At 41.4% G+C, this 72,089-nt stretch overlaps 1 protein-coding gene across 1 annotated transcript; it reads left to right on the top strand.

The window, feature by feature from the left end:
• Nucleotides 1-3,810: 3,810 nt before the first annotated feature.
• On the top strand, nucleotides 3,811-34,967 carry KCNJ14 (potassium inwardly rectifying channel subfamily J member 14). Its single transcript, XM_075280307.1, has 3 exons — nucleotides 3,811-4,525; nucleotides 27,940-28,805; nucleotides 33,708-34,967. Exons 2-3 carry the CDS (start codon nucleotides 28,035-28,037, stop codon nucleotides 34,275-34,277), a joined length of 1,341 nt encoding a protein of 446 aa, XP_075136408.1. The 5' UTR covers nucleotides 3,811-4,525; nucleotides 27,940-28,034; the 3' UTR covers nucleotides 34,278-34,967.
• Nucleotides 34,968-72,089: the final 37,122 nt, after the last annotated feature.

Below are 72,089 nucleotides of genomic sequence, written 5' to 3' on the forward strand. Positions count from 1 at the left end.
TTCATTAATAAAGACACAATGGTAGCAATATGATATCCCTGAATATCTGTGACTCCAAGACAACCCAGCAAGTTATGTCTAATCAAAATTGTACGAGAGAGGCGAGGTTTCTTTCCTACCCAAATAAGTTTATTAAGCAGGCCATTCACAGAAGTGAAAAACGCAGATGGGAGAGTAATAGGTAATGTACGAAACAAATATAATAAACGAGGAAGAAGAAGCATCTTAAAAGCTGCAATTCTGCCCAACCAGGAGATCTCATTTAAGCCAATTCGATCTGCTTCAGATTGCAGAGAGCGCAGCAAAGGAAGAAAATTAGTTGAGTATAATAAAGAATGTTGTGGAGTAGGAAAAACACCCAAATATTGGATACTACTCTCTCTCCAATCAAATGCATATTTCTGTTTAAGCAAAGAAATCTCCTGACATATTACGTTTCTAATATTCACCTGTACTATTCATTTCTGAAAAGTCGTTTTGTAATTTGAAGTACACTTTAAAAGATACCATTATCGCTTCATACTGTAGATGGGTACGTGAATGCCATTAAACCTGACCATTTGTAAAAAAAGTTTGCCATTTGATATATTGAAAGCTGAGATACATTAGACAATTGAAAGTGTTAAAGCACAACATGTTATTAAAGAGGACCTTTCATCAGATTGGGCACAGGCAGTTCTATATACTGTTGTAAAGGCGACAGTGCGCTGAATTCAGCGCACTGTCAGCTTTCCCGATCTGTGCCCTGGGTAAAGCGCTATCAGTCCCGGTACCGTAGCGCTTTACAGTCAGAAGGGCGTCCCTGGCTAAGTGTCAGAAATGCCTATCGCGCTGTACTGTGGAGCGGGGAGGAACTCCCCCCTCCTTCTCCTGATAATACTCGTCTATGGACGAGCTGTGTGAGCAGAGGGATGGGGCGTTCCTCCCCGCTCCACAGTACAGCGCGATAGGCGCTGCTGGGCAGAAGGGCGTCCCTGGCTAAGTGTCAGAAACGCCGTTCTGAATGTAAAGCGCTACGGTACCGGGACCGATAGCACTTTACTCGGGGCACAGATCGGGAAAGCCGACACTGCGCTGAATTCAGCGCACTGTCAGCTTTCCAGCAGTATATAGAACTGCCTGTGCCCAATCTGATGAAAGGTTCTCTTTAAAGAAGATCTTTCACCACTTTTGAGCACATGCAGTTTTATATACTGCTGGAAAGCTGACAGTGCGCTGAGTTCAGCGCACTGTCGGCTTTCCCGATCTGTGCCTGGTGTAAAGAGCTTACGGTGCCGGTACCGTAGTGCTCTATGGTCAGAAGGGCGTTTCTGACCATTAGCCAGAGACGTCCTTCTGCCTCGCGGCGCCTATCACGCTGTGCTGTGGAGTGGGGAGGAACGCCCCCTCCCTCCCTGATAATGCTCGTCTATGGATGAGCTGTGTGAGCAGAGGGAGGGGGCGTTCCTCCCCGCTCACACTCTACAGCGCGATAGGCGCCGCGAGGCAGAAGGACGTTCCTGGCTAATGGTCAGAAACGCCCTTCTGACCATAGAGCACTACGGTACCGGCACCGTAAGCTCTTTACACCGGGCACGGATCGGGAAAGCCGACAGTGCGCTGAACTCAGCGCACTGTCAGCTTTCCAGCAGTATATAAAACTGCATGTGTCCAAAAGTGGTGAAAGGTCCTCTTTAAGATGGCTTGGACTATGCAGGTTTACAGTTGGAAAGCTGTAAATCATGAGAACAGATTTTAATCTTACAATTAAGTCCTTGCTTGAGTACATTGCCCATCGCCCATTTTAGAATCCATTTGCACAGAAGCAGATGAACTGATGTTATACTAATGGTGGAAAATACTGTCTGAGAAGGGAAGGGCAGTTCAGTTCAATAGGGATTGTATAACTATTTGAAAAAAATAAAAAATTAGGTACTGGTCACAGTATGATTACAGCTATTTCCACATAGAAAAATAAGGGGTCATTAGGAAAAGACCTACTGATTAAATCACATTTTTATATTAACCCCTTCCTACAAGATGAAATAATAGTACGCCATGGAAAGTTGTACCTTCTCGTACCATTACTTACTATTATGTCATGGTAATGACACCCACGGCTAGAGCTGATCATGACCACGGCATCTAAGGGGCTGCCCTACCAACCCAGTACCTCTGTGGCTCCCCGCTCCACTTCCATGTAAAATATAATAAATCCCTCCACCAATAAAATGACCGTTTTCCCTCCTACAGTATGAATACACAAACTGTGATGATGATCTTAGATTAATTTTAAAAAGGAGAATCATCATAATAGCCCTTACAGATTCAGCGCAATTCACTGATAAAAATGCTGTTCGGCATGGAGATCTCAATGCAGATCTCAATTCCCAATAGTGTTTTAACAACAAATCACTCCAAACAAATATGTATAGGTATTGTTACTAGATTCTCATCTTTAAAATGAATCCAATATCATCTTCATAGCCATAATGGATCCTGAAATATGAGACTGTAATGTTCCCTCCTTCTTCAAGCCTCAGGCAGCAACTTGGAGCAGCGTGAAAGAAGAAGGTGCCTGCTTGTACACAGTATCAAGTGGCATTCTGACAATGTTGCAGGTGTCTACTTTCAGAAAATATATAGGAATGGGGGGTTAGTATAATGTCACAATTTAGGTTTTATTTTTCCATCTCAAAACTGTAAAAATTTCCCTGGCTACCAGAGGTGCAAAATATGTGAAGACCCCTGGCAGTGAAAGGGTTAAAGCACCAGCAGCTAAACTGAAATTCCTGACATTGTACCATTTAGTCTCCACACAAAAGCTGTGAGGCAACCGCTAATTAATGCAGGATACAAGTCATATAATGGCCATATGTAATACACATTATATTACTAATTTACATACAGGGGATATTGATGGCATATCCTTAGGATAAGTCATCAATAACTCCACTGATCAGGTTATTTCTGCACAGTGTATGATACCAGAGGCAGGTAACTCAGTACACCGTGTAATAGCCAGCTCATGAGAGCTAAGCTTTAATGGGGCTGTATTGTGCTGATGGTCCTACTAATTACAATGGGATTTGTGCTTGATACTCTCTGGGCCTCATAAATTTGCTTCATATTGGCCAGTATGCAGCTGTGTCTCTCCACGTTCTGAAGGCAAATGGAAGAGTGACATTGAAGGGACACTGGAGTCAGACTCCCACCAATGGAAAATGTAGTGATATGCAACCAATGTCTGTGATAAAAGAACCTTTTAAGTTATGCAGCATAGTCAGAGCCTGGAATGGAACCTGGAACGGTCTACAGACTTGCAAAGGACTTGACTAAAACCACAACTTTATAGCCAAGAGAACAATACTAGGAACCAAAGTAAAATAACAAAAGTCAAAGGCAAAATTAGGATAACAAAAAAGGAATGAAATGTAGCAGAATTGGATTGAGGAAGATTGGATTGGTAGAATGCAAGGGCTGACACCATTATGGAACACTAGGTGACCTGACAACTTATCATGGGTAGGTAGTCACTGACAATTTACACCTGTTCCATTCTGAAAAGGAAGAGAATGAGGTATGGCGTTAGTATATGTGCTGCTGAAGCGAGCACAAGGTATGATGTTAGGATATGATATGGTGATAAATATGATCCCTTTAACTGAAGAGTGCCAATAGTTTAGAAAAATTCTATTGCAAAACAGTGAAAAACTGAGAAGCAACCAATTATGATTCATAATGAAACCTTTTAATGTGCACACACACCATTGTAAAATCCAATATATAGCACTAAGTATTCCAGTTAGAAGAATCACTGTTCCTGGTTTGCTACTCTGTTTTAATATGTCCATAAAATGTGGGTTAAAAAGGAAGGATACTCTGCAGTTTGCCTGCTCTAGCTATTCAGATCAATATGCACATTGACCTTTCTGTTGAATGTAACAAGCGTCAGTCCATGCACCAACAAATTCATTAATGAGCCCTCAGTAATGCAAGCTAATGTCCGTCTCCATTCCTCTGACTGCTTCCCATATTATCTGTTTGGTATTTGTGACCATGGAGCAACTAAATGAGGACGACTGCAGCCCAACACTTAAAGTTAGCCTATAAGTAGACAGTGGGAAGGACCTCAACTCCAGTCACTTCCAAGCCTGCTTAAGAAAGGCTCATCCTCATAGGGGACAGGGGTGGAGAGGTGATTGGCTGTAGGCCTAGGGCACAACACTGATTGGATCAAAGGATTGAGTCACCTCAGTGGTGATTTAATTTTATTCTCTGAAATTCCCGCATGTGAAGCTGGAGAAGTGAAGCAAAGAGACTGACAGTCCTACAACCGGCTGCCTGACAGGACAAGGAACACTTATTTCATCAAAAATAAGGGGCTTTTTTAAAAATCCGAGGTGGCCAAACAAATGAGGAACTTTCCTAGGCGTTTATCAAGCTGCAGAACATTAGTGAATTAAAGAAATCATCGCAAATTCTGAAGACAGACACTCTTATCAGCATAAGAAGACAATAATGTTGAGATCTCCAGTGATTCCAGGTAACATCCTCAATTCTTTCCAGCACTGACACTGAGATTGTTTAGCATGCAGAATATTTGTGGCTGGTATGGTGATTTTACTGGGCTCAGACAGTCACGCAGAAGCAAGGTAAGGAGAGGCCAGGACACAGGGATTAGAAGAAAGAGAGACAGGCTTAAGTAAAACAGACAAAATCACTTGATCCTTATTGAAGAGGTGAGAATAAAAACACAACAGAGACAGGATGTGAGACATGTAATAACCCTTACATGACTGTGCGATCCCTTTAATAAAAGTCTCAATTTATCTAGGAAAATGTATATATTCAATAGGATGGATTTACACATTTGTGCATTGTTTGTGTCATCGTATTGCACTTTACTTCTTTGGACTGAATATTTATCACCCATATTTCATGATCTCTGTGGATGCGTTCGCCACAAATTTGCCAAAAAAAGTTGGTGACTACTTGTTACTGTAATGTCAGTCTATTTGTTATATTACTACAGTTATAAACATTACTACTGAACAGCCTGCAGGACACTCTGTATATGCCATCCTGATATACTGGAGAGCTAGTAACATTAACCTTATATGTGCCATGAACATTCTTAATGAAGGGGTAACCCGTTTTTAACATTGTAATAGTGGCAAAATTATTCAAAGTGATTTGTATTACACAACAGTGCATCCACTATAGTAGCCAATATGTCACTTCAGACGCCTATATTTCCACATATAGTCTAATATACACAATACGCTGTATCACTACATGATCCATTCCATATATAAAGCATCTTTATAAAGTATGCAGGTTTCCCTAGGGACAAAGAACTTGCAATAAATAGCTGCTAATATCTTGCAAAGAATGGTGTCAGTTTTTAAAATAAAAAACCTTAAATTCCAATTTAAAAGTAAACATTTTAAAACTGAGAAAAATTCTCTATTCTGTGCAACTCGTTGTTATTTGTACATCATGCGTATAACAGACACCACAGCAAACAGTTAACAAGTATGATAATGAAGCTAAATTCTGTCAATGAATTCATGAAATGTTCCAATATGTGATTCTCCAAAATGAATCCATAGCAGGAAATTAATGTCAGTATTTGGGAACATTTCTAATGACAGCGTACAGTACACAAGCAAGTCCGAAGAGATGGTTACTTGTATGATAGGAAAGGCACCAAAGTATAGGGTTTATAACATAATATGTAGTAAAATAAGCATTTTATTATTACTATAGAACTAACATAGTACTTTGCACTTTACAAAAAGAAACCCAACTATTTGACATTTGAGGTCATCTGTATGGCTCTGCCATAGGATCGCTTTATAAAACTTTGTGCTTACTTTGTTCCATACTTAGCAACCCACCTGTAATAGAAATTAATAAATATGTAATGTAAGCCGATGGCTGGTCAGGTAATGGAGGGGGTGTACATCACACCCAGACTACTCAGGTGGGTGAGATGAGAAAACTCCAGGAATGTTTGTTCTCAGCAGACAACGTTCGTCTGCTGAGCATTTTGGTAAATGCTCAGTATCGGGCTGGATTATTCGGAATGACAGGTAGGTTGGTAGTGGGACCTGTCATTCCATCCCCCTCCAGTCCACACTTTGGGGATGATCCGGCAGCAACTCAGCTGCAGAGAGTCTCCTCGTCAAGGATGCTTAAGAAGCCAGCTCCAGCAGCAACACTTTGGCAGAGCTTGGCTGGAGAGCCAACAGAGAGGTCATATTTGTGGAGTTGTGTCCTGAGTGCTTTTGGATTTCTGTTATTCTAGGTGAGGTAACCTATTCTATGTTCAGTTAGAGCCTAGCCGGGCAGGTATTTATTTTTGTATTGTTTTCCTTTTGTTGCTGCACTACCTTTTTGAGTGAAAATAAACTCTACCTTTGTTTTGGACTAAAAGAATCTGGACTTGTGTGTCTATGCCACCCCACCTAGCAACCCCAGACCATGACAGTAGTAATAATGTATTACTGTATGCTTTTACATAGGAATGCACACAAACATTTCCTAATATTGCAGACAAGCCCGCCCTATGGTTTCAATAAACAAAACATAGATTACCAAGAAACTGGGGAGGGGGGTCCAGGTCCATTGATAGCATAGATGTTTAGATGTGCCCATACTCAGAACGTTATCACAAGTACACACCATGCCCCAGGATGGTAAATGACAAAATTCTCTGCTACATCTGGATTTAGAGATGGAAGAGAACTAAGGCCTCATTGTTGACATTTCTCCATACTGTGATTATTCACCGCAAATTTTTTGATGCAGTTCAATAAAAGTGATAAGAAATGTGTTGCATGTTTAATAATCACTGAATGATTTCATGATCATATATGTTTCAATTTTCCTATGAAGGGGTGATGAAAGCATCAAGAGTTCTGTTGGGATTTGAAGGCATTGAAGCCAAAAATTAATACAGTGTAGCCAGAAATAGATGATCAGCATTAAAGGATTTGTCCAGGGAGTGTAAATGAACTTACTTGACTTACTGGACCTGGAGTTTCCAGACCTGGCTCAGACCCTGGTTATGTGATCAGAAGCAACCAAGGTCCCCTGGATTGCTCCGCCTATTCCCTCCTCCCTGGTTTTCACTAGTAGATATGGAGGCCGGCTAAAGTCTGCCGGACCCCACAGGAGAGGTAACTACCAGTGAAAATTAAAGAAGAGGAAGGAGGAGGAGGAGCAATCTGGAGGGCTGAAGCTGGTTCTGATCACATGACCCGGGTCAGAACTAGTTCAAAATCTACAGGTCTAGCTTCAAAACGTTACCGGAAGAGGTAAATTAATTTCTGAGCAACCCTTTTAATAAGTTCCTATAGTCTTTTTTTATTGCAAGTTATTAAGATGATGATTGTTAAGGTTTATGGTTATTATTAATTTGCTATTAGAAATAGCAAAAATTTTAACCACTGACTTCTTATCATTGAATACAGTCAGAATGCCCTGGTTTCTATTTGCCTTAGACTTCAAATAAGGTTGTTGTTTATTTGTTTACCTCTTATATTTTTTGAGTCTTCTTCTGGTTTTGGTTTACCAATACTGTTACGATACATTGCTATGACTTAGAGGAGATTTGTAGAAACTAGTTCAGGCTGCTTCTTTGATTTGACAAAAAGTCTTCTGGGGAATAAAAGGTGAAATCTTATTGGTTTCTGTGGTAAACTATGTGTAAAAAGGCATAAAGTTTGTGTATGGTGCTTCAAGTAAAGGTTGACCTTGGTTAAGTTAAGGAGTGACAAGTTACAAGTAATTCAGTATTCAAGGAGTAAGAATGATGATGTATTCATGGATTTATTTTGACCAATCTATTCACATAAAGAACATTCCAATATAGTTCCACATATGCATTTATTTCTACCCACATTACTTTAAACATCTAGTAGGTCGGCCCATAACTGTACAAGGTTGCCATTGCAATTCTGAACAGGCATAGAGATTATTGCCATTTATTGCTCTTCCTGCCTTCCAGTGTTCAATGAGTGCTGTGTATACAATGTAGAAAGCTTCAACGAAGCCTCCTGCTCCCACCCAGTAGAAGCTGCTGTACCTTAGGCTATATTACTCTTGTAACTGGGACTTCAGTATCAGTCCACAGTTACAGGGACAATTGGCATTATGTTTTTTCCGCAGCATTTTATATTGAGTTTTTACTGTGTTTTTCTCAGCCTTTTTCCTTATCCTATTAAATCTATAGGTCAGTGATGGCGAACCTTTTAGAGAGCGAATGTCTAAACTGCAACCCAAAACTTACTAAATTATTGCAAAGTGCTAACACAGCAATTTAACCTTAATACTGTGCGGATCCACAATTGATGGACAGTCTTGTGAATGAGGCTCTACCAAGCTTTCAATAATACAAACAATTTTGTACTGAAGGGTAATAGTTTGCATTTGGTACTTTTGAACAATTAATGTTCACTAATTACATCGGACAGGATCTGTTTTATAGTGACCATTCAATGTTATTACAGCCTGTAATAGTACCATGTTTGCTATAAAACAGATATTATGTGATAAATAGTGAAGGGGCCCCACACAGTACAATCTGTCACACAGTGGACCCCAAACTGTATCATGTGCACCACAGTGGCTCCCATACAGTATTGGCACTCACAGTACAATGCGCTCCACAGTGGCCCCCAGACAGTATTATGTGCTCGACAGTGAGCCCCCACACAGTATTATATGCTCCACAGTAGGCCCCACCACACAGTTTTATATGTTCCATAGAAGGCCTCCCCATACATAGTATTATATGTACCACAGTAGGCCCCACCACACAATATTATATACTCCACAGTAGCCCCCACAGACAGTATTATATGTACCACAGAAGGCCCCCCACAGTATTATATGTTCCACAGTAGCCGACACACACAGTATTATATGTTCCTCAGTAGGCCCCCCCCACGCAGTATTATATGTACCACAGTATTATATGTACCACAGAAGGCCCCCCACAGTATTATATGTTCCACAGTAGCCGACACACAGTATTATATGTACCACAGAAGGCCCCTGCACATGGTATTATATACTCCACAGTAGCCCCCACAGACAGTATTATATGTACCACAGAAGGTCCCCCCACAGTATTATATACTCCACAGTAGGCCCCCACACACAGTATTATATGTACCACAGTATTATATGTATTATATGTACCACAGTAGGCCCCCACACACACAGTATTATATGCACCACAGTGGGCCACCACCACACAATATTATATTTTTCAAAGTATCCCCCACCACAGAGTATTATATGCTCCACAGTAGCTCCCCCCACAGTATTTTATGCTCCACAGTAGCCCCCCCCCCACAGTATTATACTTACCTGAAGTCCTGAAGAACAGCCTTCTTCTGACTTTAGGCGCTGGTGATTTATGTCATCGTGCCTGCGTCAGGGCAGAGGTCACACTCTGTAGCCAGTGTAGGCTACCATCCTGCAGACCCACCGCCTACACTGACAACTTTCAGCTGTATGTGCATTTGCACATACATCTGAAAGCAGCGATTGCTCACTAATGGGAATCCTGTGGGCTCTGAGTGACACCTCTAGCATGCGTGCCATAGGTTCGCCAACACTGCTATAGGAGAACCACTTGCTATTTTGCAGCTAAAATTACCATGCTGTAAAATTTTTGAACTGCTCTTTTTTTAACTCAGTGTGTGGATGAGATTAACCAAACTCAGATCACTCACTTTGCAGGTACTATAAAATGCAATGTTTATTTCAGACATGCGGTGTCTTAGCCTAACAGCTATTTGTTAACACTGTTCTAAATATTACAAAAAAAATACTGAAATTAAAATTATACAAAAACAAAGCATGTATCACTGAAAGGGAAACAATGTGAATAACTCAATGAAAAAAAAAAACATTTAGCCTTCAGAACCGGGTGACCTAAAAAACAAAAAAAGTGCCTTGTCATTTACAGGGAAAGGGGCCAGTCTTGTGCTGGTTAATGAAAAAAAAAAATCAAATATGTTTATTTCAAACTTATGTTAGAAAGTTCTGAGGGAAGGAAACCCTGAATATGAGAAAGGCCCCACTACGCTGTGATTATGGGGAATCATACAGCCTGCTTCCTGTGGTTTATGACATCCTCAAGGACTGTTTATTATGGTACCATGGAATGCCCTGAGCAGACACTGATGATGCCATAATCTCTATAGCTAACTGCCACCTCTGTAATATGGAGAAAATGTCTTTATACAGATTAGTAGATAGCTCGTTTTACATGGAGAACCACTTTAAAAATATCCACCTTAACACTGTTTGGCATCTGTTTCACATAAAGGGGTTCTCTAGTAATAGGAAAACATGACCGCTTTTTCAGACATAATGTCATATCTGTCCATAGGTTATGTGTGGTATAAAAGCTCAGCCCCATTCACTTTAATGAAGCAGAGCTGCACTACCGCACACAAGCCATTGACAGATGTGGCTTTTTCTGGAATAAAAGTCTTGGTCTTCTAATTCTGGTTCTTCTAAGATATAAATGATGATAGATGAATCTTCTATTCTTCTGTGTTGATATGGAGCATGCATGGGAGACCAAAGCTGAATCAGGACACAGAGAAGCAGGGGATCTATTCCTAGGATCAGTAGATGTTCGGTTGCAATTTATGGAGGGGGGAGGGCCATTGTTTATTTTATGAGGGTTATGGTCCTCGCTCTCGGCATACTACATTACATGTGATAAAGTCGGGTGTGTCTATATTGTCTGTTGTTCATCATCACTATATTACATAATTTCATTGATGTCTAAAACTCTGCTAAAACACATGAATGTGAAAGCTTTCTAGCTTGTGGGTTGCTCATCTGATACCTGTACATATAAGGTATAGGTAATAGGCAGGGGGCTTATGGCTTGTAACATTTCTGCTGACACTATAATGGAGATATTTTATTTGTGATCCATGTTAGAAAATTACTTTTGTGCAATGCCAAATACATCTATCCACTGGAAAAATTCCCATTAAATCAGGTTCTATATGTTCTCCGGAATGCTATAAATTGTACAACTGGAAATAAATTAATAGGTATAAAATAATGAGGAATACAACAGGAGACATTCTGCACACAATAGTCTATAACAGGAACAATCTGCCATAAACTCTCAACGTGCATTGATAAATAAATCTATTTATTTGAAGAAAAAAACAAAAAGGTAAATCTGGAGGGTCACATATGTAGCAGAGATAGCCAGTATGAATAATTGATAAGTAAAATCTGCACCAGTCTCCCTTTGTCACTCTGCTATGGGTCATAGGCTGTAATGGGAGTTAGGGAAATACAGGAAAGAATATCCTAAGGGATATGGAAAATGTAAGTTGAAGCAAAGCATCAATAATGTAGTTGTATATTGGGAATCACAGCATGACCTTTATCACTTCTTCTTATCAGGATGTATATTCCTTGTTCCAGAGTACTTTATCATCACTTTCTGATGTGACGATGTTAAGGCATCCACTGGGCATATGTGCAATGGAAAAAATGTTCCAATAACAAGCTCAGGTTATAGTAATCGAGCCAATTAATTGCCAGAATGACACAAGCTAGATGGCATAGGAAAGAGCTAAGATAAGATGAATTCAGAATGTATCAAATGCATAAATGATAGATAGATAGATAGATAGATAGATAGATAGATAGTCATTTTCATAAAATGCATTTCAAAATACATCTATTTCTGGGACAACCGTCCTATAAACAATAAGGATGTCATTACATCCTCCCAGGAGCTGTCACACAACTTTCAGAATGACAAATTTTCCTAGGCAGGTAAGTGCTATTGCAGCAGGGTGATAACCCCTGTGGGAACTCTAATGGCCACCATATTTGTCCGGCAAGTTAAATGAACAGAAGTGTACAACATAATGGCCTATGTTTTTCAGTGATTTTTAGGAGTAGATAAATCAATGTAGGGGTGGTAAGTACCGTACATTGTTGATGGCTTATCCTAATAATAGGCCATAAATGTTTTCTCTCTAAAATCCCTTTAAACCCATAATCATAATGCAGTGTATTAATATATAATTTGAATATAAGCACAAAGGTTCTTAAAGGGGTTTTCCAGCAGATGCAATGTATGCCCCATCCATTAATTTCTATGGGACTGCCTGAGATAGCTCAGTTCTATTCTGTGGATAAGATGCATTTGTGGGCAAACACTTTTATATAGAATAGTACAGTTAATAAATAGTATAGCTAATAACTGACATGTAATATGATGTTTTTTCCTATAAATAATTTAAGGTGTACCTAGGTGACGTTTCACAGTAAGTTTGTAGATGAGGAATAACAATATTTCTGACCATTATATAACTTGCATATTTTTTTCACCAATATTCCCCTTGGAAAGCTTTATATCTAATTGTCAGTTTTACTTTAGCAAAGCTCCAAACTGGGTGACAACTAGTTAGGTGAAGACAAGGAATCTGAAAATGGCCTTCAATTTATCAATTATCTTGCGTGTATCTTCACAAGACTAGTAAGATCACCAGGCATTTTAAAGATGGGCTAAAAACATGATTAAATATTGCCCCAAACCCCCCAAAACATTGTACACTGCAGTTGTGTGTATTGGTGTGTATTTGATACTACTAAAGGTCTGTAATAGAGATGAGCGAGTACTGTTCAGATCAGCCGATCCTAACAGCACGCACGCATTGAAATGAATGGACATAGCCGGCACGCAGGGGGTTAAGTGGCCGGCTGCCGTCAAAGCGGAAGTACCAGGTGCATCCATTCATTTCTATGGAGCGTGCTGTTCGGATCGGCTGATCCGAACAGTACTCGCTCATCTCTAGTCTGTAACTATATAACTTTTTGCTGGTTTCAGATGCCCATAAGATGACTGCAGTTTAAATTGTACTTGTTTTTTCATTTCTCTAAGGCCTAGTTCACATCTGCATTTGGTATTCCGTTCAGGAAGTCTGCTTGGGTATCCCCCAAACAGAATACCGAATGCATTAAAAAATGGTTAGCAAAGAAACCACACAGACACCATAGGCTATAATGGGGTCCATGGGTTTTTTGCGCAATGACAGCTGGAATCATGAAGAGAGAAAAGTGCTGCTTGCAGCCAAAATGACATGTCTCCTTTATAATAAAAAAACAACATTTTTCTTGCATTCGCCAAATTCTTACATCTGTATCTTTTTCTTATATTTCCATGTATGCATAGGGCATCTTGATTTGCAAGGCCAAGATTACTTTTTAGTTCTACCATTTTGGGAAATGTAGATTGCTTTGATCAAAAACGGTGGTTCAACACTTTTGATTTTCTTTCTTGCTTTGGCATTCACCATAAAGGAAAAAAATGTTAATAAACTTGTAGACTGGTCGTTTTCAAACACAGGGATACCTAACGTGTAAGTGCATGACAGTAGTTTTGTGCTTTTAAATATATTCTATTTTTAGTTTTTTTTTCCTTTTTAATACTGCATTTATTAGATCCCCCAGGGAATGTGATTACTAATACAATGCATTACTATACTAATGCATTGCTAAATACTGGCATAATGCAGTCTGTCATACAATAATAGGTTCTCATGGTTTGCCAGATCTCATTACAGGCGCTGGCAATACACCCCAAAATGGTGGCACACAAGCTCCGGAGCAGCCACTATATTTAAATACCCGACATCCACAGTACTATTACATTGGATATCGTAAAGGGGTTAAAATGGTATAAAAGTATGAATTCACTACAATTTATTGAGTGCGCAATCATTTCTCTTCATGTGCACCATATTTGTCTCTTCAAAAATTTTTATTCTCTATAAATTTTGTATTTTGTGCCAATAGTTGTATTATGGTGAAGCGCGACACTTTTGGTCAGATGGTATTTGAGTCAGAATTCTGAAGCTTCTAGAAACACCCTATATTTATTTAAGCTGGCGTAAAAAAAAGCTCCGAACAATGTATTTGTGATTTTTTTTTAAACCCTACTTGTACCCGAGGATGTTGCAGAGGATATTAAGACCATCATACAAAATGCCACCTCACACTGTAAGTGTCTGTCTTTATCATATAATGATAAAACTCCTACTGCCTGGAGCCACCACTAGTAGGCGCTCAGCGCATATAGAATAGTTATTGATTTAAAGTGGACCTGTAAATATCCCTCTGCTAGGATTCTCCTCCAGTGGTGGCTGCAGGGAAACACTATGTGGGGAATTTATCAGGAGGAGAATTTTTAAAGCTCTGCTGGTGCTTTAATTGCTGTATTTTGTGCTATATTTAATGTTGTGACATTGTGACAACTTTTGCGACTTTTGAAGAAGTCACATTTGATAAATTTGGCTTATGGAAAGGCTAACCATGCTCACTTTCCCACCGAAATTATTAAAGTAGTCAGTGGTATGAAAAGCAAAAGATTGTTGCAAAGATTATGTGCAATATGTTCAAAAGTTAAACTTCTCCTACTATTCTGGAGTGCAGGGCTTGCTAAGTATCCCCCTATGATTATGTGTCAGCAAGTTGGAGAGATAGTTTCATTGCTGGATTCTCTATATCTTAGCACTTGTGCAGTATTGATTTGGCCAAATTCATTTTACTCACATGGCTTTATTCAATGTTTTTTTTCTGACTTCGTTCTTATAATGAAATCAGTATGAAAACACCCCAAAACACAATACCCAGATGATGCTGCAGTTATAAAAAGCACAAGAGGCAAAAAAATACCATGAAATGTTTAAAAAATGGCAAAAAAAACCCTTCCATGTATGTAAAGTTATTCAGAGTAACTTACTAAATAACCTGTAGTGTCTGTTGAACGCCACTCGCCATGTACAGTATATAGTATGTACAGTATATAGTATGTACTTTTAATTGTACCCACATGAGATATCCATTAGGTGTGTGTAATTTGTAATTAACCACTGAACCATCTGCTGGGTTTTTGGGCCCATTTTTATGTCAGAACATGGGCCCACCAGAGTACCAAGTGCAACTCTGGGTTCTACCTGCTACACAACTAAAGATGGCAAACCCAGGCGACTTGATCAGGCCCTGGGTTGTCATAGTAGTACATTGACACCTCCAATAGCACCATGGGAGATGGAGGCCACAACATTAAATAAACCCTTAGATGTTACTGACAGCTGCATCAAAAGAGTTAAAGACCTGCAATCAGACTTATTTCTAGTCGCAGGTGCCATAGCCAGGTTTGGGCAGTAAGTTATACCAGAGAACACCTGTCCATGTTGCCAGCTCTCTTCCACTTCCTGTTGCCCATGTTGCTGTATCTTTGCTATATGCCAATCATGTAGGGTGTAAAAGGGAGTCTACCATTAGCAAAATTGATTGTAAACCGCTTCTATACTGTTGTAGGGGAAGTTAGTCACATAGTCAAAGTGCAATATTGCTGCTGAGAAATTCAATTTTTATGTCCAAATGAGCTGTTTGGTGCACTCAGGGTGTTCTCACCCTACTTTTGGTTACCAGCCAGTAACACCTCCAAAACAGAAAGACTGACATGTCCTATGGGCAGAGATTTATAGCGACCATAAAACAAGATGGGGCTCCAGCAGAATCAAGTGCACCAAACAGCTCATGAAGTATTTTTGTGCTATCTCATTTATAAAATCTAATTACAATGATAGTAATTAAGTCATTGGTAGAAGACAGGTTAAAAGGGGTATTCCCACCTCACATACTCAGCAGTCTTCACTCTTGTAAAATCTTCTTTCTTCCTGGTTTCTTGCATCATTTGGTGGGCGGGGTTTCACAGGCAACCTGCCGTTTAGCTCCGCCCCCAAATTGGCGTGTAGCTCCGCCCACCCACATTGGACTATGAAGTACAGGCAGCAGCAACTCCATTCTGTGTTACATACAGAGACTGCCTGTCTCTGCCATAATGAACAAAATTGAATTAGCTAGCCTGATAACTGGGAGAACAAAAGAAATGAAAGCAGCTCCTCTATCTGAGTGCAGGACCTAGGTCACATGGTGTAGACACAGGATTAGCTAGATACACAGGCTGGCTCCCGTGCACTTAGCTCCTCCTCCCTCCCCCCTGAGAGCAGCAGATACATCATTTGACTCAGGAGCAGCTAGGTCAGGGCTGTGGCCACAAAGAATTGAATAAAGTGAGATAGTGGACAAACAAAGCAGTTTTGCTGAAGCAGTGTATTTAGGAAAAGTCTTACATCCACATTAACCAGCAGTATAGATAGGATCCTTGTGATGGGACAACCCCTTTAATGTGATCATTAATGATGGTCCATATGCAATATGTTAAAGGTGCTGCAAGGGGATGATATCACATGGCCAGTCACAGGGATGATTCTTGTACAATAGCTCTTTATATGGTAGAAGCTGTGCAGAGCATATAACATGGTAGTAGCAGTTCTAAGCATGGAGGGAAATGTGGTGGCAGCAGGGCTGACTGTGCTTGGAGAAATGTAAAGGCAAAAGAACTGAGTGTATATAAGGAGCAAGCTTTATGAAGGGTGGAAATGTGAAAGTAGCAGAGTTCTGTGTGTAGGGTAAGCATGAAGGTAGGAAAATTTTGTTTATAGAAAAGAAAACATGGGGCAGCAGCAGTGTTGTATATGTGTGTATAATGGGGAAAAACATGGGGGCAGCACATCTCTGGTTGTGGAGGTAGAAGAGCTGTGGGAGAACATGGAGGTAGCAAAGCTAGGTGAGTTAGGAACATGCACATAACATAGCTGTGTGTATGTAACAGGCATGTGTGAAGGAAGAATAAGCAGAACAGAGGCATTGTATAGTTGAAAAGCATAACACGGGATGAATATAGCTGACTTTTTTTTTCAGATGGGAATTAAAGTAGTGGGGGTCGGAAAAAAATTCTTGCTTGAAAGGGGTTCCACTTTCAGAAAGTTTAGAATCTACTGGACTAGACAGATCTAGAACTACTGTGTACCAGATTTATCATTCAGGATTAGACACTTCAATAAATCTGTTGGATTTTAAGATAACAATGTTTACACTGTCTTACTTTCAGATATTATCAGTATCTGCCAAGTGCCCCATAGCCAGTGATTTGCTCCTCAGGCTCCAGTGCTTTCTGGTCTACAACTAGAAGTGAGAGCAAGACCTGAGACTGCAAGGAATCAGCTATATAGAGAGCCAGATTTAGCATCTACTAAACCTACTACCTTCAATAAGTGTGTTCACAATGATACTATAAACAACACACAGATGTGAAAGAAAAAAGTAACAAGAAAGTTACATAGCAGTGAAAGGCAAAGAGACAAAGTAACCAATGATAGATGAATAGATGAAGGTTTTTGATAACTGCCTGGACATAAAGAATTCCCAGTCCACCCGACAAATCTATACTAAAAATAACTTTGTCAGTGTTTTGGAAGCATAGTAGCCCAGTGAGGATTCCAGACCATTTCGTGCCATACTGAACAAATTTGTTGTACTATGTAGTCATCCTGTTTGTTTCATAACTTTTACATTTCCTAAAATTCTTCTATCAACTTTGGTTAGCTTTTGTTACTGTCCAAATCCTGCTGCTTTCGTATAAGTCTTGCTATTGTTGTAACTGGCCATCTGAAATGCTTTCGCATAATTATAGAACTGTTGACTTTGCATGTGCATTGTGGTCTTTCTAGTAATAGATTTGGAACATAACAGTTGTGGAAAGCTATGTAGTCATGTGCAAGGCAAAGTAAACTGGCCCCGAGTCTGGGACTAAAGGATTTTGAACCTTTAACAATTACATGTTGTATGCATTGATAGTTAGTCTGCACGCTACTGTCTGGGACTGAGGATTGGAAGATTGATTTCTACAAATTGCATTAGCAGCAAAAACATTTGTGATATTCCATGGTGAAAACTTAGATGACCTCTTTGTGGAACTTGTGTTCAGTAACTCTAAAAAGGTCAAGTAAGGTTTTCCACACTCCTATCCTGTACTGCAATGTTATATCCATTTACTGCAAATTGTTTTATAAGTGCATTTCTTATTTAGATGAAATGCAACATATCATGCAGTGGTAAACTGTTATAGTCAGCCTTAGGGATATCCCTGCTGAATAGTCTGGCACTTAAAGCTTGTGTCCTTCAATAATCTCAATATTAATTGTATAGAAGACATATCTAGACATTATACGTCATGCATATTAGATGGCATTATGTATGAACATGTTATTTGATCATGGTAAATTCTATTGTTTGATTACTTATGGTTGTATATTATGATACTGATAACATAAATTCATCTATGATTATAGATAGTGATCAGACCTGAATGAAGCATTAACAAAGGGGAACATTTTATATTATTTAGTACACTGTCAAAATGATCCCCGACTCTGCCGAAGATTTCACTTAAAATCATTGGAGAGAAAAGTCCTGCATTACAGTCTATGAGGTCCACAGTTTTTGCATGTAGTTTCTTTTTAAGCAGACAGGGTCTCTGTCTTTTGGGTCCCCATGTAGATCTGAAGGTCAGAAACCCAAAAGCTAGTGTGAACCTAGAGTAACTCTGAGTCCACGTTTGCCTACATTTTATCCATGGAAATCACCTAGAACACCAATGCACTGTATTTAAAAATGGTATAAAAACATTGTCAAACACTATTGAATATATGAGTTCTTATTGTTGGGGTCCACTCATTTGGTTGTTTGAGGATCTGCTCTGCAAAAATCAATGTAGAAATTAGAAAACCAAGAATAGGGAACACTTGGACCAATCATGACAGCAGCCTGGTTGTATTTTGGGTGGGACTTACGTTCTGTTGTGTAATCAGGAATTAAAGAGGTGTCTCTTACCAGGTCAAGTCACAAAGCTCACAAGAAGGCTTGGATATGATAGCTGAATAAGAGAATTTCTCATACTGTGTTTTCAGTAGATAACAGCCATTCATATTTGTCATTGCCCCCAATAGAGTCAGCACTGGAATCCAATTATGTTCCATAATGGTAGAGGTCCACAGCTACTGGGCCTCCATCAAAAGATGCAGAATGCGCATCCCACTCCATTCATTGTCATAGAAGTGATACAGATAGCTAACTGCTGTACTTCAGCTATTTCCAGTGCTCCCATTGAAGGTACTGAAGCAGGGAAGCACATTTCCGTCAACTGCTATATTGACAATGTGGTTAACCCCCCCCCCTTCAGTGGTGATCTCAGCAATTGGACTCTCACCAATCTGAAATGTTATGCCCTATCTTACAGATAAAGAGAAATAATTTTAGTGCCATAGTCGTTTACGCATCACAATATAACCCCAAACCTATCAAAGAGACATCAGAACTCAGTATATCACCCCACTCTTGAAGATAGATAGGCAAGGGTCACCTGTATCATGGTGTTTTCCCATTGTGAATCAGGGCCCTATACTTTTTTGAAACTATACTTAGGGCCCGTTCACACGGAGATTATGGGCACGCAATCTGGCACGTATACACATGTCAGAGTTTGCGCGCTGAAATCAGATTCCATTCATTTCAATGTCGGGTTACAGGCGTATCACGCGTGTAATTTTGTGCGCAAAATTACACACATTATACACCCATAACCCGACATTGAAATGAATGGAATCTGATTTCAGCGCACAAACTCTGACACGTGTATACGTGCCAGATTGCGCGTCCGTAATCTCCGTGTGAACGGGCCCTAATGGAGTAAAAAGGGTGTTGCTGTTGCTCCAAAGAGATAACTCTCCCACAGCCCTATGCTTTCCTCCACACCTCTCCTTTCTCAGGATCAGGCAGTATACACCTAATCTTGGAGGAGTATGACTTCTGTTGCATTCACCGCTGCTCATACTCTTCAAGCATGTGTAGTATGTGGAACTGCAACAGAACTCAGGGCCAGGCGATATTAAGTATATACACTGCCTGGCCCTGTCTATCAGAGGAAGGAGGAATGGGCAGAGGGTGCCACAAAGTGACGGAAAGCTAACCTCTTTGGAGCAATGACAAAGCCCTCATCTTCATACTGGCAAAACAATAATGGAGGCACCAACTCACAAGGAGAAAACCACTTGGTTTAGGTGACTGCAAACTATCTAAAGAACTAATTGATATGTTGGAGCCTTATGACAGACTGCCTTTAAACTTCAGAGATGTCAGTAAGTTCAGTGAGACAGGGTTTACACCACATTTCTACTATGCCAGTAAACCAGCTCTTTCAATAGCTCTTTGGTATAATGCCCACAAGCTTGTGCTACACATCACTGCAATTATAAACTACATGCAGTATTTCAATGAAAATGCATCATGTAAACCAAGCCTTACGAAGCGTAAGAAAATGTGAATCAATTTTACCTGATTTGTTGCAAATGAAAATGCCAACAGGTACATCAAAACTGCAACAACAAATGGAGGTGGCCTTAAATACTTTCTCTTATCATTCCAGACTGATTCTTCTCTAGTTTTGTCAGTGCCTTTGTCACTACTGGTTGCATGAGGTTATACCTGCTGCCCAATCAGTTTGCACTGAAAAGTTCCCCCAGGATGGCTCATCCATATGTGCCATTACATGAAGGTTTGCTGTGTTACATGAAGATAGGCAGTATTCGATCAAATACCTCCCTTTGCATAGTTATTGGTGTACTCGGTCGAATACCATGCTGTAAAAATTTGATTCCCCTCCCACCTTCGCTGGCGCTTTTTTTTTTACACCAATAACTGTGCAGGGGAGGTATTCAATTGAAACTACTCGCTCATCTCTAAGGGCTCGTTCACATCTGCGCCCGGTCTCCATTCTGAAGGTTTCCGTTTCCTGCATAAAACAGAGGCAGGAGACGAAAACCTGCAGGACTCTTTCAAACCCATTCATTTGAATGGGCTTGAAAGATGTCCAGCCGTGAGCGCTGGTGAGCGTTTTATGCTCTCCGCCGCGAAACTGTTTTTTAAAAATCGGACACAGAGTCGAATAAGCAGTACTTTGTGTCCGGTTTAAAAAAAAACGGTTTTGCGGCGGAGAGCATAAAACGCTCACCGGTGCTCACGGCCGGACCCGGTCTGACACTAGCAGATGCTAGTGTCAACCTAGTGTAAGGGGGAGTTCACACGGAGTTACGTGCCGCGTGATGTGGCACGTAGACGCCGCGGGACCCTTTGCGGGCCGTACACGCTCCCATTGATTTTAATAGAGCGGGGATCGTATGCGCCGCGCTAGTTTGCGGCCGTGCATTTATACACGGCCGCAAACTAGCGCGGCGCATACGATCCCCGCTCCCATTGAAATCAATGGGAGCGTGTACGGCCCGCAAAGGGTCCCGCGGCATCTACGTGCCACATCACGCGGCACGTAACTCCATGTGAACTCCCCCTAAGGGTGCATGCACACTACGTAACGCCGGGCGTGTATGAGAGCCGTACACACCGGCGTTACAGCAGGGCTGCCGAACACTTCCCATTCACTTCAATGGGAGCGCTCGTAAACGCCGCTGTTACGAGCGCTCCCATTGAAGTGAATGGGAAGTGTTCGGCAGTCTGCCGTAATGCCGGCGTGTACGGCTCTCATACACGCCCGGCGTTACGTAGTGTGCATGCACCCTAAGGCAGACAGGACATGAAGGCTCTACATTCTGTAGTGGAACCAGACAGGCTGCAGCTTGATTGACATTCACCACAGAACAGCATAATTGACAGATCTGCTATTGTGTCCTGTTCCTTTTACAGATTAGAGCAGATTCACACTGAACACACATGACAGAAGTGAAAAAGTCTTGAGATGTTGTGGGGAGTGTTCTGCTGCTTCTGACAGTTTCCAACGTGATTGGTTTGGCAGCTGGTCAGTGATGGTTTGGGGAGGCATATCCTTGGAGAGTCATGTGATAGCCTACAGTAAACTGTTGCTAGGTACAGGGTTGAAATCCTCAGAGCTATTGTCAGACCTTACACTGGTGCAAGACAATACCAGCCCTTACTCTGCAAAAATGCAATAGATAATGCTGCAGAAAAAAACAAAACAAAAAACAATGTGTTTTCGGTGTGTTTTTTTCCACAATATTTTTCTGCTGCATTTCGCCACGTGAGGCTTTAGCCTAAGGATAAGGCACTACATAGCAAGCCACAGCCAAAAAATGCTTTGGAAAAAACTGTGGTGGGAATGCATCATGCTTTTTCCAATGGCACTTTCACAGAAAGTCTGCAGAGGAAAACTTTTCTTTCCTCTGTGGACTCTCTGCTTCAATTATACCTCAAATTGCTAGTGTTTGTGTAGGTATAATTGACATGCTGACATTTACAAAATGTGTGGATGGGATTAGCCAGAATTCCATCCCATGCCCACTTTGCGGTAAAAACACAGCACGGTTTTGGAAATGGCAGCATGTGAATTATACCTTTGAAAACGCCAGTGGTTTCCCCATAGGCATAACTGAAATGGAAAGTCTACAGAGGAAACCTCTGCAAACTTTGTGTCTAAAGCACTGTGGGAAGAAACACTGTGGGAAGAACGCCATGTGGGGCCTTATCCTAAAAGAGTCTTATGGGTGGACTAGAATCAGTATCTAAGTGTCATAGGTTTTCATAGAAACTGCATGACTTCCAAACCACGAATGTCATGGTGAATTCCATCCATACATTGCAGAAAAAATATGCGCAGTGGAAATGCTGCGATTTACAAAACTGTTATATTTTTGTTCATCACAGCATGTTAATTATACCTACGTGGATTCTGAGGTGGATTCAGCGTCAAAATCAGCGCCAAAAAACTCTGTGTGAATGGACCCTAAGGTTGTCAGCTTACAGGGTTAATATTGGCAGCTTTAGTGGTCTTCACCAGGTCCCTAATTGTCATGAAATTGCCATGATGTCAAATTTCATAGTCATGTATCAAATGTCTCCTGAAAGCTCTCAGACCCCTCCCTTGCCAACCCATATCCACAACCCCTTGTTCCTCTCTATGTTGTTCCATTGGCGCTAGATATAATTTTTGTTCTATCTATTGGAACATAAGTGCACATGTATGGCCTTCTTCATACTTTTGGTCCATGTGGTCTATGTATACAACTCACTGCATATGAGCAGTGCATGCTGCAATTGGCACAACTCACTATCCACACAAATTCATACTCTGGAAGCATTCACCACGTCAGTCTCTACTGCGGATAATATGGACTACCTTTATGTCCAACACAACTGGATATAGACAGGCTGAGCACACACATAAAATTGTCTGTTTGTTGTGGAAGCATCTCTGAGCAAGTGTGAATGCTGAGAAGTGTAGTTTCAAAGCAGCGGCAGTGTATTGCTTTTAATACGTTCACACTACGGTTATTACAGTCTGTTGCTCTGTTTCGTCAATGGACATTAATGGCAGTAGAGTAATTGACGCAGATGGAGGCCCATCGACTATAATGTAAAAAACATGACAGATGCTTTTTTCCATCATGATTGTTTACTTTTTTAATGGAAGAAAAATTACTTAATGTACAACGGACATTACCATATATAACAATCCGAGTGTGTTCTGATGGTTCATTCTGACATTTTAAGGGCAAGCTCTGTGCAGATCTGTTAAAATGGAAAGGGAATTATTTAAGCAGGACTTAAGCATTGGAACACACTGGGATTGCACACTTGGTTGTATGAATGAAGCCTTTAAGCAGGAACATCCTAGACATTCTTAGGTCTTCTCAATTATAGACATATAGAAATATATAGAATTGATGTAATTGAAATGGTAGCTTTGGCTTATGCTAGGTTCACACCTACATTTGGCTTTCCGTTCTTCGTGTCCACTTGGGGACCCAAAGAATAGTAACATAATCTGCTTAAAAAGCAGTTACCTGCGGACCCCATAGATTACAATGGGGTCCGCCGGGTTTCTGCCTAAAACATGCAGAGAGAAAAGCCCTGTCTATAGTAGAAAAAAAAGCTTTTAATACTACGGTATATTAATCATATAGATCTGATTCCATTTGTGTGGCAAGAACATTCACTAAAGGGTCATTTGGCAAAATGACCAGAGTTAATTGTTACAAGGAAAATCAGTATGTCTATTACATCAGCATCACCAAATGTGGCATGTGATAGAGACTGCCGAACATTTTCACTGCTGTCAATAACGGAAGCACAGCATAGATATTTTTTCTTGCTGCATCATTGACCTTACATGCAAATTGGATACCTTGCCTGAGATTAGATATGACATTGTCATGAAATTCCGAGTCTGCTGCCACTAAGCTTCACATCTGCTTTATATGGAAACATAAGCAGCTCTTGTTCGGAGAGAGGGAGTACAAGTGTGTGTGTGTGAGGTCTGTAGCTGTCACGAGGGCCAGAGCCACAAGAAGGACTTGACCCACATAGATCAGAGGACACAATGCAATTTTACATAACTATTTGATATCCGTAAATGATCATTCACAGACAATTCAAGATTTGTTTTATGAAAAAGTGATTATCTTAATGGAAACAGACTGAACTTTATAGCAGCATTTCACATTAGTATTATAAGACATGGCAATATTTTTAAAGGAAGTCTATCAGGTCCAAAATGCCTCCCAAACTATTTATGATGCTTTGTAAGGTTTATAACAGAAGCAAAAACATAACTACTAGTCACAAAGTAAGAAAACAATGCAGAGATAATTATTGTCTACAAAAGTACCAGGGTGAGACCCAATTGCCCACAGAGAGCCACAAGTGCTCCAGCTCTCCTAGGAATTGCCACCCAATACCTCTCCGTTACATTTCGCTACACTGAAAACTGGCCATGTGACGTCCGTTTTTTTTTTAACAGATCTCACAGGCAGCATTAATTTCAGTGAATAGCGGCCATTTTCATGACCGTTATTATGATGGTCCATTATCACAGACAGTCAAAATATATGTCATGTCCTATTTTTGGACATTTTCATGGATCCCGCCATATAATGAAATGTAAGGGGGATCCTTGAGAAAGGATGCCCCTTGGGTGAAAGTCAACCATTATAAAATTGATATTTCTCCTGGCCGTTTTGTATCTTGGTCATAGGCATCTAGACTTAGTTCTGATTGACCTCTACCTTAAAAACATGTGCATCCATAAAAAGATGAATATCTCTGCATTGTTTCATTGGTTTGTGACTATAAAGTTATCTTTCTGCTCCTATTAAAGACCCCTATTATTGATTTGAAAGGAAATTGTAGACCTGATGGACTCCTTTCAAGTTATGTTTATGAGTTTAAGTATAGAAACCCTGGAAGTAAATGCACCTTCTGAAGGGCGAGTTATATATGAATACACTTAATTTAGTACATATGTAAGCCATATGTATTTACTTGTTAATTATGTACTCAAAGTCCTAGAAGAGAAACAATCCTATGGATGGTCAAGTGCAATACTGCAGGATGCTCTATATCAGGGGTAGGGAACGTACGGCTCTCCAGCTGTTGCAAAACTACAACTCCCAGCATGCATATTGGCTCTGCTGTTCTGGGAACTCCCATGGAAGTGAATGGAGCATGCTGGGAGTTGTAGTTTCACAGCAGCTGGAGAGCCAAAGGTTCCCTACCCCTGCTCTATATCCTGTAACATGTACATCACAATATTCTACACATAAAGAAATTATATGTGACTGAAGGTGTGGCCTACCTGACAGGTGGAGTCTAAGCCAACAACTATCAATGTCTACTGGTTTCTAAATTGTGAATATATCACTGCTTGTCATGGCAACATCACTTGTGTAAGTAAATTGGTCATCTATGAAATTAGCTGTAGTTTATATGACTATTTCCCTCTATAGCTGTTAGGGAATTGCTTAGATGACAATTCCCCAGTAGCTACTGGAGAACCCTGGAGGAAGGGGCACAAGAGACAGTGAGCCCTAAGTTGAAGCCCCCCACTGTCCCTCTTGCCAGGCCCTATCCTATGTAATAGTCAGCAACTTGGAGACGATCCCTTCCTATATATGTGACACACAAAACGCAGACAAGACAAATAACAATAACAAAGGGAGGTCAGCTAGCCAGGGTTCGGTAACAGTCGAGCAATGCAGTGCCAAATCGGAGTCCAAAAGAATAGTCAGTAGGAAAAGCCAAGGTCAGGATTAAGAATACAAGTAAAATAACAGCAAGAGAAATCCAGCAAGCACGAGGAAATAACAGGGGCCTGTGGGGCCAGTGTGAATGTGAGCCAAGACTAAATAGGGGTGGATGACCCCGCCCTGAACCTGACAGCGAGGCTGAACCTGACAGGAAGGGAGGCTGTCAATCACAGGGCAAGACCAATTGTAGACACTTTATTTCTATGGCCACTGGGCTTATCTGGTCATTTCCCAAGTGACATAGCTGCCTGCTCTCAGGGAGGGAGGGAGGGGCTGACAAGCAACGGAGATCCTCAGATAGGGGAGGGGGGAGGTGAGAGCTCCAGGATTACTGTGCTGTCTATCTTCAACTTTTCCACTTATCAGCCAGTTTAATTGAATTTGGCTGATAAGGGCTGAGAAGTTTTCTGTTACCTCTGTATGTTATGCAATCTGACTCAAATCCAGTTCTGCTACATCAGTTTCCACATCAGCTTTATACTGTGGTAATGCATTTACAACCAATCCCTCATTACTGACTGCAAACATAGCAGATAGCAGAGCAAGTGAAATCCCGCCCACCAATGTGCCGAGAAATCCAGGAAGTGAAGAGAGCACAGAGCCTGGAGGCTGTAGAACAAGAGTTATGGGAATACCCCTTTAATGGTAGAGGTCGTACACCCAGCAAGCTCAAAGAAAGGAACTAAGAAATCTTCTTATGGGTGACTAACAAGATATAAAATAAAACTTCACATTTATTGATGTATATGATAAAAAATGTTGTAAAGACAACTTGATTTTCTTAAAACAAGGTGCTCCACGGTCTAGATTGCCTTTCAGCAGCTTGTGATACATCCTACACCCAGCACCAGCACCGATCAACTGTTCAGAATTTGTGGAGCCAGAAGCATATGGTTATATACACTGTGTAGTAGGCAAACTGTGCTATGGCAGCTCAGGTCACATTTATTTGAATGGAGTCTTGCAATAGTGTGGCACTAATTCCAGCTCTATACACTGTGCTCCTTGGGGGGTGCCATGTCTCAGGCCCTCAACGATCTGGTATTGATGATCCTATGCTAAGTATAGGCCATCAATGTCTAGGCTTTAACAACCCTATTAAGCCAGACTCTACTATAAATGAAACAAATAAGGCCATAGAAATGATGCTGTACGAGTCAGATGGTAATAAATGTACAAATATTAAATAGGTAAATAAATAGGTTCTGAGAAATAAACTAGAAATGATAGCTTAGTGTGAGGAAATGTAGAACAGTCTGATCAGGTAGTGTGCTAAGCCTGTCTAAAAGCGTGTGTTTTCAGGGCATGTTTATAGCTGCAGAATTGTGATATTAATCTGATTGTTTGAGGTAGAGTATTCCGGAGAACAAGTGCAGCGCAAGTAATTTGGATGGGATGTTTAGATACTGGGATACAAGTCAATCCCTTTCTGTGCACTTTCCTAGATTCTCTGCAGTTAATGCTCCTTAATCCCTCCGCTTTCCTGTGAGTGCTGGTTTTTGTGATGGTCTGGTTGGGTATGAGAGCTATCACTCAGAGTAGAAGGGAGGGGTTAGGGAGTTTTCAGAGCAAAAAGCCCAGTGCACTGCACAGGAAGCCATTGTCTCCATAACAATTGTGATCCGAGCATGAATGTAGTAAAGCTTGTTACCTCAGCAAAGCAAGTAGCTCGACCATCAACTGAGGTATGATTTCACTGCGTTACCCATACCTAGCACTTTTTGAAGTTTTATTGGATCAAATCTGCTGACAGACTCCTTTCTAAAGCTAAAGAAAGCAGTAAAAACAACATAAACTATAAAAACATGACATGATGTAACACGGAGATAGATATTGCATTTGATGCCTATACCATAAAATCTCTTTGTATGTATATGTATGCATATATTCATCAACACAACATTTACTATTGTTTCTTCTTTCATTGTAGGATTGGTTAAAAGTTCTTCATCATGAACGTTTTGTGCCTTTAAAACTTCTGGAGACCTGATTCTCAAATCAAACCTACAATCTCTCAACCATAGGATGGGTAGCACCACCATCCTCCCTCGTGGTGCTCTAGCCATGGGGGTAGCACGTGCCATTCGTCGATTTAGCACAGAAATTCCTGACCCACTACGTGAGGAAGAGGAATCAGAACTGACTCAGGGTATAAGGCCGAATGCCTACCGTAATGGAAAAATACACACTAGGCCTATCCGTCAGCGTAGCCGTTTTGTACAAAAAGATGGCCATTGCAATGTAGAGTTTATCAATCTCAGTGAGAAGAGCCAACGTTACCTGACTGACCTTTTTACAACATGTGTGGATATTCGCTGGAGGTGGATGTTTCTAATATTTTCCTTTACTTTTGTAGTTTCTTGGCTCATTTTTGGTTTCTCTTTTTGGCTTATTGCCTCAATGCATGGGGACTTGGCTCCACCACCTGAACCTGGCTCAGAAGAGACTCCTGCCCCTCCATGCTTTTTACAAGTCACCAGCTTTATGGCAGCCTTCCTTTTTTCCTTAGAAACGCAAACTTCCATTGGCTATGGATTTCGAAGCGTTACAGAGGAATGTCCGTTAGCAGTATTGACAGTGGTACTGCAGTGCATTGTGGGATGCATTATTGATGCCTTCATTATTGGAGCCATCATGGCAAAAATTGCCAAACCTAAAAAGAGAAATGAAACTCTTGTGTTCACAGAAAATGCAGTAATTGCTCTAAGAGATGGCAAATTGTGTCTCATGTGGAGAGTTGCTAATCTTCGGAAAAGCCATTTAGTAGAAGCACATGTACGAGCGCAGCTCCTGCAGGTAAGCACTATTAGGAAAAATGGCGTCAGTTTTCACTTCTCTGTACTTAAGTCAAAGAGCCAAGCACTACACTGAGTATATAATGCTCAATGCATGAAAGCAGAAACCACCTATGACAATAGAATTAAGAAAAAACGTTCATGGTGATATATAGAGTGTAGAACAATATTACTGGGTGAATATTACTGTGCAAGAGGACTTAATTAACAGTCATTAGAAGGTTATATTTGCATGACAATTTGCATGAACTGTAGAAATTACATAATTCACGTGAAAGGTACAAGCTAAATATAAAGTGTAATGCTTCACTTCTTGTAAAATTAGGGCTCATTCACACGGAGTAAACGCCAGCTTATTCTGAACGTAAAACACGTTCAGAATCAGCGGCATATAAAGCAGTTCCATTCATTTCTATGGGAGCCGGCATACGAGCGCTCCCCATTGAAATGAATGGGCTGCTTTTTTCACTACGAGCACTCCCATTGAAGTGAATGGAAAGTGCCTGCGTGTACGGCTAGCTCTGCTCATGCCGAGCCGTACATGACAATTAAAACTTAAACATTTTTGAAAATGTGATTAAAAATTTTGCAGAGTTTTAGGTTGAGGTTCAATGTAGCAGGCCACAGCAAGAAAGCTCTGCGGGAAAAACTGCAGAGGCAACTCATCAGGGTCAGTGCACACAGAATTTTTTGGTGCTGAATTTGACACTGCCTCAAAATCAGCCTCCAAAAAAAGACTCCCAATAGAGTTCTATTGGGAGGCTTTTTTGGATTCAGTGTCAAAATCAGCACCAAAAAACTGTGTGCACTGACCCTCACAGTTATTCCCACATAAATTTTCACAAACAGTTTCTGCTTCCATTATACCTATAGGGAAACTGCTAGCATTTCTGTAGGTAAAATTGACATGCTGTGATAAACAAAACTGCAACGTTTTCTGCAATGTGTGGATGGGATTTGCTTTGTACTGACTGTAAAACACCATGGAGTTTCTGCCATGGCCAGACCGTGGCATTTATGCCAAAAGGGGATCCGGCCTTAAAGATTTCCTCTAATCATCTGAAAGGTGACAATCTGTTGTCTTGATCAGTTGGCAACAGGTATGGCCATGAGGCAGGAAGTTTCTATGGCCTGGCTCTTGTCAGAAACCTACACAATGTAGTGTCCCAGCCTGATAACCTGTCCACAATAAGGATGTCATGGCTGGGTTTCTGACATGTGCCAGACCATAGAAGGATTTTGCATTCATTGTCATAAATCATTGGCAACCGATCCGATCAGAACAAGAGATGTTCACCAATAAGATAATAGGATGAAATCTTTAAAACTCTTAAAACATTTTTAATTATTTATATTTTCAAAAATGTTTCACTTTTGATTGTCTACAAATCTAAATATAATTATATTCATGGCAAATTTCTTTACCTTACTCTATTACCTCCAGACATTTGCCCAGTATATATACCATCTAAGATGGTTATATCTCATCCCGTGTTTGAGCCCTATGCTGTCTGTCGCTGGAACATATTTGAATGCAGTAAAACTTTACTATAGCAGATGGCGCCTACAGCTTTACATCTGTGTTCATTCTTGTGCCACACAAAAAGGCATAGTTTATGAGTGGCATGGTTCATAATGAGAAAACTTCATGCCCAATTCAGTACACAATGATGGATGGCCTTTGTTTATGGTTAAGAGCCAGAGGAGCCAAGATTATTTACTAGGATTAGGAATTACCTTTGCATTGCTCCAACAATTTCTAAGATATTGTGTTGCTATTTTTACCATTCTGTACCCACCGTATCTATTTAATGGTAATGCTGTCTAATCTGGAGGCAGATACAGATATAACTGGATAGAGAGCAGGAGCTGGGCAGATTGATGTATTGGATTGTGAAGAAACATTCAGTATAACCTGTCATTTAGTCATGGAAATCTCTGCTCATTCTATGTTGAAAAATCAAGTGCGCAGTCCAATGACTGTCAGTCTCCCCTCTAGAGTGCACACAGAGATAGATGTCAGCAAAGCTCCTTGACTTCTCAACCTAGAATGATCAGAGATTTCAGGTTCACATCAGCGCTTGCTCTACGTTCGGGGATTCCATTCCCCTCTCCGCATGAAAAATGTGGAGAGAAAAGCGCTGCAAGCAGTGCATTTCTCTCCGTATTTTTCATCTTTTTCGGGTGAAATCTAGTGGAAACCACATGGACTCTATGGAGTCTGTGGACTTTCTAAGGTAACCACTTTTTTTTTATTTGGATTAGGTCCCCAAGGGTCCCTAAGTGGACACTAGCATGTTAATTATACCTATGGAAATAATGGCAGTTTCCCTATAGGTATAACTGAAGCAGAAAGTCTGCAGAGGAAACCTCTGTGGACTTTTTGTGAAGAGCACTACAGAAAAAACGGCGATGTGTTTCTGCCACACTTTTTTCTACAGCAATTTTTTACTACTACGTATGACCGTAGCCTAAAGGGGTTTTTTCATCTTGGGCATTTTTTCCATCTGAGGAACCCTTAGCTGATCAACGGGGGACCGAAGACCCCCAATTTGTCTATTCATAGAAGTAAGGTACCAGCAGCATCTTTTTCTATTGACATTAATGGAGAGGTGGCTGTGCTTGTGAGTTACTAAATGAACTTGGTTGCACTTGGCTGTTTGTGTAACTCCAATATACATGAATGGGAACAAAAGGCCACTTATAGCCATTTATAATTGCCTTAAGAGGCTTATTGCATCATGTGAATCACTAGTTGTGTGTTTTCCAGGGAAGAAAACATTGTTGACTTCTCGTTGTAGCGGTAATCAATGAATAATCATGGTGTCTGACTCCTAGAACCACCACCTTAAATAAAGGGACATGAAACCGTATGGAAAAGGAGCTGAGCTGTGCATCTTGTCAATCTATCCCAAAGACAAGCCATCAAACATTTAACCTGCAAAACTCCTGACAATATACCTACATCCCCTAGAAGCGTTCTATATCTTTTGTTAAGATCTTACCCAATATTTAAAGGGGCTCTATCAGCAAAATCATGCTGATAGAGCCCCACATATGCATGAATAGCCTTTAAATAGGCTATTCAGGCACCGTAAATGTTACATTAAACTACCCTCCCGTTTTTAAATAAAATCCTAAAAAAGAATGCGATCTACTTACGCATCGTGCACGCTGGGCGGGCATTCAGGGTGTGTCTTCTTCTTCATCCACGCCTCCTCTTCCTCCGTTGTCCTCCGGTCCCGTCCTCCTCCAGCGTTCGCGAACTGACACTGATTCCCACATATTCACGCATATGTGGGGCTCTATCAGCATGATTTTGCTGATAGAGCCCCTTTAAACTTTTTAGAGTTTGTCTGTAGTCGTGAATAATTGGTTTCTCTGTACTTATTAGAAGTTTGATGAAATGAGAATTTCACAAATATTAGTGTTGGTAACTGTACAATACGCAAATGCAGATATGGAACAAGATTATGTCACATGACCACTAGAGTGTGAGGTCACATGTATAACCTTGACATAGATCATGTATACAATCCAGTGTCTATGATAGCATTGGATGAATACAACATAAAAATAACTTCCTGTTCATAAATTTGGTTGAATGCTGTACTCAATGTAACTCTTTATTATGCTTGGATGTGTGTCCCTTGAGTCTAGAGAGGACAATTTAGTCAGACCTTATGGACTATGTCTGTGTCCACGGGGTCATCAACCTCAAATGGGATTGTCTTCTCCTGGATCCTTTGTTAGAACCTCTGGTACTCTGGTGAGCCAGTCCAACCCTGACTGGCTACTATGTAATTTGGCTCTACATAAACACTGTGTCATAGGTGTTTCATTCAGTTCCATTGTCACAGGATTATGACATCAAGCACTTAACCCTGCTGTCTGACTTCAAAAACATTTGTGATAGAATGGGTCAGAATTTGTTTCGTCCACACAGAACTCTGCGCTCTTTTCCAATATCAGTTTCTAGCCTCACAAATGCTCTTCTGGATGAATTGGCAAATATTCCCACATACACATTCAAAAATCATATAGAAAACCTTCCCAGAAGTGTTGAAAATGGGTGATCAATTCCATATCAATGCCTATGGATTTAGAATGAGATGTCATAAAAGCTCCTGTAGCAGTAATGTTATGTATGGATATGGTTATATACCGCTACATCTGTATTTCATATTTAAATAAATATTATGGTGGCTTACAAAGTTAGTAGGATCTATACTCCCATACTTAATGAGTTAAAAGTTCATCTACTGGCGTTCAAGGTCACACTGGCAGAAACATCAGGCAAAAATATGCTGGGTCTACTGTGTTACGGGATTTAATTTCCGCCAGTGTTAACTTATGATCCTGAGAATAATCCGATTTTGAGTTTAGGGTATATTTGGGCTCTTTCTAAGAAAATTGAACAATTATGGTTTTGGAGTTTTGACCAACATTACATAATATGACTGTGATATTGATTCAAAACCATTATTTTTAAAAGGGTTTGTTCATATGGTTTAGGCTATTCTTATATAATGTATGTAGTACTGGATATTATATTAATATTGGAATAGCAATGGTTGAATTTTTTTTACTTGATTCTAAATTCTTGCTCTTTGATTTTAAAAACATTTACGTTACTCTTCAGGTCCTCTTTCATCACATATCATTAACAATATGACCCTGACATACTTGGTCCAAACCCAAGTTCCTGCAATGTTCCAGTTTCCACTAGCAGCCACACTGTACATTACTAAATGTCACTTCCAGAAATATAGAAAAATCTACCTTCAAAAGCATTTGTATTGTATGTAATAGCTGCATGGTATAATTTTTATATTATAGTTTTTGTGTATTTATCCTTACGGTTTTCACATTCTTTTTTTTTTTTTTTTTTAACTTTTAACAGCCTAGAGTCACTCCAGAAGGAGAATACCTTCCACTGGACCATACAGATATCAATGTTGGATTTGACAATGGTACAGACAGAATATTCTTGGTATCTCCAGTTACCATTGTTCATGAGATTGATGAAGAAAGTCCTTTGTATGAGTTTGGCAAGGCAGATCTGGAAACGGCTAATTTTGAACTGGTGGTCATCCTAGAAGGCATGGTGGAGGCTACAGCAATGACTACACAATGTCGTAGTTCTTATCTTCCCTCTGAGATCCTTTGGGGTTACAGATTTGAACCAGTTCTATTTGAAAAACGTAATCACTATGAAGTGGACTACCTACACTTTCATCGTACGTACGAAGTCCTAAATACACCTGTATGCAGCGCCAAAGAGCTTTCTGAAAGAAAATATTCAATGGTGGCTCGTAGCTCATTCTGCTATGAGAATGAAGTGGCCCTTAATTGTATCTGTGATGAGGAGCCACCTGCCCTTGTGGACACTAAATCACTGAATCCTGAGGTTTCACTTGAGTTAGACATGCTTAGGGTTGTGGATCCATTAGAAGAAATATTACTAACATGATCTTCAGAGTGATACTACTTTGACGATAATTGGGTGGGCATTACTGGTAAAAAAAAATGGAGACTGGAACTCAGTCTCGTGGAAATACACATGCAGAAGATGACATCTTTTTACTCCTACATTTATTAACATGAAACAAATGCTTTTTGGTGAGAGGGAAAGTAACTTTTACTGGAGTAAGAGGTCTGACTTATGTGAACAAAGCTACCATTGGTGCTTCTTTACCACCAAGCTTTGTGAAAGTGGTTGCCACTTTAAAACAAGTCAATTAAGTCATTTACTTTATGACACTAGATCGCTTTTTTTTTTTTCATTTCCTTCTTTTCAGAAAATGCTGCTTATTCTTTGTTTGGTGATCCTGAGTAGCCAAGAATTTATTACTCACATGTAATACAAGTTATAACTATGGGACACAGCAAAGTATCAGCAACGTAAGCTTACTATGAAATCCTCATAACCAAGACTAGCATGTCTTGTTCTAACTAGGACACCTTATTGACTTCTGTGAAGTGTAGAGACACAATTCGCTCTGAATATCATGTAAACATTTGCTGAGAAATATAGTTCAAAAAGTTCAAAAGCCAAATATAACCAAATGCAACACTGAAACTGTAAAGTGCAACCAAAGTGTACCTATTACTATACACAATGGAGTAACATTTTATGTTGGCTACAGAAGTCTGTGGAATTCTTAAAGGGGCTCTATCAGCAATATTATGCTGATAGAGCCCCACATATGCGTGAATAGCCTTTAAAAAGGCTATTCAGGCACCGCTAAAGTTACATTAAACTACCCCCCCCCCCCCCATTTTAAAATAAAACGCTAATAAAGAATATGTTAAACTTATCTATTGTGCACGGTGGGCGGGCATTCAGGGTCTGACGTCATCTTCAGCCATCTTCATCCGTGTGCCATCACAACCCAGCTATATGCAAATGGTCGCTTGCATGTCACCTAAGACTGACTAGTCTGAACTTGTACTGTCTAATCAAGACATTTTCCAGGCTAAAGATTTGGACGACCTAATCTTAAAATAAGTCACTAATTTCAAATCAGTGGAGGTCCAACATCCAGCACCCCCATTGATCAGTTGTTCTCAACAGTTGCTACTCAAAGAATGAAGCAGAAACCTGACAGTCTTGTTTTTTATATAGTGGTAGAACTGAGTCACTGCGGCTTTCCTCCGATTCAGATGAATGGGAGTTTATCTGCAATAACCTGGTCTGGTCACTACACAGAATACAGAACAATATACTTTTTGCTCCATTCTCTGTGTATCATTTGCTAAGAATAGCTGGGGGTGCTGAATCCTCCCTGACCTGGTACTGATGTCCTGTTTTTAGAGCAAATCATCAATATTTGTAATTTGGAAAACCTGTTTAATAAACATCAAATACATCCTATGCTGAACTGTATCCACTATTCCAGATGTCGCTTATTGCATATTTGTCTTGAACAATATAACACAAATTTTTAATGTGGAGACCTTAATATTAATCTTTGCTATGACATCTAACATGCCCAATCTTTCATTTCTATGACATTTGTTGTTATGGAGAGTCAACACCCCCATACACCTAATATGGTTTCTCAGTTTTGCTGAAATCCTTAGGTTGATTTAATGGACACGGGCACAATAAAGGGGTTATTCAACATTTCTCCCAAACATTTATTTCTGGTCCACAATTTCAATACCATCACCTTACTGTTTAGTTCTTTGACGATTGCTTCTGCTTGTGGTCGCATGACCCCGAGTGTATCTATAACCCATCTATAACATGGGTTTCTGTATGCAAAGCACAGTAACAGTCTCAATGTATCACGTTATTAATTCTTTGCTATACATAGTTCTGGGTTACTGATCTGGCTGTAGCAGCAGGACATGTGCAATGTTCTGGCCATTGGGCTCAGTATAACCTACTGGGATGCATCCTTCTTCCTGGGGAAGCATGGGATTGATGGTAAGATGAGTTAACAGAGCCATGTGTGATTAACAGGGACATATGGGGGACAGATAATTGTAAAAAACCCCCCAGATGTATGACCCTTGTCTTTTTGAGCCCATAAAACCTCGATAACATTTGGAGATAATGGCTTAATAAAGACACAGAGCCATAGATATGGCTTTTAACTTTATTTTCCGACTGATCTCTTTTAGCTAGCTTTTTAACAAAAAATAATAATAATAATCATCATCATCTTTGTGGTAACCGCTGTACCTTATGGTAATGTTCAGTAGATAGTGGGCTTTAGATTCATTATGGCTAGCTTCATGGCATTCAATCAACTAAAGTATACATTATTATGTATTTTTTAAAATTATTTTAAGTCCCCATTGCATAATACTACCATATACCTCAATAATAAACCGTTGATGTAGACAAATATGCAATAAAAGAGAATAACTGGATGGGGGCCTATACTTTTCTAAATCACTATTAACTGATCAAGCTCAAAGAGGATTTTGGTACAGTTCTTACTTGGGTATTCTAGTTTGGCCTCAGATTTTGATCAATTTATAGAAGCATTCTTCCTTAATTGATGTGCTTAATCCATATTGTTCATATTACACATGTTGGAGGACCCAGAATTCTTTGTAATTATATTGTTAACTGTAATTGACTTCATACAAAGACATGCATTGTTATACGGGTCAGGATTCAAGTAGCCTGGTTGTTCCAGAAAAAAAATATTGCACATATTATTAACACCAGAGTAACATGACTTCAATGATAGTGCACTGACTACTGTGGTTACCAGCAAGCATAGCACTTATTCTTGCATAAGTTATACTTAAAGATACAGTCTTAATGGTTGGCCACCCGCTGTTGACATAGGGAGCAAGCGGAAAAAAGGGGCACCATGTTTGCTAAGGTATATAGTACCACAATGTCTTCTGGTAATAGTGTAATGTTGTATAATGGTGTATGTGTACTTTCCAAAGGAATACCAAACAAATCTTCACTGCAGGTAGACTCCTAGGCAGGTTCTTTTCAACTACTTGAGTAGTACTATGCAAGAAACTGAGATGGACTGTTGGCTCAAAATCATAAACTTATTTTATTAATAAAAACTTGAAATAGAATGGTGTCAAAATTTTGCATCTTATATAATCTCAACAGAGTGCCAAATGTAAAAATTAGAAGGTTAACTGGATTCATGAGCCACTGTCAAGTCCATCAGTGTATCACAAGTAGAGGTTGCTCCAAATCAGTAGTATTAAGCCCTGCAAGTGCTATGTACCATACACAACAGAATTATAGACAGAGGGCAGTACTGGGCATGTAATGTTCTATCTATTGCTTATTGTGGTGCGCAGAAGAAATGATAAAAAAACAATAGGAATCTGCATCCTTAACCCTATTCTGACAAACGTTAAATCAATAAGCTTTTGCCAAAAGGAATATTGTATTCATGTATAGCTGGAAGGGATTCCAGTATTTCTGACATATATACTCTGTTACCCATGTTCAAGGTGCAAAATGTTTCAGGTTTGTTGCAAATAAAGAATATTTTGGATCTTAATGGAATAGTTCTGTTCTGTTTACTGCAAACATTGTATGAGTTACTCTGGTCTCTGAAGCAAGTAAATCTCTTACAATCTATAGTTGTATTATTCATTGAAAACTGTTTAAGACCAGGCCCCACGTGGCATAAACGCTAAAAAAATTAAACACAGCATTTCACAATACCGTACAAGTTGCATGGGATTCTACAGAATACCATCCACACTTGCAGAAAATTATGCACAGCGGAAATGCTGCGATTTCCAAAATTTTTGTGGTTTTGGAAATTGCACCATGTCAATTATACCTACAGAAACACTGGCAGTTTCCCTATACACTCACCGGCCACTTTATTAGGTACACCATGCTAGTAACGGGTTGGACCCCCTTTTGCCTTCAGAACTGCCTCAATTCTTCGTGGCATAGATTCAACAAGGTGCTGGAAGCATTCCTCAGAGATTTTGGTCCATATTGACATGATGGCATCACACAGTTGCCGCAGATTTGTCGGCTGCACATCCATGATGCGAATCTCCCGTTCCACCACATCCCAAAGATGCTCTATTGGATTGAGATCTGGTGACTGTGGAGGCCATTGGAGTACAGTGAACTCATTGTCATGTTCAAGAAACCAGTCTGAGATGATTCCAGCTTTATGACATGGCGCATTATCCTGCTGAAAGTAGCCATCAGATGTTGGGTACATTGTGGTCATAAAGGGATGGACATGGTCAGCAACAATACTCAGGTAGGCTTTGGCGTTGCAACGATGCTCAATTGGTACCAAGGGGCCCAAAGAGTGCCAAGAAAATATTCCCCACACCATGACACCACCACCGCCAGCCTGAACCGTTGATACAAGGCAGGATGGATCCATGCTTTCATGTTGTTGACGCCAAATTCTGACCCTACCATCCGAATGTCGCAGCAGAAATCGAGACTCATCAGACCAGGCAACGTTTTTCCAATCTTCAATTGTCCAATTTCGATGAGCTTGTGCAAATTGTAGCCTCAATTTCCTGTTCTTAGCTGAAAGGAGTGGCACCCGGTGTGGTCTTCTGCTGCTGTAGCCCATCTGCCTCAAAGTTTGACGTACTGTGCGTTCAGAGATGCTCTTCTGGCTACCTTGGTTGTAACGGGTGGCTATTTGAGTCACTGTTGCCTTTCTATCAGCTCGAACCAGTCTGGCCATTCTCCTCTGACCTCTGGCATCAACAACGCATTTCCGCCCACAGAACTGCCGCTCACTGGATGTTTTTTTTTTTTCGGACCATTCTCTGTAAACCCTAGAGATGGTTGTGCGTGAAAATCCCAGTAGATCAGCAGTTTCTGAAATACTCAGACCAGCCCTTCTGGCACCAACAACCATGCCACGTTCAAAGGCACTCAAATCACCTTTCTTCCCCATACTGATGCTCGGTTTGAACTGCAGGAGATTGTCTTGACAATGTCTACATGCTTAAATGCACTGAGTTGCCGCCATGTGATTGGCTGATTAGAAATTAAGTGTTAACGAGCAGTTGGACAGGTGTACCTAATAAAGTGGCCGGTGAGTGTAGGTATAATGGAAGCAGAAAGTCTGCAGAGGAAAACTCTGTGGACATCCTGTGAAAAGTGCTGTGGGAAAACCTGTGATGCATTTCTGCTGCGGTTTTTCCTGCAGTCCTTTTTCGCTGTGACCACCAACATGGGGCCTTAGCCTAAAGGTGTTGTCAAGCATTAGGAAAACCTTTTTACAAAAACAGCATCACATATGTACACGGGTTGTGTTAGTTCATTCCCACAGAAGTATATTAAGCTGTGCTGCAATAACATGAGACTTATGGAAACGTGTGGTGCTAGTTTAGGAAAAAAGCCTTTACAAAATGGCCTTGCAGGGGATCTCCACTTTGGGCAATCATTATTTGTTATGTTGGACCTTTGTCATTAAGCTGCAATTATAAAGTGGACATGGGAGGGAACTACAGAGATAGGCCTCATTCACATCTGCGTTGGTATTCCGTCTGGGGGAGTCCGCATGAGTGAAAGCACATGGACTCCATAGGCTATAATGGTGTCTGTGTGTTTCCCGTCAGATCTCCGCAAGGATCATGCAGACAGGAAAGTAGTTCACCATCTATTTTCCTGTCCGCATGATTTGTGCGGGCAGCGTGCGGCAAGCACACAGACTCCATTATAGTCTATAATTCTGTGTGCTTTCACTGCACACCGCTTGCAGTTGTGTTCGGTATTCCATTCAGGGGGTCCCCATGTGGACTCCCCGAACGGAATACTGAACACAGATGTGAACGAAGGGATAGGCTACAAACTGTGGAGAATCATGGTAATAAGCGTACCACCACCCCAGGGGAAAACCTCTTTAAGGTCACAGATTCTTATTCTATTACACATATATGGTTGGATAACTCAAATTTCACATCACTATTTATTCAAAACATGTCATAGAATATTCTTGTGGCCCAAAAAGCTATGCTTTCATTTTGTACACTACGTGTGAAAAATCTAGATTTATTAGTTGTTTAAAAAGCATAACATAATATTGTTCTTAGGAAAAGACCTGATGGAAGAATGTAATGACTATAATAGATATGCAGCATTTACAATGTCAGCCATTATCACTTTCCATACAGTCAGGACAGCTATTACATCCTACAGGGCTGTTTGGCTACCATTAATACCATGCAGTAAACATCATCTTGAGAATAACACTTCTATTATGGTTACATGAAAGCTAATATGGCTACGGAAATGAATCTATCATATAACAGCTTACCCAGTATTGTAGCTATAGCAAAGTATGTATTGTATCTACAGTATATAAGTAGGTTTTTTTCATTATTTCTAAATTTCTACTCCTATCAAAGCACTTTAAGCATCTCATGTACATACAAAGACATCCAAAATACATACAAGTTTCAGTATAAGAGGAAACAGACTTGTCATAAACTTTGAGGTTAAACCACAGTCTGTAGCAGAGACAGAAACTTGTTTATTAATAGTATAAAATATACATCCAGATAATCCAGGTCAGATAAGTTTAGTTTATTATGAACTGAAAAATAACTTTTTATATTAAACCTTCATGCCAATATTTTATTAATAAAGTGTAGAAATGTTTTGGGCTGATGTAGCTATGCCCTGGCCCTCCATGGCCTCTGCCCACTTTCATTAAAAGAGGTAAGCAGGATGCAGAAGGAAGAATGTGGTGTAACTTTGGCACAAAAAGGGTCGTGTGCCAAAAATGCACCACATTAACACCCATCTATGGGTTAGTAAATACCTCTCAGTGACAGATGTGTGTTACAGATTTTAGTGTTTTGTTTTAGCCAAACCCAAGAGTAGGTTCAGAAGGAAGAGAAATTCTAAGTGTTTCCTTTATATTTCCATTCCTTTTTAAACCCACTCATTTATTTAGAACAAAGCAAAGCAGCAAAATATATAACTAAGAAAGCAACAAAAAAAGGATGGGACTTAAGACTGGCAATTCTTACATCACTCAACCCTGCCGGGCACACAACTCGCTAGAATTACCAGCCTCTTAGAAATGTGGGCAGATATAAGTGCGCCTAATCGCAGATTTACTCTGCTTTACTGCTCTGTGGCACTTTTTGTCAGTGCCATAGACTTTGGGAACTTGCTAGGTGTGGTCTTCGGTAGGGGTAACATGAGACCAAGATCCCCTGATCAGTAGGGGCACCTGTCTTTGGCGGCAGATCTAGCCCTTGTCACCTATCCAGCACTAAGTGAAAAATGCTTCTGGGTAGAATACCTCTTTAGGCATGGGCCCAACATGGTGTAAATGTCACAGCATTTTACAGTCCCTACAAAGTGGATGGAAAATCCGATTACAGGGCAGCTTGAACTTGTTTGGATGTTAGTCGAGGTTCTTTATCTGAGTATTATCTGACAGAATTGCAGGGGTGCCAATACTTTTGGCCAACACTGTATACTTTTACCAGTTAATCTGTGAACTTCTCCAAGCAAGATTATCTAGAAGGTTTTCCAATGGAGGCACACAAAAAAACCACTCTACGAGCTGAGTATAATAGTGATGGAATGTATATGACTGCATGTATATTATAGATTTGACTAGTATACAGTCTTTGGCATATATTTTTAAGCATAGACCTTTGTCCCTTAAAACACTGACATGATGTCAACATTGCTTATGAATACTTATCAACGAAAACTTATCACGTGAGCATAGGATTCCACTGGTTACGTCAGAGCATGAAACAATCACTCAAAGAAATCCCCTCCGGATATGAAAATCTCACGTGAGTAAAAATCTTCTGAAAGAGGATTAGAATATGATATGTCACTATATCGGTGTTTCTCTGCTGCTGCCCTGAAAGAATTAGGGATATCCTCCATAGATGACATAGTTACTACCTAACGAAACATGTCCACAAAAGCATTCTACAATTTTCATACAGTTCATTGTGCTGCCATAATAATCATATAATATACAATCTCGCCTCCCCTGAAGCTTCTTGTCACCATAGACCTAAGGTAGCATCAGACATACAGCAACAGGGACATAAGTGAAATCAGCATGCCGAAAATACCAGAACAACTAGCATAACATGATCAATGACAAATTGGCAATGAGATATTGAAAAATCATTGACCTTTTGTGGTGTCCAAACCTAAGAATCTGTTCCTAGGTGTTTTGTATACTGGGAAGGTTGATGTGTATACATTTTTTTTTTAATGTAGATTGTGAGCCCCATTTTTTGCAAAGTCCTTTCTTGTGCCAAAGATACTCCTGTTATGTGCCTCCCTTGACACTTTCTGCGAATTTGACTTGTGAAAATTAAGTATTGTCCAAAAGTAGAGGATCCTGTTAAGAACATTTTACAAACCTTTCATTTTAAGGGATTGTCAAGACTAAAAGAAAACATGATTGCTTTCCTCCAGAAACAGCACTTTGCCTGTCAACATGTCAGTCCACTGCTGATTGCACCACATCAACCTCTAGGCTGGTGCAATCATCATGGTATTTTGGCATTTTGCATTATGCTATGTATTCTATTATACTATGTCTTGGGGAGGTAAGTGTTAAGCCTCTAGCTATGTAGTTTCATATCATAGTTAAAGTGTAACTCCTATTTTATTTTTTGCTTTCATGTAAGGGGATGTTTGCTGTAATATAGTAAATTAACCTATCTAACTTCCTTTTAATAGAAAACAGGCTCCAAATTTTTCCCTAGAAACTCTCTAACTATACTGTTGCCAAGGAAAATCTGTACACATTTATATTGTTAAAGAGGACCTTTCACTGATTTGGGCACAGGCAGGTTCTATATACTTCTGGAAAGCTGACAGTGCGCTGAATTCAGCGCACTGTTGGCTTTCCCGATCTGTGCCGCGGGTAAAGAGCTATCGGTCCTGGTACCGTAGCTTTTTACAGTCAGAAGGGCGTTCCTGACAGTCAGTCAGGTACGTCCTTCTTCACAGCAGCTCCTATCGCGCTGTACAGTTTGAGTGGGGAGGAACGCCTCCCTCCCCTCCTGATAATACTTGTCTATGGACGAGCTGTGTGAGCAGAGGGAGGGGGCGTTCCTCCCCACTCTCACAGTACAGCGCAATAGGCACTGCTGTGGAGAAGGACGTACCTGACTGACTGTCAGGAATGCCCTTCTGACTGTAAAGAGCTACGGTACCAGGACTGATAGCTCTTTACCCGCGGCACAGATCGGGAAAGCCGACAGTGCTCTGAATTCAGTGCACTGTCAGCTTTCCAGCAGTATATAGAACTGCCTGTGCCCAAATCGGTGAAAGGTCCTCTTTAATATGTAGAGCTGCAGCTTTTACCAAAAGGGAATGTTCACTTCAAATGGCTGTATCTCCAGTTTTGTACCACATAAATAAATGCTTTTGTTATCATATTTATTTGAATCTGAGCTTTACATACAGGAGTTCATGCTGAAAATAAAAATCACATTCCTGACTCTATTTTTAACTAGGGATATCTCCAGTCATTTTATACATAGTACTGAAATCTTGCCAGCACATGAAAGCTAAGAATCCTGTGTGATACACAAAGCATTTTTCTAGGCTGCATAAAACTGGAGATTAAGCCATTTGAAGCGACCATCTTGCATTTGGAAATGCTACAGCCCCATTTACAGGACAAACACTGCCTGGCAATGTTTAGTTAAAGCATTGCGAGTGGGAACTTTCCAGTTCACTGTCTATTAAAAGGAAATTGGATAGATTAAAGGTTTATGAAGTTTATTACAAAGATGTTCATCAAACCCCCACCACCACCAACACAATAGCAAAATAGGGAAAAAAAAGAAAGCTACACTTTAAAATAACATATGTGCCCCAAATTCAACCAAGAAAGAAGCATAGATGTGCATAGTAGAAAGAAAAAGGAGAGTTTGAACTTTTGAAAAATCAATGGGTGGAAATCTGAAGAATGCAGTGTTCGACTTATATACTGTATATGTAGCAGTGGATTGTGAAGAATATAGAAATACTAGCAGACAGGATGTAGTTGACAGTCCACTGTGTGCTTGCCATGCTTAGGGAGGTTGGGCTCTTCTCCACTAATCCTTCCTAACTCCTTGGGTTGGTGCAGTGAAGTGAGGACTCCACTTAGGATGATGACAGGAGCTGTTCTCCATGGAAATTCCCTGAACAATGTTTCCTGACTGGTGAAAAGTGGGGTGCCTTTGGTGTTAGGGTGCAAAATGATAGGCAGGAGACTGAGGTGAGACCTCATCTTTCACACTTTCTCTAAAGTACAACCCAAGGTGCAATTCTCAATGGGTTGTCATGTACATGGGCTTATTCTCAGGACATCTGCTGGATTCTTTAAGTCTACATTGCAATTAAAGTCTGGTGACGTTCCCTTTTAGGAACTTGGGTCTTGTAAGCAGTCTGAAAGATGTCTCAGCTGTGGGATAAATATTAAGCAAGTCACCTTCAACAGATTCTAGGGTTTTCTTACCAGATTTTAAAATTTCAGATAATATTGATAAATGTGGCCACATTTCCATTCAGCTGCCCTATTGTTACATTTTCTACATTTTTTGGTTTTACAATATGATAAAGTTTACTCTTAATCCAAATGTTCAAGTTTTTCAAGAAAACTTGCCTCCTATACTCTCACAACTATACTCTCCATGTGGAGTCTTGAAAGTTGAGTACATTCAACATAAATGTGCTAGATGCCTAAAATATGGAAAATGGTTATTAATAGAAACAGTCACAAAGGATTTTCATCAATAAAATCAAATATCATGAATTAACAGAGCAGCAGCCTCTTACCGTGCTTCATCTTGTCTCTGCTTTCAAAAGTATAAAAGATGACTTCCTCCTCTACACCACACTAGTTATAGGGAAAGAGCTGCGTGTAGGTGTATACGCTATTTTATGTTGTTGGAAGACATCACTATTAAATGCTACAAGCAAAATTTATATATTTGAATGCATTATACAGGTGTAACAAAACTATATGAGAAAACTCTTCAAATATTCTTTATCAAAAGATAAAAGCTGCATAAATGTAGGATATGCAGAATATGTAATTGAACATTTATTTATTCCACATTTTGCAGGATGTGGTATTTGTAACATCCCTCTGATCTTTCTGTGCAAGTATCATAGTAGTTCTGGCACTGAATTCTGGCATTGATCTTAAGGCTAACGCCCCACATAGCAAGATGCAGTAAAACAGCACTGTGGGAACAATCACAACAACAAAACATTGCGGTTTTTCCCACAGCGCCTTTCACAGACTTTCTGCTTCCATTATACCGATAGGGATACCACCGACATTTCTATATGTACTGTATAATTGACATGCTGCGATTTACAAAACCCAAACTTTTTTGGAAATTGCAGCATGTCCGCTGTGCATATTTTTTGCAATGTGCGGATGAGATTCAAGGACTCAAATCAACAGAATAAAGTATACTGTCTGTTTTTTACACACATCACACAATAGAAATGGTCATTTAGAAAAGGGATGGAAGAAAAAACTTTTCTGAGTGCTCCTCTAAAGCCTAATGTACTGTATATTGCGAAAGTGTGAGTAAAGCCTGTATAGTGGCACACAAAGTCTGCAGGTTTCTGTATTAGGTAGCTATTGTCAAGATGTGTATTGGCATATGGTGCCATTGTGCTGCACCATATTCTCCCCTAAAATCCATGTTTCTAGGAAACAATACCTTTATGATAAGACATGCTATAAAAACTGGAATATGCCCCTCTATAAAGTCAGAGATATAGAGAGATATGATATGGGCTAATAGATTGCAAAGGAACTCAAAAAGGAACAGACACCGAGCAACTTTATAGTGTAGTATTGATAAAGGATCATATTGGAAATCCAAAAATGTACCAAAAGACCAAATGTCCTCTCACCTGTTGTGGTTGTGAAATATTCACAACCACATACAGTACAGACCAAAAGTTTGGACACACCTCATTCAAAGAGTTTTCTGTATTTTCATGACTATGAAAATTGTAGATTCACACTGAAGGCATCAAAACTATGAATTAACACATGTGGAATTATATACTTTAAAAAAGTGTGAACCAACTGAAAATATGTCTTATATTCTAGGTTCTTCAAAGTAGCCACCTTTTGCTTTGATTACTGCTTTGCACACTCTTGACATTCTCTTGATGAGCTTCAAGAGGTAGTCACCTGAAATGGTCTTCCAACAGTCTTGAAGGAGTTCCCAGAGATGCACTTGTTGGCCCTTTTGCCTTCACTCTGCGGTCCAGCTCACCTCAAACCATCTCGATTGGGTTCAGGTCTGGTGACTCTGCTGGAGTAGGTTCAAATGAATGGCTCCAGAGGTTGCTGCCGTGAGGCGAACGCCATGGCTCAATGAGCCGCGGAATCCGCCTGAAGAAAGGGAAGCGCTCTTCTTTTTTCTGCTAGCGGCAACTTGCCGCTAGCGGAAAAAAAGATCGCGAGTGGTCTCCACAGACCACCATTGTGAGGGCGCGGATTATGACGTGGATTCTGCACCAAAATCCGCCCCCTCTGTCCCCAGGTGAACGGGCCCTTAGTGTGGCACTAATATAAGAAGTCCGTGGATACATACATGTTCATCTCGTTCTAGCTTAAGTTTATGCACTTATGACCACAACGGTGTCTACCATACATCAACTCAAATGGGGAAAAACCTGTGGAGGACTGAGGTACCTCCTGGCTTGCAAACATTAAATAGGGCAGTAGACAATCCCAGTCTTTGCCATCCTTGCTAACCACCCTCTTTAACATGCCCTTAAGGGTTTTATTGAATCTCTCCACTAGGCCATTTATCTAGGGGTGAAACACAGAGGTTCACAGGTGTTTAATTTTCAGGAGCTTACACATTTCTTTCATTACCTTGGACATAAAAGAAGTCCCTTGATGAGTCAGGATTTCCTTGGGTAAACCTTTCCGAGAGAACATATAAAAAAGCTTATGTCTCAAAGGTATGGCCTCAGGGTATTGTGTAACATAATCTAACACCACTAATATATACTGATGACCCCTGGCAGATTTTACAACAGGACCTACCAAGTCCATGGCCACTATTTCAAATGGTACCTCTGTAATAGGTAGGGGTACCAAAGGGCTCCTGAAGTGTGTCACAGGAACAGTTAGTTGACACTCTTGGTAGGAGTTACAATACTCTTGAATATGCTTATCAATTCCTGGCCAATAGAAATGCTCTTTGGTGACCTCCTAACACATGCTTATTTGCCAAATATAAAATTACTCTTTGATAGGGCTGGGGCACTACAAATTGTTCAACAACTTATCCCCGTACTTAGTTCACCCTATACAGTAGGCCCCGGTTCATGGACGTATAGGGGAATTCCTTGTCAGCCCCTGGATACAGGGGTTCACCATTTAACACCTTTATATTTTCTCTGGCATGAGACAGATTAGGATTTATAATTTGAGCAGTCCCAAAATTGTCTCGGGACACCTCAGTCTCAGGCATCTCGGGAACTCCCTCCTGACCTTCAGCTTCACCAGTTAACAAAGGCAGGGGAAGATTATTATCATCTTGGGTCACTTCTACAGCTGGTGTTTCCGTGTCAGGATGAAAGGGTTCAGGGTTAGGCAAGACATCACCAACATTAGCATTTTTTGGATATAGTAGCCTCTGCTTTTTTGACATATCTCAAAACAGGATAATCCCTCCCTATTACACTATGGAACAGTGATTTAACCATGCCCACTTTGTGAGAGGCTATTCCAGAGGTAGTTTTGATAGTGACCTCTGCTATAGGATACTTTCTAATTTCACCAGGTATGCACAAGACTCCAATAGTTTTTCCACTGTACAGTGCAGGTTCAACCAGATCATGGTGCACCAGGGTTACAAGGCTCCCAGAGTCCAGAAGAGCCAGTACAGCATGCCCTGCTAATCACGATACACATTTGTGGTTCAGTCGCAGTTTCTGCCAAACAAGCAGGTTAAGCAAACAAGGATAGCCGTCTAGAACAGCTGCAGTCCATGGGCGCAGTCATCAAAGAACAGTATGCAGCAACATGACCCAGTTCATGGCACCGCCGACATCTGAGACAGTATGGGTCTCCATTTTGAGACCTGCATTTAAAGCTCACAGTCACCGTAGCTTCCCTTCCACCAAACATACCACCTGGTTAGTAGTTATAAGTCCCGCTTGTCCCACTCATCACTAAATCTGAGATGGAAGCTACTTGGTGTACTTGTCCAGTACCACTCTCTCCACCATTTGTGCTGGAGTATCCTCCTCAGGCTGAAGCCATTTCCTCACCAAATACATTAGATAATGCATCTGGGATCAGGGAGGGAGACATGCCAAGATCACCCCGAGACATGCCAATATCTCACCTCTCAGTTTGGGGTAGTCCTTAGCTTCCTGTTCACACAGGTCATAGTAAGCCTTCTGAGGTTCCCTTGGCAATTTCTCTCTCTCGGACACTCGCTCAAAAACCCGAAGATATGCCTCCACGTCATCTCTGGATGCTCTCTTTTGCAGGGTACTCTGCATGGCAGCTTGGGCAGTGGTCTGTACAATCTGTGTCTCTCTTGTACTAGTACACTCTCCTGTCATCCTCTGGCCAACCAAAACCTTGCTGAGCAGCATCAGCTTTTCCATAAGCAGCAAGTTCATCTACAAAATCTGGTGCAAACAGGTTTATTTATAAAAGAAAAAAAAAAGCAAATTAAATAAACCTTCACTTCAGGCACAAAATTAAGCAAAATAAAATACAGCCTTAACTTCAGGCAGAAAAAAAAATTAGCAACAAAACCCTGCTTGTCTGAGCACTAACTAAACAATAGATGCTAACTGTACGGGTGGCTTACTACCACACGAATCAACAAAAGGAGCACTATATGTTCTTACCAGACTCACAGTGTATCAGGACAGACACAGGCATGTCCTCTCACTTCCAGGATCTGCCCTGGAGTGCAGCCTTTTCTGGCCAGTAATGAGCCTTAGGACCCACGCCTGGGCTTAGGCCTATTCAAGATCCACACTGGACCACGCATATGTCAGAAATCTGGGGCAGATATAATGTGACTCCAGCACTCTGCCTATCACCTTCTCACACAATATACAGTGAGTCCTGGGATTACTTGCTTTTGGACGATGTCTAGGTGGAAGCCTGCTCCACATGCACCGCGCTGAATGAAGTGCTGTCTATATTACATTACTATTTTAATTTCTAGATTTGTTTACAGCCACAAGTGCTCTGAATGTCCTAAAAAAATTCCACCCAATGTTTCCCCTTTAGCAATGAATGACATATTCAATATCTGCCTGAGACACAGCTGTCCGTAGGCAAACTTGGCAGACTGGACCCACCGCCATTGCATTTATGCAACAGTAAAAACATGATTATCTCTCCATTACCTTATTTACCTCCTTACCTACTTATATTACCTTTTTTGGCCACAAGTTTAGATTTCTAATCCTATTAAAGGCACCAACATGACACGATTATTGGTGTGTGAGGCATTATAGCTCTGACAGACTTCCATTAGGATATATCTGTACTAACACATATATGTGAAAGTTCTTCTCAGCTAGACCAGAGGAGACTACAAAGTGCCTATTATGTAGTATAAGGGCTAGTTCACACGGGGCAAGATGGTCAGAATTTAGACGCGGAATCCACGTCCAATTCCTGCCTACTCCCAATGAATTCAATGAAAGCCGGTCATTTCCTTTTTCCACGAGCAGTTTGTTCCCGGTCGCTGAAAAAAGAAGTGAGCTGCCCTTTCTTCACCTTGCAACACCACCCTCTGGACTAGGCCCTTTCATTTGGGCCTAATCCAGAGCGGAAAGCCGCAATGTGATGCCAGTGCACTCCACCAGCATCCCATCACGGCACCTGCGATAGAATGTGTTCACTCAGAGCCCCGTGTGAACTAGCCCTAAGGGACTGCACATTGGTTCTAACTATTTGCAGAATTATTTAGATTGAAGGAAATCTGATATTTTGTTTTATGATATAGTGTAACATCAACATAACATGTTGACATCACACAATTGCTCCATATCTTCACTGTGGTTCACAACCTAAATTTTAGTCATTATCCTTTTGGAATATGGAAGGAAATCAACGTACCTAAATAAAACTTGCATCAACATGGCACAAACGCACAATCTACATGCAAATGTTGTCCATCATGATTTTCTCAGCCATATAACAACACAAAGAATGAATGAAACTGATTTGCAGAGCAATATGACATAGATTCAATGACCACTCTCTACAAGTGGTACAATTAGAGAGTTGTTCGCATCCTCGCAAATCCAGTCTTGGGGTTGTAATGGGTACACCTATTCTATAGATTAATAAACAGGTCTTAACCTGCCCAAATTTTATTCATTGTATTCATACTTACCGTCTTAGAGTTAGATAATCTATCAGTGCCTAATAATGGTTTTCACTTATCTACATATCATCTCATATTGTCTGTCACAAGAACTGTATGTTAGAAGCTTGCTGAGACAAAAGCGACAAGAGGGCTCAAGGTCAGAGCAAAAGAGAGAGAGAGAGAGAGAGAGAGAGAGAGAGAGAGAGAAAGAGCAGATTGGCTTTCCAGCTGGAGGAACAGAGATTAAAACGAAACAGTTTCAATCACTAATCCCATCTGCTTAACGTCAAAACATTCCACCAATTCCCAAAGACAATCTTCAGCATTATTATGATACGTTCTACAGAGTGCCCTCTAAGCCAGACATGACTAGATGCTTATTAGAGGTAGAAGTCTAGACTAGCAGTCAGTGTGCCAGTCTTGTACTTTAACTGAAGTACGGAAATGGAAAGCTTAATGAAAGTTCACTTGTGGCAAACTTACATGTTTGGGAACTACATAAATTGCAATTCCTTGTTGTATAAGTATTATTAGCATCCCTCAAAGTAGTAATGTTTCTACCAAGGGATGCTACTAGTGGTGTAACTAAACTCTTGTGGTCCCCAGAGCAAACTTTACTGAGGTTATGGGTGCTGTAGAGGGTAGCCAAAATACTTGAAAGGGATAAAACTACAATACCCATAGCTGCGGTTAGAGAAAATGGTGAGTGAGTAGCACAGCACCCAGCATGGAAACAATAACGGAAGGTGCATGATCTGATAAACATCTGATCTGTGGGGTCACCATGACCCCTTCACAATTTACATTGCACAGGATATGTTTTATAGTGATTGTGCAATGTAATTACAGATTGTAATAATATGTCCAAAAACAGATGGGGTGTAAAATTAATAGTAAAAGGACCCCACACAGTGTAATACGCTTCACAGTTGCTCCTTACATAGTATAATATGCTCCACAGTGGCCCCCCACACAGTATAATATGCTCTATAATGGCCCACTCACAGTATAATATGCTATGTGGGGGCCATATAGAATAATATGCTCAACACTATCCCCACGCATAATGATATGCTCCACAGTGGAGTCCCAGGAGAGGTAAGTATAAGTATTTGTTATTTTTAATTATTTTTCCTTGGGCAGGCTTCTATTGGAAATGCTAGGATCCTTTTTCATGAACAATATGTATAGTGGTTGGGAAACCAGGCTACTATGGTGCTGAGGGAACCCAGCCATCTCCAGTTGTCCACTAGCCCAGTACCACTCTGGTCACAGTCGCACCCCCTACACCATACTGTTGCCCTCATTATTGTGCCTGTTGTACTGCTTTCCCAATACTGTCTCTGCTTTGCTGCTTCCAATACCATATTATACATGCTCAAACTTTTCCAAGTTGTCCAAAAAGAAGACATGTGTGAGTGTGGAAACTCCTATGATAGAATTGTATTTTCCCTATTGAAGAAAATCAAGCCTAAAAAGGAACAATATTTAATATGTATAGTGCATAGCAAAGGTTACATAAAAGGAAGAAAAACTACTACTGCCCTCAAACAGCTAGGTCAGAATGGCCTAAATGGCAGGCAATTCAATAAAGCAACCATCCTGCCCCCTCAATTCATAAAAGCAAGCATTCTGCCCTCTTTCAAAGTTTGTAAACTGAGCAAAATGTCTTAAAGTGTCACAGAGGTACGTCTAATCATTTACAGATCAGCCTGATACAGCAATCCGATATATCTAGCTGCATTCATTTGTTTTGTTTTTTGTCACTGAGTTTTCAATTAATTTTTGGTTCACAATTGACCATGTATATTATTGATTTTACATAAGATCATGTATATTATATATATAAGGCTCTCAAACATTTATTTGAGGAGCTAAATTGATATACCATATATACTCGAGTATAAGTCGACCTGAATATAAGCCGATCCCCCTAATTTTACCACAAAAAACGGGGAAAACTTATTGACTCGAGTATAAGCCGAGGGGGGAAAATGCATGACATTCTGTTTGTGATAGCCTTTCTTAAGGCTATTCTGACGTGGTAATTAGAAAAAATGTTGCTTTAGTGGTAGAATCCCTTTAAAGATAGCAGTCACACTGATCACCACATAGCTAGGTCTCCACTGATCGTGGGCATTGTTGTTAGGATTGGGTCCCGCAGGGTGTCATCATAGCGCACAGCGCCACCTGCGGGCCAGTCCAGGTCCAACTTTTGGCCTACCGAGCATGCTCAGACCTATTGGAGCTGCTCAAAAGACTAAGTGCCATTTTTCCCCTACTCGGCATGAGCCGTGAGGTCATCACCACCGCCTCTACTGGGTGGGGACTTCCCTTTAATGTGAGCCGACGCCCGCCGGGGGCTCACACTTTGACTAAAAACTCCAAAGTCCATGAAGTGTTTTTTGAAAGACGGTAGTGTCAAAGATAGGCTTCCAGCATTGCAGGCAGGTTTCAGACTGGGCTTCTGTTTGGGGTTCCTCTGCTTCTCCTGGGTGCTGTTAGTTAGGACCTGTAAATCCTGAACCGCTAGATCGATGCAAGGTTTGGTAGCGGTAGACGCCGTTCCAGCTTGTAGATCTGCGGCAGGTATGGTCACTGAGATAGCCTATGGGACTGTCTGACTTCACGTATGGCTCCCAGCTGTGTGCGGGAGCATGAGTGTTTATGGCTCCAAGCTGGGTGCGGAGCATGTCCTAAAACTTCTGTGGTGGCCCCTAGCTGTGGCAGGGGTAAGTGTGTCTGTTTGTGTCTGCTGGCCTGGGGTGAGTGTTTAACCCTTGGCAGCCGTGTGTGTTTCACTTGTACTGGTGCACCTGGCCAGTGAGCTAACTGGCAGGTTATTTTCACCCTGTTCACACTGAGTATCACACAGTGCACACAGTTCACATTAAAGTACTTCTGCAGTCTTTGCAGTAATTCACACTCAGTATGCGCTGCAGTTCTTGGCAGCAGTTCACATTGTGTTCCTTTTGAGTTCAAACATATAGCTGCCCATCACTGGGCCTGTGGACCTCATCTGCAGGGTCTTGCAGACTAGCGGGTCTGTTGTTTAAAAATATTTATATATATATACACAGAACCGTAACAATTGTACTTTAGTGTAGCCCCTTAAAGTGTAAAAATGTACCTTTGTTAGTGCAGGACAGCTCCTGAGCGGTAAGATTGCAGGAGCTGTCCTGTTTCCTTGGCATCAGGTGCCTAATGAAGCCTAATGATGTCATTGTATTAAAGCTTGCCTCATTAGCTATGTAGCAAATCTCCCATAGACTGCAATATCGCAGGTTAAAGCCCCCTGGTGGGGGGGTTGGTTAATAAAATGTTTTGAAATAAAACTAAACAAGCAAATAAAAAAAGTTATAGATTTCCACGTCAAAAAACACCCAGTCGGGGCCACACGGTGGCTCAGTGGTTAGCACTGCAGCCCTGCAGCACTGGAGTCCTGGTGTTCAAATACCACCAAGGGCATAAAACCATCTGCAAGGAGTTTGTATGTTCTCCCTGTGTTTGCATGGATTTCCATCCCATATTCCAAAGACAGACTGATACGGAAAAATGTACATTGTGAGCTCTATGTGGGGGGAGGGGCTCACAATCTACATTTTTAAAAAAACAAAACCCCCACCCTGTCTACAAACATATAAAAGTATTTTTCCCATATGGCAAACACCGTAGGGGGGGGGGGGGGATCTAAGAATCTAAGGCACCATATTGTTTTTTCGTTGTTTTGTTTCCCCTAATGACCCCGGCCACAAGAAATATTTTAGATGTACTCCTGTACTTTAGATGTACTATTTAAAACAATTAAAAATAGATATCATGCTCTATTTGCATTTTCTCAGGTAAAAATATTACCATTTAAAAAATGTATTGCCGAAAAATTATACAAAATATATTTCAAAACTGGATGTAAAAGCATACCTCCCAACTTTTGAAGAACTGAAAGAGGGACAAAATGTGCGGCGCGCATAGCGCGCCACGGCAAATTTAGCCCTGCCCACTTTTGTGTTGACCCCGCCCACTCATTAATTTTTCATGTGCCCGCACACAGTATAATCCTCCTACAGTCACCCGTATATTATATGTTCCCCCTCTATCTCTCCCCCAGTTTCATATACACCCTTCATCTGCCCCCAGTTTCATGTCCCTCTTCCATCTCTGCCCCCAGATTCATGTCCCTCCATCTCTGCCCCCAGATTCATGTCCCCACATCTCTGCCCCCAGATTCATGTCCTCTCCATCTCTACCCTCAGATTCATGTCTCCCATCTCTGCCCCCAGATTCATGTCCCACATCTCTGCCCCCAGATTCCTGTCCCTCCATCTCTGCCCCCAGATTCATGTCCCCTCCATCTCTGCTCCCAGATTCATGTCCCACATCTCTGCCCCCAGATTCATGTCCCACATCTCTGCCCCCAGATTCCTGTCCCTCCATCTCTGCCCCCAGATTCCTGTCCCTCCATCTCTGCCCCCAGATTCATGTCCCCCCATCTCTGCCCCCAGATTCATGTCCTCTCCATCTCTGCCCCCAGTGTCATGTCGTCCCCTCCTTCATCTGCTCCCAGATTCACGTTCCACCTCCACATTAAACTTACCTTCTCCTCCGCTCCCTCGCCGCTCTCTGCCCGCCTCTCTCGCTGACACATGCGGCTGAAGCAAGGAGCTGACACAGGTCAGCTCCTCGCTTCGCCGCTGCCCGCCTCTCTCCCTGACACATGCGGCTGAAGCTGCTCGCGTGCTCGCTTCGCCGCTGCGTCTCTCTCTCGCTGACACATGCGGCTGAAGCGAGGAGCTGACCTGTGTCAGCTCCTCGCTTCGCTGCTGCCGCCGGCTCCTGGCTTGTACATCGCGTCTACAAGCCAGGAGCCGGCGGCAGCGGTGTCCTCTGGACGCAGATCTGAGTTGAAATCGGGACATACCTCCCTCCAACCGGGACCGCGGGACATGTCACCCAAATCGTGACTGTCCCGCGGAAATCGGGACGGTTGGGAGGTATGTGTAAAAGCATGATCACTTTGAATCTTGCATGAACTAAAAAAAATAAAAAAAACTTCATGACTGAGGAGAAATGACCCGCACTTGAATAGGTTAACATGTGTTTGCCCAGTCAGAATTTCAGTGACCAGTAATGCTAACAGACCTGTCTTTGTAACACATGAATGTTACCAGGCCCACATTATCTGAATTGGATTAGTTAGCCTGTGATACTAGGATTGCAATCTATTGTCAACATGGCCAGGGAATTGTCATATTAATGTTCTGAAAATAGCTTTAAAATGCCAAGGGATTTCATTAAGCAATTTCTTCTGAAGGGCAGGCCATTTTTGCAGGGACTAGGGATCTACTCGATGAGTGGCTTCAGATAAGAAAGACAAATTATGAAGTTCAGAGTGTGAAGGCATTTCAACACCATTTACAAGCAATATTTATATCAGGACTTCACATGGCATCCTGCCAGGGTAGACTCCAACCATTTTCCTCAACGTGACACCAGTCTCTGGACTCTTGCAGTAAAGATATTTGACATATGTTATTTGTATGCAGCCTACCTATAAATAGAGCTATGAGAAGATGAAGCGGTACTTGTTCTTCTTAGTGCCTAACATGAACGGAGGCGACAAGATGAAATTCTTCCAGCTTATCATAGAGGTGTTTATTGAAAGGTGCTTGACGTCAAGCGATCACAGATCCCTTATGCCTTTACTAGGAGCAGAGAGAAACAGCGTTTTAGGCTAAGACACCACGTAGCGGTTGCAGCAAAGAAGCAACACATTGTGTTTTTTTTCTGCAGTGCTTTCTACAGACAGTTTGCAGAGGTTTCCTCTACAGACTTTCTGCTTCCATTATACCTATAGTGAAACTTTCGGTATTTCCATAGGTATAATTAACAGGCTGTGATTTCCAAGCCTGCAACGGCTTTGGAAATCATAGCATGTCAGCTGGGTGTATTTTTTGCAGTGTGTGGATGGAATTCGCTAGAATCCCATCGATTAGGCAGGGACTGTCAAACACTACATTTTTTTCCTCACCTTTTACACCACATAGGGACCCAGCCTTACACACTGCTCATAAAAATAAAGGGAACACTCAAATAACACATCCTAAATCTGAATGAATGAAATATTCCCATTGTTCTGTACAAAGTTGAATGTGATGACAACAAAAACACACAAAAATCATCAATGGAAATCAAATGTATTAACCAATGGAGGCCTGGATTTGGAGTCTCCCCCAAATTAAAGTGGAAAAACACACTACAGGCTGATTCAACTTTGATATAATGTCCTTAAAATATGTCAAAATAAGGCTCAGTAGTGTGTGTGTGTGGCCTCCACGTGCCTGTGTGACATCCCTACAACACCTGGGCATGCTCCTGATGAGGTTGTGGATGGTCTCCTGAGGATGGAGCGAGACATAATGTCCCAGAAGTGCTCATTCGGATTCAGTTCTGGGGAACAGGCGGGACACTTCATCTTGCAGGAACTGCTGACACACTCTAGCCACATGAGGTCTGGCATTGTCCTGCATTAGGAGGAACCCAGGGCCAATCGCACCAGCATACGGTCTCACAAGAGGTCTGAGGATCTCATCTGGGTACCTAATGGTAGTCAGGCTACCTCTGGCGAGCACATGGAGCACTTCTTGAAACTGAATTTCCAAAAGTGCTTCAAACCAAACCATCATGAAGCTGCTCTTATATTATAGGCAACCAATGGCTGAAAGTTGTTTGGCTGGAAGTTACCTTCACAGTCTTTTCACTGACTCGCAAAGAAGGCCAGGTCAGGAGTACATTTAGCTGTTTGGTTTTTGGACATCATGTCACAAAAATGGCCCCTACAAAATGGTGTCACTTCTTGGTGAATTCTAATTTACTGACACATCCAGGGCTCAGCAAAAACAATATGGTATCCAGAAACCATTACACTTAACCCCTTAACGACCCATGACGTACTAGTACGTCATGGGCGCTAGGTACTTCGCGCACCATGACGTACTAGTACGTCATGGTGATTCCGCCCACTCACTAGCTGAGCAGGCGGAATCGGAACCGGGTGATAGCTGTTACTGACAGCTATCACCCTTTTCCATAACCTCCGGTCGGTAGTTTTACCGATCAGAGGTTTTAACCCTTTGATTGCGATGGTCAAACATGACCACCGCAAACAAAGGGTGCAGCGATCTCTCACCCCCACCCCCCCGCCAGCACCCCCCACGGCGAGATCGGGGGGTGCCGGTATCTGTAATATTCAGCCTGGGGTCTGGTTAGTGACCCCAGGCAGCCCTGAGCCCCCACTTAGCTGGTGATGCTGCCGGCATCTTCTGGGAGTGAGCTGTACCATCCGCACAGCTCACTTCCTGTTTGTAGAGTGAGATACGTGCAGGCTGTGTCTCACTCTATAATAGAGGATTAGTGATGAAATCATCACTAATCCAAGTGTCCCATAGGGACACAAGAAAAAGTAAAAAAAAAAAGTGTAAAAAAAAATAAAGTATTTGAAAACAATTAATAAAGTTATAAAGCCCCAAAAATCCCTTTTTTCTATAAAAAATGAATTATGTAAAATAAACCACAAAAAATTAATAAAAACAATACATATTTGGTATTGTCGCGTCCATAACAACCTGTAAAACAAAACTGAAACAATATTTAATGTATACAATGAACGGCAGGGAAAAAAAATGGAAAAAAACCGCCGGAAATAGTGATTTTTCGCCATCTCACCTTACAAAATGTGCTATAAAAAGTGATCAAAAAGTCATATGCACCCCAAAATCATACCAATAAAATGCGCAGGTTGTCCCGCAAAAAATAAGCCCTCAAACAACACTGTCAAGCGAAAAATAAAAATGTTACGCCTCTCAGAAGATGGCGATGCAAAAATCATTGATTTATGTCCCCAAATGTGATTTTATTCAGCAGAATTAGTATCGCATAAAAAAAATACTATAAATGAGGTATCACCGTGCCGTGAAGCCAGGGACAACATTTGCAAGACCATTTTAGTTACCAGTGCCGTGCGCTCCAGGGGTACCCCTTTGTGCCTTTTATCTATCGACGCCAAAAAGGCGTTTGACCGCGTCCATTGGGGCTTTCTGCGCGCTACCCTGGAACAAGTGAACGTTGGTTCTAGTTTCTTGTATAAGGTCCTATCCCTGTATGGCGACGCATCGGCGCAGGTCCGTGTTAATGGCTTACTATCCGACCCCTTTCCTGTGCGTAATGGTACTAGTGTTGGGGTCATAATAGCCCCAGAGCTTATGTTGTTGTAGTTTCAAATTAAATAACAGGCCAAGATCGGCTGCCGCCATCTTTGACCTGGAGAATCAACACAGACACATGGTGGTCGTGTATCAAAATGGATTCTGATTTATTATTACAGAGAGTAGCATTTATACAGACAAAAGCAGGTTGGACTTTGACATGATTGGTTATAACATAATCTGTGGCACATGACTATTGGATAAGGTCTGCATCTCATTACTATACTCCAACCTGGGATGACCTTTCTCATGACATACAGAAGAGTTTACAATGTTTATGTGTAAACCAACATCTTATACTAATTCTAGATGTATATATCACAGCACGAGAGATAATGATCACATGCTATCTGTCCAGTCCGGTTTGTGGCTAAGGGTCAACTGGTTATAGAACCTGTTATGAGATTCTCACCACAAACAGATAAGGAGTTACAACCCAACCATCAACATTCCACACACCTTATCCCCTAAAGGGGTCTCTTAAACTCTAAACAGACATCCTTATGAAGCTTATATAAGAAAAAGCTTACAAAATGGCTGACAGAATACAAGATGGAAGATGTGATCCTAACACTAGGCAGGGTTGTCCCCTATCTCCTTTACTTTATGCTCTTGTAATGGAACATTTGGCGGTCGCGCTTCGATCTCGCTCTGATATTTCTGGTCTTCCACTGGGTCGGTCTCAGGTTCGCTTAGCTCTTTACGCTGATGACTTATTGCTTTATGTTGCTCAGCCACGTGACTCCTTTCCTGCGATCCTCGACGAGTTCCGACGATATAGTAATGCCTCTAACTTTAAGGTTAATCTTTCCAAGAGCGAGGCCCTTAACATCTCCCTCACACAGTCGGAGGTTCTGCAACTAGCCGCTGATTACCCCTTTAAATGGCAGCCTAGCGCTATTAAATATCTGGGTGTTCAGATCCCTTCTGACTCCTCTGCCTTGGTTGAGTTGAATTACCTCCCTCTGCTCAAGAGAACTGCAGTCGACTTGCGGGCTTATGGGTCCCTGGGTCTTTCTTGGTTCGGCCGCATTAATGCTTTGAAGATGGACGTCGTGCCCCGGTTCCTTTACCTTTTTCAGGCCCTTCCGATCCCTGTGCCTAGGCGTTTCTTTAAGACTCTCCAGTCGATGTTTGGCAGATTTGTTTGGGGCTCTTCGCGTAGCAGAATTAAATTCCGGACCCTTTCCAGTCGCAAGTCCAATGGAGGGGCGGGGCTTCCTGATCCTTTCTTATATTACCGCTCGGCGATTTTACTCCGTCTCTTTGACTGGCGTTTCCGGGCCTTGGATAAACAATGGGTCTCCATTGAGGCGGAGCTGCTCTCTACCCATCTCGCCTCTCTCCCGTGGATCCCCTCTCACTTTCGGCCGGCTTTGACCCATGTCTCTCCTCTTTCTTCCCACTTCCTGTCCACCTGGGATTCTGTTCGCTCCTCTCTCTCCCTGGCCAATGTCCCGGGTCGACTGACCCCCCTGTTTCGGAACGGCATGTTTCCCCCCGGCCGCACCGCTCATCGTTTTCTTTGTTGGTCTGCTTCTGATGATGTCCGTTTGGGGTCCGTTACCGGGTCCACTCCCCTACCCCCTCTTAGTGTTCTACAGGCATCCTCCCCCGACCTTCTGTTATCTTGGCTAGAGTATAATCAACTCGCTACGTTTCTTCGTCGGTTCTCTTTGCAACCCATCCTCTCTGCCGCCCCGACTGTCTTGGAGTCCGAATTTCTTCGCTCCGGAGTGCCGACTCGAGTTCTTTCCACCCTCTATGACATTCTTTTAACAGCTTCTAGGCCCGGTCTCCCTTCCTTCACTTCTTTTCTGTTGACTCACAAGCTGCCTTTGCCCTGTGGTGCACAGGAGAAAAACTATAAAATCTTATCTCATTGGTAAATTACTGCTTGACTTGTAAGCCTTATAATACCTGAAAAAAATGAAAGGGTGATTAAAATTTGATTGCTACATAAATCAGAGACATGGTTAATTATATTTATGAAAAAATTTGGGTAGTATGACTTTCTATTTGAAAGGCTAGCAATTTCAAAGTTTGAAAACTTTCAAAATTTTCACCAAATTTCCTATTTTTTCATAATTAAAGACAAAACATATCGACGAAAATTTACTACTGACATGAAGTACAATGTGTTATGAAAAAACAATCTCAGAATCACTTGTGTAAGTTAAAGCGTCTCAAAATTATCACCATTTAAAGTGACACATGTCAGTTTTGAAAAAAGAGGCCTGGTCCTTAAGTCACTTTTGGGCTGTGTCTCTATGGGATTAAATCTATAATCGAAAAGCTGAAAAGTGCAGTGCTCCTTCCCTCCTCCTACAGCGCTTTTCACAGAAAATCCTCAGAGGTTTCCACTGCTGACTTTCTGCTTCCAATATATCTGTAGGGAAACTGCCGGCATTTCCGTACATATAACTGACATTAGTACATCCAACAAGAAATTGATTCCAGCCAGGTTACGTGGAAAGATGCAAAAATACTTCTTCTTTATTGTTAAAAAGTTTACAAAATCACAGCAACATGAAAAACAGGAATGTGGGCGTCAGACTGACGCGTTTCGGATATGTAATCCTTTGTCAAAGTCTGATCACTTACGACTTGAGTCCCCTCTGATATAGTGCTCAACCACACCTCAAATCAATCAACCTGGTATATGCTAACAGGTGATTTACTAACTGCACAATAATACAGAGAGGACTCAAAATATATAAATAGTTAAAAAACACAAAAACAACCAAACATATTTAAAACCAAAAAATAAATATATAGACCACACGATTGTAGAAAAAAGCTATATCTCCATTCACATAATATAGAATATATACGTATGTGTGATCTCATATTACCAGATATAGACAATATTGAAGTTTAAACAAAAAACACAGCAACACATATATACACAATAAATATAAAACAAACTGAGAAAGACTACAAAAAATATACAGACCATCAGGATCACAATACATGCAAAAAAGAATCTCCATTATAAACGAAATGTGTTCCCACGGACCATCCCGGGATGCCCTGAATAAAAATGGAGGCTCCTCCAACTCACACGAATATGAGCATGCGTGAGGATAAATCATGTGATAAGCCTTCTCCTGTTCTATTAGATGGAATATTTCCTTTGAAATATCCGGCTATATTTCCAAAACAGACACATGTAGCACAAGACATTCTTCTTAATATAGAGGAATATGACAGGAACACATGATATCTACGTCCTCACTTCATTGGATGGAAATGTCCAACATTACATGTGATCCGGAATCATTCATTGAATGGAGATGTTCAACATTGTATGTGATCCAGAATCATTCATTGGATGGAGATGTCCAACATTATATGTGATCCGGAATAATTCATTGGATGGAGATGTCCAACATGATATGTAATCCGGAATCACTGTTAAGGTAAGTGCAAAATAAATGTGAGTTTATCACGTATAATATTGAGAAAATTACACCTTTCAACATGGTATAACTTAAAAATTCTTTTATAATATCACAAACCTATATTGTCAATGCCATCTTGTGTGTGTACACACGATGCATGATATTACACACGGTACATGAAGATATTATATAACTATGGTGAAATTGTCCCACAATATAGATTCGTTCAGAGGATTACAATAGATGTTTAATAGATATAAGATATATCATTTCTATTATTCATGCCCAATGGATACCGTGTTCTCAACTTGAGAATCCAATGGACTTCTCTGATTCTTAAAATACGCTCCCAATCACCACCCCTAATTGGGCGCTTCACTTGTTCTATGCCCCAAAATATCAAACTGGACATGTCACTCTTATGTTTTTCTTTAAAGTGTCTCGACACCCCTGTATTTCTAAGGTTATCCGGATTACTTATACTACGTAAGTGTTCAGAAATACGCGTTTTCAAAGGCCTGATGGTACTGCCAATATATTGTACTTTACACTCCTGACATGCAATCATGTATACAACATGACTGCTGTTGCAATCCATATGATCTTTTATTTTATATGAATGATGCATCTCAGCGTCAGAAAACTTTGTTATTTTCGATGTCCACTGGCAAGTGGAACAACGTACATGTCCACATTTGAAAAAACCCACCATATGTAACAAATTTTGTGTTCCTTCTTCCTTCTTATTAACCAAGAGACTAGGTGAAATATAATTCCCCAGTGTCTTACCCCTCCTGGATATGAAACTACAACCTTTTTTAATCACTTCCCCCAAAATTGGGTCCTGATTAAGGATGGGCATGTTGTTTCTAATTATCTGGGTAATCTCATCGAATTCTGTACTATATCTACAGAATTCGATGAGATTACCCAGATAATTAGAAACAACATGCCCATCCTTAATCAGGACCCAATTTTGGGGGAAGTGATTAAAAAAGGTTGTAGTTTCATATCCAGGAGGGGTAAGACACTGGGGAATTATATTTCACCTAGTCTCTTGGTTAATAAGAAGGAAGAAGGAACACAAAATTTGTTACATATGGTGGGTTTTTTCAAATGTGGACATGTACGTTGTTCCACTTGCCAGTGGACATCGAAAATAACAAAGTTTTCTGACGCTGAGATGCATCATTCATATAAAATAAAAGATCATATGGATTGCAACAGCAGTCATGTTGTATACATGATTGCATGTCAGGAGTGTAAAGTACAATATATTGGCAGTACCATCAGGCCTTTGAAAACGCGTATTTCTGAACACTTACGTAGTATAAGTAATCCGGATAACCTTAGAAATACAGGGGTGTCGAGACACTTTAAAGAAAAACATAAGAGTGACATGTCCAGTTTGATATTTTGGGGCATAGAACAAGTGAAGCGCCCAATTAGGGGTGGTGATTGGGAGCGTATTTTAAGAATCAGAGAAGTCCATTGGATTCTCAAGTTGAGAACACGGTATCCATTGGGCATGAATAATAGAAATGATATATCTTATATCTATTAAACATCTATTGTAATCCTCTGAACGAATCTATATTGTGGGACAATTTCACCATAGTTATATAATATCTTCATGTACCGTGTGTAATATCATGCATCGTGTGTACACACACAAGATGGCATTGACAATATAGGTTTGTGATATTATAAAAGAATTTTTAAGTTATACCATGTTGAAAGGTGTAATTTTCTCAATATTATACGTGATAAACTCACATTTATTTTGCACTTACCTTAACAGTGATTCCGGATTACATATCATGTTGGACATCTCCATCCAATGAATTATTCCGGATCACATATAATGTTGGACATCTCCATCCAATGAATGATTCTGGATCACATACAATGTTGAACATCTCCATTCAATGAATGATTCCGGATCACATGTAATGTTGGACATTTCCATCCAATGAAGTGAGGACGTAGATATCATGTGTTCCTGTCATATTCCTCTATATTAAGAAGAATGTCTTGTGCTACATGTGTCTGTTTTGGAAATATAGCCGGATATTTCAAAGGAAATATTCCATCTAATAGAACAGGAGAAGGCTTATCACATGATTTATCCTCACGCATGCTCATATTCGTGTGAGTTGGAGGAGCCTCCATTTTTATTCAGGGCATCCCGGGATGGTCCGTGGGAACACATTTCGTTTATAATGGAGATTCTTTTTTGCATGTATTGTGATCCTGATGGTCTGTATATTTTTTGTAGTCTTTCTCAGTTTGTTTTATATTTATTGTGTATATATGTGTTGCTGTGTTTTTTGTTTAAACTTCAATATTGTCTATATCTGGTAATATGAGATCACACATACGTATATATTCTATATTATGTGAATGGAGATATAGCTTTTTTCTACAATCGTGTGGTCTATATATTTATTTTTTGGTTTTAAATATGTTTGGTTGTTTTTGTGTTTTTTAACTATTTATATATTTTGAGTCCTCTCTGTATTATTGTGCAGTTAGTAAATCACCTGTTAGCATATACCAGGTTGATTGATTTGAGGTGTGGTTGAGCACTATATCAGAGGGGACTCAAGTCGTAAGTGATCAGACTTTGACAAAGGATTACATATCCGAAACGCGTCAGTCTGACGCCCACATTCCTGTTTTTCATGTTGCTGTGATTTTGTAAACTTTTTAACAATAAAGAAGAAGTATTTTTGCATCTTTCCACGTAACCTGGCTGGAATCAATTTCTTGTTGGATGTACTATCGTTTGGCTCCGGACCGAGGGAGCATATTTTTTCCGAGCCGGTCTATAGATCCACGGATCTCAGAGTGGGAAGCGATATATGGGAGAGTGATTTTCACTACAAGTTGGCTGAGTATATTTTCCTTTCCCTTCCTTCCCTTTTTTCTATATAACTGACATGCTGCGATTTCCTAAACCGCAACAGTTTTGGAAATTGCAGCGTCTCTGCTGCGCATATTTTCTGCAGTGTTTGGATGAGATTCGCACTTACTATGCAGGGACTGTAAAACACCATGTTTTTTTTTTTTTCAAAAACTGCAGCATTTATGCCACGTGGAGCTAGGGCCTAAAACTTTTAGGAGTGAATGTCTCTGACTCAAAGTGGGCACAACATATTGGACACTGAAATGGCATATTTCTTTAAAAATTAAAATTTTTCACTTTGCGCATTCATTTTTGGGAAGAAACCTCTAAATGATAATACCCCTTCATAAAACTCCTTGAATGGTATAGTTTCTAGAATGGGGTCACATTTTGGGGAGGAATTAATTATTTTCTCTCAGGGATTCAGGAAATACTTGCCAATTCAGTGTAAATCAGGAAACAGAGCATAATAACTGGAGAGCTGACTTTTCGCAGTGCCACAAGCTGGGCATGAAATATGAACTAACGTATCTGGAAACATTTCAATATTTATTTTGCATCATGCAATGCACATTTCTTTTTAGAAACCATCTCTTGGGTAAAAATGTTCAAAAAGGTTCCGCTCCGGTTAGGAGAGCGTAGCACACCCAGGACTGTTTTTGCCTCAGCGATTGGGGATTCTAGTAGTCCAGGCCTTACTGAGTTATCTGTTGCATCAGGTTCCTAACACAGAGTTTGCTATATGCAATATAATTTTTTTAAATATTAATGAATAAAAACAAAATATTGCTTGTCTTCTGTACCAGTGTTTTTGAGAGTACAAGCTCATTTTGTAGTTGATGTTTGCGGTATATATAAATTGTGTATACCTTGATCTATTATTGTATGTGTTTTTTTTGTGTGTATATGATTGAATAGGAGTTTTAGGTGCAAATAACAATTGGATAGTTCTGCCCCTGTGTTACTGGAAGGACAGATGTAATATCTAATTAATTGAATTACTACAACTGAATAATCATACTCACCTTGACTATAAAAAGGGAAAAGACTCCATCCCGCCTGTGTAAAAACTGTTGGAAATCTGGGAGGGTGTCTTGCACTGCTGTTAGAACTAAAGGAAAACAGATTTACATTAAAAAAAAAATGTCTGATTTTCTTACATCCTACCAACAGGTTTAATTCCATATTTAGTGATGACATTAATTGGGGAGTCCAGAGCCCCATGGCTCCCCCCCAACCATACCACCAGATCCTACTTCCAACTCTGAGGAGCCCCCTGCCACTGACGCTAACCTCGACTACCTTGAGGTTTTGCGTCCCGCCACACCCTCAAAGCTAATTCGATCCCGTCCTGAAGCGCCAAACACCAAATATCCATGCCAACCGCATTGAGGTGAATCCCATCTCTCCTCCAGAAATTCCCCTCACCTGACTCCAGATCCTTGTGTCGCACAGCAATAAAACCATTCCGCTGAACAAAATGCGACACTGCTCTATTAACTTTCACCTGCACTTTATTTATCTTGTCTACTGACCTGGCTTCCCTCCAAACATGCCTATAAACAATGTCAGACCAAACCTGTAATTAAACCAGAGGACATAGCTCTCTAAAAGGCCTCACGCCCAAGTCATTGCCACCAACGTGTAAAACTAAAACGTCTGGTGACCTATCCAACCTTGAAAACCTGTGGTACTCCGGTAATACTCATGAGCAACACATCCCTCGAAACCCAAGCCACCTTACCACCACCTTCTTTCTCGGAAATCCCAATTGCCAACCTTAAGGACAGACCGCAGCCTACAGGGCACCCCAGAAGACAAACGAATGTCCCATAATCCAAATCAGTTCCTTCTCACCAGCACCTGAAAAATAAAAACACAAACACCAACACTCAAACTTAATAAGCAATCCCCAAGCCAATCCATTTAGCTCAACCATTCCGGCCTCACATATATCCTTAAGTGCACAGATTCCCACCTCCCCATTCTCTGCACCATCTCATCACCAAGCCTACGCCACGCCGCCTCTCTTGCAGCCCCAATGCAAAAGGAGTGCCCTCCAAAATCTTTTGGGTCTCTTCCGCACAAACTCAAGCATTTCCTAAACATCGATATAAATTGAAAACGTGACAGAAAGGACCCATCTGAATGACTAAACAACGGCCCTGTAGACCTCCCCCTTACACCGGTAAAACACCCCACTGAACACATCGCAAAATGTGTACCCCAATCCTCCCACTAATGCCACGCTGACTCATAAACAATCCTGGTCCCTTCGGACAAAGCCGCTGCAATCAAACCGTGTGCCGCCCGAAAGGCAGATCCCAGAGCTCCATCGGACAACAATCTCCGATTTCCTCCCCTGGCGTCAGCTCCCAAAAACGATCCCACTGCCAACGAGACAACGAATCAGCTATGCAATTCTTAACACCGGGCCCATGTTTTGCTACCACCCATGCATTTAAGGATAAGCACAACAATACCAACCGTGGCAGCAGGCAAACAACTGGAGGAGACGCCACCGATTGATTATTAATTGCTTGAACTACTCCCATATTGTCGCAGTTAAAGCAACCTTTCTTGTTCCTAAATTGATCACCCCATACGACCAAGGGTACAACAATAGGAAATAGCTCAAGCAAAGCCAAGTTCCTAACCCACCCTTGCTCGCGACAACTATCCGGCCAAGAACCAATGCACCATCTCACATGGCAGTATGCTCTAAAGCCTATGCTACCTGCAGCACCTGTAAATAGCTCCATCTCACAAGAATCAACAACCTTGGCCTGAATTAGCGACCTCCCATTGTATGACTCCAAAAACTTGCCCCAGACCGCCAAATCACCTCTCAATTCTTTTCCCAAGCGCACGTAGTGATGAGGTGCTGTCACCCCATTCATCGCCGCTGCTAATCTTCTACAAAAAACCCGACCCATGGGTAAAATACGACATGCAAAATTTAGGTTACATAATAAAGACTGTAATTTCCCTCAAGGTTAATTTTTTCCGACGCTGTGCCCCACGAATCTCGAAACGCAATTGCTCTAATTTGTTCTCAGGAAGATGACACTCCATCACCCCTAAGTGAATACAGATGCCCAAAAATGTCAAGGTCGTCACCGGGCCTTCTGTTTTCTCCCCAGTCAAAGGTATACCGAAGCGTCTCGCTACCCCTTCCAGCGTGTGCAGCAACATAGAGCACACCCCAGAGTCCTGTGGACCTATACATAGAAAGTCATCCAAATAGTGGATGACTGATGCCCACCCTGCTTCCCTTCAAACAACCCATTCTATGAAAGTACTAAAAGTCTCGAAGTATGCACATGAGAGAGAACATCCCATGGGCAGACATCGATCAACATAAAATCCGTCCCAATAACACTCTAACAAACATAAGCTGTCCGGACGAACCGGCAGCAACCGAAATGTCGACTCCACGTCGGCTTTGGCCAACAAGGCGCCGGATTCCAATTTCCGCACCCAAGCTATTGTAGAATTGAAAGAGTTATATACTACAGAGCAAACCTCAGGGGCAATCCCATCATTTACCGAATCCCCCATCGGAAAAGACAAATGGTGAATGAGCCGGAATTTATTCAGCTCTTTCCTAGGTACCACCCCTAAAGGAGAGACCCTCAAGTTCACCAAAGGTTGTTCCGAGAAAGGATCCACCATCCGACCCAGCATTACCTCCTTATTCAACTTCTCCAAGGATATCTGGGGAAATTGGTAAGACGATCACAAGTTGTTTAACACCACCCTAAACTCCCCAACTTTAAACAGGATCTTAAAGCCAAACGTAAAACCTTCCCTTAACAAAATAGCAGCGGTCTGATCCGGGTAATCATTTAGATACGGATCCATCTCGGTGTTATGGTTTCTGTGTATATATATATATATATATATATATATATATATATATATAAATATTTTTTTTGAAACAACAGAACCTCTTAGCTGTAGAACACTGAACTCAATGTGAACTACTGCGAAGACTCTGCAGCGTGAAAATCAATGTGAACTACTGCAGAACACTGCAGCCTGAAAGACAATGTGAACTATTGCAAGACACTGCAGCCTAACTCAATGTGAACTACTGCAAAACACTGCAGCCTGAAAGACAATGTGAACTATTGCAAGACACTGCAGCCTAACTCAATGTGAACTACTGCAGAACACTGCAGCCTGGACTAAATTTGAACTACTGCAGAACACTGCAGCCTGAACTCAATGTGAATAGTGTGTATTGTGTGACACACCATGTGAACATAGGTGCAACTACAACCCTGCCAGTTTAGCTCACTGGCCAGGTGCACCAGTTACAAGTGAATCACAAACGGCTGCCAAGGGTTAACACTCACCCCAGGCCAGCAAACACACACACTCCTGCGACATCTAGGGGCCACCACGGAAGTTTTAGAACATTCTCCTGCACACAGCTTGGCATCCCCAGGGGGGTTGCATGCTCCAGCACACAGCTTGGAGACATCACACACCCACACTCCGCACACAGCTTGGAGCCCCCAGGGGGGTTTGCATGCTCTGGCACACAGCTTGGAGACATCACACACCCATGCTCCCGCACACAGCTGGGAGCCATACATGAAGTTGGACAGTACACATAGGCTATCTTAGAGACCATACCTGCTGCAAATCTACAAGCTGGAATGGCGTCTACCGCTCCTAGCCTTGGTGTAGATCTAGAAGTTCAGGGTTTACAGGTCCTAACTAACAGCACCCAGATTGAAGCAGAGAAACCCCACACAGAGGCCTAGTCTGACAACCTGCCTGAATATTGGAGCCTATCCCTGACTACTGTCATTCACTCCGTGGACTTTGAGAAAATTTTAGACAATGTGTGAGCCCCCGGCGGGCGTCGGCTCACACTATTTAAAGGGAAGTCCCCGCTGAATAGGGGCAGTGGTGAAGACCTCACCGCTCATGCTCAGAAGGGGAGAAATGGGACTTAGCTTGTGAGTAGCTCCAATACGTCTGAGCATGCTCAGTAAGGTGAAAGCTGGGTGGTTAGACTGACCCGCAGGTGGCACTGTGAGCTATGATGACAGCCTGCGGGACCCAATCCTAACACTCGGCTACTCTGATTGGGCTCTGACCCTTTATTAGCGCCTTCACCTCTCTTTGATTTTCCCCCTTTAAAGCATCGGGATGCGCCATGGGCACCGCCATGTGGAACACTCGTGTTTAAATTTACTCTTTGTCCCAAAGTTGCAGGTTCCCTTGTTGAAGGAAAAACATTGCCCTTTTTGAGAGGCCACCGAGCATCCTGACACATCAAGACCCTCGGTGCCCAAAGGAAAAGACTGACTTGACCGCGACGGTGCCATTATCCACAACCATAACCCGATGTCTTTATGATCTCATCTGATGCTGCGCCTAACTGCTTTCCTCTGACGAAATTGTTCGTCATACCTCAACCATGCTTGGCCGCCATAGACCCTGTAGGCTTCACCTATGGCGTCCATATAGCAGAAAAGGGCGGAGCAATTCTCCTATTACAATTGCCAAGATTGCAAAAGCTTGCAACCAATTGGAAAATGTTCTGGGGATCAAATGATATCTCCTCTTTTCATCCTCCTCCTTTTTTGACTCGTCTTTTTAACCCTGTCTAGGTTAAAACGCTCCAGGGGAAGAAGAGAGAAAATATCTACGAATTCACCCTTCCATATCTTTTCCCTTACTTCTTGATTTAAAGGTGCCCCTAAGGGGCCTTCAAAGCAAACATAGACCTCACCTTTTGCTGAGTTGTCCAGCCTAGGGGTGTCATCATCCTTAGATTTAGCCGCCGGTTCCATCACCCACAGTAGCCGCCTGTGACCCAGTTACCCCCACAGTGGTACTCAGCCGGCTTCCTGTCGTTTCAACCCCAGACCCGCTAATGCTAATTGCCGATGAAACCCCACTAGCCAACCCAGTCGCACCTACCATACTGGGCCCCGTCTATGCAGGGAAAGACGACGGTATTGCCAGCCACTGCTCTAAATAAACTTCCCAAAACACTAAAGAAATCAAAAAGACTCTTACCCACCTCCCCAGAGTATCCCACCCCACCCTGAGTTGGTAATAGGGGTAAAGGGGGAGAGAACCAAGGGGAAAACCCACTTGACTGACTGGGCGCTGTGTTCACAACAATGAAAAATCCTGCATCCTGCTGAGGAGAAGCCAACATGCTGCTGAGCTGACCCGATTCATGCAAAGCTTGTGGCGCATACATCACTGGCTGCGATCCTGCCCCTCCCCCTCCGACTGAGGAGGAGGCCGATGGTGCGGGAGATGGAGACAGCGCTGGCACGCTCATGCTGGAGGCAGGGCCAAACTCACCAGGCCTGGGTGGAAGAGACAACTGGAGGCTTGTAGGGAGCGACCCTGTCATCCGGGACTCGCCGTCGCGCTGTGCAGGTGCCTCGGAAGGCCCGACATTTGGAAAGCCTGCTGATCCTGCTCCGGATTCTAAGGTGAGTGGTGCTAATGGCGGGGGCACGGCCTGCCGCGAGTCGCGCCGACTGCTTGGATTCCTCCCTCCTCGGGACAGCCTGGAGGCAGCAGACCTATCGACATCCCGAGTCGGAGGGTCCCGAGAGGGGCTTCGCTTGCAGCGCTGGGCTCGAGGGGCCTCCTCTGGGCTCAGGCGTGCCGGAAGGCTGGTCCTCCGTGGCCGTCTCGGGGATGATGAGGGAGCCACAGTTACCGACTCCCTAGGCCCCTACAGAAGGGAAGTTAACTGCTCCTGCAGCCAGTCCATCCCACGGATTTCAGCAGACGCTTTCAGTTGTTCGAGGGGTTCATCAAGGGACGCCATGAGGTGAGGTAACAACCAAGTTGCCGCGGAGATTCACCACACGTCTTCCTCACGGCGAGTGCCGTTATTTTCACAG

This window comes from Leptodactylus fuscus, chromosome 6 (assembly GCF_031893055.1).
Source record: "Leptodactylus fuscus isolate aLepFus1 chromosome 6, aLepFus1.hap2, whole genome shotgun sequence".
Taxonomy (NCBI): domain Eukaryota; kingdom Metazoa; phylum Chordata; class Amphibia; order Anura; family Leptodactylidae; genus Leptodactylus; species Leptodactylus fuscus.

Bases quoted from the DNA above. Each gene is read 5' to 3' on its own strand.
- KCNJ14 (XM_075280307.1), top strand. From the start codon at position 28,035: ATGGGTAGCACCACCATCCTCCCTCGTGGTGCTCTAGCCATGGGGGTA. The intron at 28,806-33,707 runs GTAAGCACTATT...AACTTTTAACAG, and splicing joins TACGAGCGCAGCTCCTGCAG to CCTAGAGTCACTCCAGAAGG.